Below are 72,089 nucleotides of genomic sequence, written 5' to 3' on the forward strand. Positions count from 1 at the left end.
CAAGTACCAGAAAGCATTCTGCAACTGTTTTTTAAAGTGGATAATCTGCTTTCATGGAAAATGTAACATGGAAAATGTTACATCTAAGGACACAGAAACATTTACTTTAGAAACCTGAAAGCAACCTGAATCAAGCCTCAGTCACAATTGAACTATTGACATTTGTATTCTGCTTATGCCACCTCCCCCAAAATAAGATGTGGAAACAGATCCCATGCTTTCTCAAGGAAATGAACTGGTGGGGGTAGAGCCATAAAGTTAACAACTGGCCTGCAACTTAGTCACGGGACGGCTGGACATGACTGTTAATCCAAAGCAGTGTTTGTGGGTTGCATCTGTGTGTGGTGGGTTTCAGCTAAGGAACGATTAATGGGGATTCAGCATGACCAGCCAATCTGTTTTGCGTAATCTAATCTCTGAGGCCCTCATGAAGGTAGAAAAAGAAAATATCTGGAAAAACAAAGGTTATCTGAAAATCTACAGATCCAAGGATTTCAAAGTTTAAAGACCTTATCACCGCCAGGCCTCTGGGTCATAAATATTAGCCCTGAACTAACAGCTAAAGAACTTAAGACTCCAGATGCTCTGTTGGTGACAGACCCAACTGCAGATGCTATTTAATATTTTGCATTGGAAAAATCATTTTGCACAGTGGGATTTATTATTTCACCCATAATACTGAAAGGTAATGTCGTAGCAAAATAATTATTTTTGTGAAATGATACATTTGGGGTGCTCTATTTAGGGCTACCAAAACTATTTTAGTAACATGATTTTTAATTATGCCAATTAAGCAAACTTGTATTCTGTCAAAAAGAAATGGTGCATGCTAGTGTGTCATATGTCATAGCGTCCGCAGGGACGAGGCTGTCACTTTGAGATGGAAAGATTATTTGGACAGAAAGGTATCAATAGGTTATAAGCCAAAATATGTAAGTAATTAAGCATTGGCCCTATCATGATAACAATCACATCATATATGTTGTGCCAGAGAGAGGAATCTGGTGAGCAGATTATTAAAGTGGTAATATGTGTGGAATTCCTTACCTGAAAATGTTATTTTCTTTAATGCAAGAAATCCCTGAGATGACATCACATTAAATAGGAGGAAATCTGGGTTTAGCAGTTACTCCATTCACACTGCCTCCTTCATTAATATGCCCAATAACTGCACAGGGGGATGTCTACTGTGATGTCACTTTTGGAACACTGTCCAATCACATGCATTGACCAATTACATTGGGGAAAATATACACACCTCAAAAAGGTGGGGTTATTGTTCTATCTGAGATTCAACACACACACACTCAGGAATGGACACTGACAGACTCACTCACTCACTGATGGAGAGAAATAACAATTGATAACAGGAAGGAGAAGGAATAGATTGCTTTCCTTTTGGACCCATTGGTGGATTATTAATAGAGATGGTAGGTGTGACCTAGCAGGAGTTAAAGTCCACAGCCTTCTTCAGTGGAAGGCACAGCTGACAGACGATTGAGGAAAGTTGATCCCATCTTGCTGAATGATGCCCATCTGTTCCTAGAGGGTGAGAATTGAACCAGTCCTTAAGATAGGTGACCAGCTGTCTGTAATAAAGCCAAAAGAAATGCATATGTGAGCATGATCTAAATGGGAAATAATCCTGAGGGGAGTAACAGTATAAGGGGAATATGATTAAATCCTGGCCCTGTTATTTGTAATTACTGAGGGGTGGAGGATTTAGAAAATGACCGAACATCCTGGGAAGAAAGTAAACATTTCATAAGCATATCTGCTTCTGGAATTATAGATCAATGAAATAGTACCTGTGGTCTGTATACAGGAAGATCCTTGGACTTCTTTTCTGTGCAATGTAGAAGCACAGAAAAGCATAGGACATCACACTGTGTGCATACCTAGACAAATAAAGTAATTGAAGTCACTTCCTGGATACACCATTGAGTAGAATACTGCTGTTAAAGTTGTTCCAGATAAAAGGGAGAGGGTGATTATTTGCTACCCATACTCTCGCTGTTTAAAGTTTCTCATCGAAATTGAGAAAGGTAAGTTTGTACTCAATTAAATAGAAACATCACAGTAGGAAATCTAGCCTACATACATGTAGAATATGCTTTCCTTTCTACAAGCCACCGACATACATGAAGGTCCAGTAGTCTGTTGCAATTTAGTCTAAAATATTGTTGAAATTCTGACATGTCTATTGAGTAAGGGGGTGTTGTTTTGTGTTTTGAATAAAAGAGAAGTAGTGAGAAGTGGATAGGCAGGGATATTTTTAACTAATTTATTGTTTTTCACAAATGAAAGATTCCTCCTGGACTGTTATAATTTCAATCCTTGGTGCCTGCATGCTCAGGGTGAATTAAATGCATAGATGCCTATGGTGATGTGCATGTTACAAAATTCTCTATCTGATAACTGTAGCCCGTGAAACTGAAGTGACTTGTGGGTCAATTATTTCTTATCATTGGCCTTTTATGCAGAAACAATTTGTTTATCTTTAATCTGATTCAATTATTTCTACTTTGTTAATAAATAGACCTTCTCTGCGACCCTGTGAGTTTCCTGTCCCGAAAGAGGAGGGAAGCTGAAAGGAATCCATGTTATTAAATTGAGGGTCCCAGATTTATTAAAAAGAACTTGATTAAATAAAGGAAAATTGTGCATGCCTGGTTTGGGGTGGGTGGAAGGTTCCCCTGAATTAGATGTTGCCTGATTATTGGAAGGAACTGAGAACTCTGAAAATGTGTAACCACGATTTTGCAAGTGCGATCCTGAGGATGTGGGTTTTGGTTTAGGGAATTCCAGCTTGCCCTATGGTGGGAGGTGGAGTGAGGGTCTTGGGATGGCTGATTGGGCTTTAAGAACTAAGAAACAGGAATTGGGTTAAAACACTGGCAGAATATAGATTTTAGTTTTAAAAGAAATCCACTCTCAGCTGAGCAGCCCCCTCCAATACTCCCACGCCTCGTAGAGATAGACAGTGTAGAACTCTGATGTTTTCTACAGAGTTTTTGCTAGTTTTAAGTTTGCTGATAAAATGTTGATTGATCCATGCACTGAAATCTAACAACATCGAAATCCCACAAAATACCGGCGTTGGTACCTTTTGTTGGACTAACCGCAAATGTTATGCAGAGATGCCGCACCTGATGAGGAACTCTTTGGGAATTTCAGAGCTAGCGCATTGTTCCATCTCTGCATAATATTTTCAGTTAGACCAACACAAGGTAACACCTAATTGAAATGTCCTGGCTCCATGTGGATGGTACTTCACAAACCAAATGCACAAGGACGTGCCAGAATATAGACATATCAGCGGGTAAAATAGGGTGTCGCCGGGCATGAGTGATGTCTTTCGCTTGGAGTGTCCTCCGCCTAAAATGGGAACTTACCCAGAGTTCTTTTCCTGATTTGCATAATGTGTGTGCCACCCTATGCTTCTGAGAATTTAAGGATTCATCTTTTTTTGGAGGGTTTCCAACTAAGATGGATAATGCTTCTTGAAATAAATTAGAAAGTGCAAACCCCCTAATTTCCCTTTTCCTTATGGGTTCTTTGTGTGTTTCGTCTTATGCCACAGATTCAATTCAGTTGTTTGCTTGATTAATTTTTGGACATGTCACCTTATTGTTTTAAAATAAAATGCTGAACAAGCTATCAAATTTGCTTTACATTCTCGGCAAACGCTGGGTTGACCTTGGCACATAATATCACAATTGTCTTTCCCAAACCTGCACTTTCCACCCTGACACTCCAACACGGTTTCAATTGAATGGATCGAAAAGAAGTTGACAAAACAGAATTCCTGTTTTTCCCAAGCCTGTGTTTCCTTCCATCACTCCATAAAATGCAATGAGAATGAATGCAAAATACAGTCAATTAATTGTTCGTACTTGCCAGTGTTCATCAGACTCTTGCATGCAATAAGTCCCCGGCTGTTGTGCTTTATAAATGCAGAGTATGTGCCATCTGGATGATCACAGCACTGGGAAGACAATTTGTGGTGTCGAAAAATATGAGTTGGCCTGCAAAGGTTTCATCGCTGTCAGTTCCTGTGTTGCTTCTTTTTTTTTATTGCTGTTGTATTTTGTTTAAAACCACAAGCTTTATTGGATATCAAGACATTTCTGGCACGCAGGGTCCCCAATCACTCAGAGAAAAACCACCTCAACTGGCAGAAATCTGTGTTATTGCCAGACAAGGAAGCGCGGGCCAGGAGAACAAGTCATGTTGGGGACACTAGTGAGCGCGATGACTAATGAACAGACCCACGTGATGCGAGATGGCGCGCTCAGCCGAGATCCTAGAGCATCGGTTGAAATATTATTTGTTGGCAGTCTCAGCAGAGAGGACAAAGACCGAGTGAGCGTGGCATATGGAACACTTATGGGGGTGTCCGGATGCTTGTGCAGTGGCATAAAATGCATTTGTAAAAATGATATGCATACTTTTCACTCTACTCCACATTTGCATTCACTAGTATCAGTGGTCGAAGTGAGTGGGAACGGTCAGTGTTCCACTACTTTTATTTTTTGCTGTTAACAGTTCCACTACTTTTTGCAATAATTTTCACCATTCTGTAACTGTTCATTGTGAAGTTAAAGCACAGTTCTCCATTTTACCACCAGATAGCAGTTACAGCTAAACTGAAATCTATTTCAACTCAATTGGCTGTCAACCAGCATGGCTGCATCCCTTGAAAAATATGTTGCACAGTGCTCCCTTCCTGCCTACTCTGTCCCGCGCCGGGGTCACAGTTACATTACTTTTTTGGTGCACTTCTATCACTGAGTAGTATGGCGAAGAAGGGCCCATGGAAACACAAGTAACCTTTCCCCCACCCCATCCTCTTCTCAGCCATGCAAATGTGCACACACTTGTGCCAGAGAGGCACTTTCATGCCGGTGAAAATGCTGTGGATTACTATGAGTTTGACCTGCTTTTTATGCCAGTTAAAACAGAGACATTCAAAAAAACTGTTGCAGGAGTGCAACGATATCTACATTTGGGGGGGTGGGCTAACTGGTCATGGGCCTGCCCCCTTTAGAAACTGGGTGGGACCAACTTAGAAGCTCCACCCCTTCTGTTCTACCCCAACGGTTGTCTGGCGTGGAGCCCCTATATCACCGCTGTCCCCACCCTTCCCTCTCCCACCACCCACTACCGTCTACCCATCAGAATCAGCTCTTCGTCCCAGCATTACACATAAGCGCGCACACACACACATATATATCTATATATATATATATACGTTATGTTATGTTACTTTGCATTTATATAGCGTCTTATGTACCATTGGTATGGTCTGAAGGCGCTGGTAGGTTGAACGCCCTTGGGAACCGAAGTACAAGTCAGTAGAGAGAGTAGGGAGAGTCAAAGGTGCATGTGAGCACCGGTTATGTGTGCAGCAGGTGTGGCATTCGTGTGACAGCTGCTTCTTAGCGGTAGGTGTGGTGGTTGAGAGATCAGGAGTATGTATTCATTCTGGCAGGATTTATCCAGACCGATTTTGGCTGCATTAGGCCTGCGGAGAACGCCTGGCTGAGGGGTGTGTAACCAGCGCTTAGTTAGAGTGATAGAGAGTATGAGGCAGCTGTTGGTATGAGAACAGTTATACCGAATGGTGTCATAGTATCATTGTGTTCTAGATGAATGGTGGTGTAAAGAAGAGAGTAAGCGTGGTGATGTGATATGATGGGTTACATGCTCTTTCAAACGTTCCATGCACTTCAAACCATTCCATGTAAGTCGCGCAATTCTATGCGCTCCAGTCCGCTCCATGCGCACCAGTCTGCTCCAGTCGGCTCCATCCGCTCCGCTCCAGTCCGCTCCACGTACTCCAATCCGCTCTACGCACTCCAATCCGCTCTACGCACTCCAATCCCCTCTACGCATTCCAATCTGCTCTATGCACTCCTATCCGTTCCATGCATTCAAATCTGTTCCATGTACTCCAATCCGTTCCGTGCACTCCATCCACGTATTTCACCTGTAACATCCACTTCATCAGTTCCATCCATATATTTCACCTGTTCCATTCACATACGTCAGCTGTTCCATCCACATACATCACCCGTTCAATCCACATACATCACCCGTTCTATCCACATACATCACCCGTTCCATCCACATACATCACCCGTTCCATCCAGATGCGTCACCCGTTCCATCCACATGCGTCACCCGTTCCATCCACATGCGTCACCCGTTCCATCCACATACGTCACCTGTTCCATCCACATACGTCACCCGTTCCATCCACATACGCCATCTGTTCTATCCATATACTTCACCAGTTCTGTCCGCCCTACAAATTCAGCAGCTCTACGTACTGCTCAGCTCTACGCTATCAACTGCTCTACGCTCTCATCCGCTCTAGGTACTAATCCACTCTACATGCACTTCCACACACATCCGCTCTACACACTCATCCGCTCTATGCAACTCATCCGCTTTACGCAGCTCATGCGCTCTATGCAACTTATCCGCTCTACGCAACTCATCTGCTCTACGCAACTCATCCGCTCTACGCAACTCATCCTCTCTACGCAACTCATCCGCTCTACGCAACTCATCCGCTCTACGTAGTCATCAGCTCTACGCATTCATCCGCCTTACGCACTTGTCCGCTCTAGGCATTTGTCCGCTCTAGGCACTCATCGGCTTTATGCCCTCTAACGCGCTATGCATTTGCATGCTCTATGCATTCACCCGCTCTATGCACTCACCCACTCTATGCACTCACACGCTCTATGCACTCACCCGCTCTATGCACTCAGCCGCACTTACGCACCCCTCCTCTGTGCACTCTTCCGCTCTGTGCACCCATCACGCTCTGCGCACCCAACACGCTCTGCGCACCCAACACGCTCTGTGCACCCATCACTCAGTGCGCACCCATCACGCTCCCCGCACTCAACCGCTCCCCGCACTCATCCGCTCTGCACACCCATCATGCTCCCCGCACTCAACCACTCCCTGCACTCATCCGCTCTATGTACTCATCCGCTCTATGCACTGGTTCTTTCCACATACTCATCTGCTATATGCATTCATCAGCTCTACAAAGTCGTTTGCTCATACGCACTCATCCGCATTATACACTCATCTGCTCTATACACTCATTCGCTCTATACACTCATCCGCTCTATACACTCATCCGCTCTGCACATTCATCCGCTCTTGCATTCTACACATTCCTCCGCACTTACGCACTCATCCGCTCTACACCCTCATTCGTTCTACACACTCATCCACTCTGCACATTCATCTGCTCCACACACTCCTCCGCTCTACACACTCATCCGCTCTACACACTCTTCCGCTCTACACAGTCTTCCGCTCTACACACTCTTCTGATCTACACACTCATCTGCTCAACGCATTCATCCGCTCAGCGCACTGGTCCGTTCTACGTGCTTCATCTATTCTAACGGTTTCATCAGCTCCATTCTAACGATTTCATACGCTCCATTCGCTTCGTTCATTCATCATGCAATGTCGATTCAGGCCATGTCATTTGTCATGCACACTGGATCCGTTCCGTGTTCTCTATCTATTTTATGCACTACACCTGTCTCATGTACTTGAATCGTCTATTCTGTATTTTCCATTTATGCCATGCGCTCGTACATTCAGAGTCATCTGTCTGTGTACTCATCAGTCTCTTGTATTCATCTTTCCATCCTCTTCTCTTTATTCATTTCACCCATTTTGTTCATTGCACTCATCACATCCATTTAATTCATTTAAACCTCATTACTGTTTTCGTACAATTTATTCTTGTTATCCATTTCATTGCTTTGATCTACTTTTACTTGTTCTATTCTCTTTGTCCTCTTAGTCTACATAAGCAATTATTAGTTGTTGATTACTCGCATGGATCTTGATGTTGTATTGTTATTTGTTTTATTGCTATTCAGGGTCTAGTAGATTGTTGGATTGGTGTCATTGGGATGCTATTATTCTGTTTGGGTTAGTTTGCATACGAGTTGGTTTTAGGAGAAGCCTTGTTTTAGGGGAAGAGCCAAGTTTTCAGTAGTTTGCGGAAAGACAGATCTTCAGTTAGGCTGAGTGGGGTGGGAGTGTGTTCCACAGCGTGGGGACCAAGGCTGAGAATGATGATCCGCCGAGCCTGACTGAGTTTGTTTTAGGTATGACTAGGAGGCCCGCTGAGCTTGATCTTAGAGTACGTGGAGGGTGATAGGGTTTTAGCTTGTCTTGAAGATATTGAGGTCCGGTTTTATGGATTGCTCGATGAGAGATGCATAAAGTTTTGAAAGTCACCCTTCAGGCTACTGGAAGCCAGTGCAGAGTCTTAAGGGCTGGGGAAATGTTGTCTTTCGGGCCGCGCGCAAGTAGCAGTTTGGCTGCGGCGTTTTGTGCCCTTTGAAGTTTATTCAGTTGGTAAGTGTGGACTCCAAGGTATAGGGGGTTTGCATAGTCCAGTCTTGATATAACAATTGATTGGACCGCGGAGAGTCTGTTGGGAAAGGAGAGATATGGAAAGATGCGCCTAAGACTTTTAAGGTGGTAGTGGCAGGACTTTGAGACGTTGTTGACTTGGTGCGAGAATGTTAGGTCAGAGTCAAGGGTGAATCCAAGGTTTTTTACTGAGATAGAGGGAGTCAGTGAGTTGCCCATGGCAGATGGCCAGGGTAGTGGGTGTGGAAGAAGTTCGGAGTTGCCACATACCATGATTTCAGTTTGGGAGGGGTTTAACAAGAGGTGGCTTTGGGTCATCCAGGGCTCTATTTCAAGAAGGCAGGAGGCGAGGTCAGGTCGGCCGTTGGGTTTTGTGTTCAGGAGTTATAGAATTAATTGAGTGTCATCAGCGTAGTTGTAACACAGGATGTTGTGTGAACGAATTATTGGTGGGAGGGTGATCAAGTAGAGATTGAACAGGAGGGCAGATAGGCATGCTCCTTGTGGGACTCCCGTGTCAACTGGTCGGGCTTGGGCGGAATAGGTGGAGAGTACCATTATTTGGTACCTATCTTTGAGGAATTAAGCTATCAATTTGAGAGCGGTTCCGCAAATTCCTAGGGAGTGGAGGCGGTCAAGGAGGATTGAGTGATTGATTGTGTCGAAGGCGGCAGAAAGGTCAAGGAGGATTAATGCGGTACACCCCGCAGAGTCTGCCGTGATTTAAGGTCATCCCAGATTGAGGCTAGGGTGGTTTCAGTTCCATGACGGGCTCTGAAACCTGATTGTGTGGGGTTTAGGAGATAGTTGGCTTCGACAAAGGCATTTAGTTGGGAGTAGGCGGTTCGGTCAATTAATTTGGCAAGGAACCTGGTGTTTGAGATGGGGCAGTAGTTTTTGGGCTCAAGAGGGTCGAGGGAAGGTTTTTTTATTAGAGGTTTGACATGAACCATTTTGAATGCGTCGGGAAAAATACCAGAGAAAAGGGAGTCATTTATGATAGATTTTCCGTGTTCTCCTGCGCAGGTAGAGGTGAAAAAAAATTTCTTTGAGGGTTGTGGCCGGGCAAGGGTCTAGCGGAGAGCCGGATGGTTTGCGTATATACATATACACACACACACGCAATGACACATTCACTCACTCTTTTAGGCATACCATTGACCATAGACTTGCTCATTTATAATCGCAGCCAGCTCCCCAAACATCACACACTCATTCCCACATGCTTTACATACACACTCCTTGAACACATGCATACATGCATAATGAGCTAACATACAACACCCTTTAACACTGCAAGTTTAAGGAAAGGCTTCCCTCGCCTCTCTGCATAACAAAAAGCAAGTGCACACATCAGCCCCCTCCCCTCGGATGTGAAAGAACACAGAACGTTGTTATATGTTCGCTTGCATCCGTGGGGACATCAGCCCCCTCCCCTTGGATGTGAAAGAACACAGAAAGTTGTCCGCGGGGACATCAGCCCCCTCCGCTTGGACGCGAAAGAACACAGAACGTTGTTATATGTTCGCTTGCATCCGTGGGGACATCAGCCCCCTCCCCTCGGACGCAAAAGAACACAGAACTTTGTTATATGTTAGCTTGCATCCGCGGGGACATCAGCCCCCTCCCCTCGGACGCGAAAGAACACAGAACTTTGTTATATGTTAGCTTGCATCCGCGGGGACATCAGCCCCCTCCCCTCGGACGTGAAAGGACACAGAACGAACGTTGTTATGTGTTCGCTTGCATCCGTGGGGACATCAGCCCCCTCCCCTTGGACGCAAAAGAACACAGAACGTTGTTATATGTTAGCTTGCATCCGCGGGGACATCAGCCCCCTCCCCTAGGACGCGAAAGGACACAGAACGTTGTTATATGTTCGCTTGCATCCGCGGGGACATCAGCCCCCTCCCCTCGGACGTGAAAGAACACAGAACGTTGTTATATGTTCGCTTGCATCCGCGGGGACATCAGCCCCCTCCCCTCGGACGTGAAAGAACACAGAACGTTGTTATATGTTCGCTTGCATCCGCGGGGACATCAGCCTCCTCCCCTCGGACGTGAAAGGACACAGAACATTGTTATATGTTCGCTTACATCCGCGGGGACATCAGCCCCCTCCCCTCGGACGTGAAAGAACACAGAACGTTGTTATATGTTCGCTTGCATCCGCGGGGACATCAGCCCCCTCTCCTCGGACGTGAAAGAACACAAAACGTTGTTATATGTCCGCTTGCATCTGCTGGACATCAGCCCCCTCCGCTTGGATGTGAAAGAACACAGAACATCAGGGGCGCCGAGTATGCAGGTGCTCTGGGGCCCCGGTTACCCCCACCGGCCGGGAAAGGTGAATTCGTGGAAATTCCTAGGCTTACAATGGGACTTTTGCAGCCGGCCCCTCGCAGCCCCCGCCGAAAAAACCAAAAGTCTATGCCCCTGCATAACATTGTTATATGTTCGCTTGCATCCATGGGGAGGGGGCTGATGTGTGCATTTCATGTTTGTAAGGCAGTGCGGTGATGGAGCGTTTGAGCACCTAAATGTTTCTGCACAAACACAGTAACGCTTTAAAGCCACTGGTTTTAGGAAAGGCTTCCTCCCCTCTCTGACTAACTCAAAGCTATGTCGGTAGCCCCGCCCCTCATCTCAAATTTCGAGGGGCGGGGTTAGGTCTAGGGGGTTTGAAGCCCAGGCAGCTCAATGGCGTCACGCGACTGCTCTCTTGTACATGCTACTTACGTGACAGGTGGCGGGAAGTGCAAGAACGCAGACATGCAGGCAATGGCGTCTGCATTTGCCGCTTTATTTCAGCACTTACCAGGGATCAAGTCCTAAAAATTAAAGTGGGGGGACTCGTCAACAAACGTAATGGGATACGATGTCGCCAGAAATTAGCATATCAAGGTGAATATGCACATTTCATTAAACTGGCTTTGCATAACCACCCAGATTGCGCAGGACGAATGACATTTGCCTTTCATAAAATCAACACACACACAAAGAGAGGATATTTTCTTCTTATAGTGTTTTTGAAAACGCTAAAACGTGTGCATGTTTTAAACTCCAAGAACCAATACAAATGTTTTCCCTGGGACTTGCAGTACCGAAATGGGACATTTCACCCTCGGTTGTTTATCATTTTTCATCAGGTTATATAGTGCAGTGGTGAAGTGTCCGACCTACAAGCCTGACAACTGCACTTTGATCCCCGAGGTTGCCTTTAAATCATATATTGAAAGAGCACATTCAATGTTTCTCATTTTAGCTGGGGGGGACTGAGTCCACCCTCTGAATAAAGTGGGCGGACTCCGTCCCCCGCGTGTACCCTCGACTTGAGCCCTGGCACGTGTACAGACTGCATTCAGGGCACACGTTTGCCAAGTGCATGGGAGACAGATCCTCTACATGCAATGCACACTTTCAAACAAAATGCCTCCCTGAGCACATTCATGATACGGTGGGAAGTGGGAGAGCCAATCAGATGGCCCAGAATGCAGTCTGTAACTGTTCATACTGGCCTTTAGCCTCTAGCTCCGCTTGTTCAGAGGGCTGGCCATGAACAGAGCGGGAGCTGTTGACTTGGGCGAGGACCTAACGGTGGACGAGGAGGAGAGCAGCGCGCGTGCAGTGTATTTGCTAACATCATTTTCCTGTCCAGGTGCTGCGAAGACCAATTTACTGCCATTTCGGTACTATAAAAAAACATAATTAAGACAGCACAGCCGTGTTCTCTCTGTCTGCCTCCAACGGGCTTTGTCGCACAATCAAACTGATTGCAATGCCAGTGCTTGGGTTCGCACTGCTTTCACCGGCATTAAAACTCACACTGAATCTCACGTCCCTGCCGGAGATTCGCTTTGCTACCAATGATGTGAGCACATTTATTTTATTTTTCGGGGTTCTAGTGGACGTTTTTTTTGTTTTCCCCATACTGCCGCAGTCCCTCGTCACTCGGTCGGCCTGCCCGGTGGGCGCATCCAGGAATCAATGTCACGTGCTGGCCTGTTAGGTAGCTCAATGCGTTTCGTATCTGCTGCGGAGGTCGTTGCTTTTCAATTGTTCCGCCTTCGATGAAAGGAGCCCTGTTGGGACTGTATGGAACGGGCCGCATATGTTGTTCCGATGAATCCCGAGCATTTACTTTAACATAACGAGGTTGAGGCGTGGGACGGGCGGGGGGGGAGGGGTTGATGGAGAGGTTGCAAACCGTCCTCTTTTTTTCCTATATATTATTTTCTTGCCACCCAGACACAGCCGTTGGGAGGCTGCATGGGCGGGGGTCGTAAATAACTTTAATATGCAACTTAGTTTAGAATCCAGCCTCCTCGCGATACCGCAACACTCACGTCACGGGGAGAAGTGCACCGCCAGCGTTAAATCCGGCGCTCGTCCATCAGCGCTCCGGGTGCGTCGCCGCCTGTTAATGGGTTGTTTATGAGAGCGGGGCTCCGGGACAGGCCGCAATTCCTATTAATCCGCCCTTTGCCCGCATCGATCCTGCGGTGGTCGGCGGCGGTTCTCTTATGGGTTTGAGATCGGCAGGTTTATTAGATCTGATTGGCGGAGACTAACGACCCTTCCAGGAGGCCGGCGAGCCTCTAAACAGAGGGGTGTGGGATACTGCAGGGCCTGCGGGGCCCGCCCTCGGCACCCTTTAGTTTGGCTTTATTTACTTGGAGAGAGTGTGGAGGGGAACCGCCCAACACCCGCACGGTGTGTATTTAACAGCTAAACGCAGAATGCGGCATTGCCAGAGTCATGCACCGGTCAGCCCCATTACACTGGAAGTTGGGTCTCGCACTGCACCCCGAGAAGCAGGTCTCCGTGCGTTCAGCACTTTACTGACAGTCCTCCGCACACAGAGCACACCAGCGGACCCAGAGCCAAGCTTCCATCGCCCTGTCTAGCTTCCGAACTTCTCGAGAACACACAACCCACAACTGCACGGCTGCGGCATACATGCGTGTGCACAGGTCAGTGGACATATTAACAGATGGGCAGAGAGGTAGTACCCTAGGCAGCTGGAGTCAGAGCTTGGGCGCTACAGCCAGTGAGAAAGGAGGGGAGAAGGGTGGGCACTGGGGCGAATAGATGGGATATACGAGAGGAGAGTTTGCTAGATGGGGTAGATACACAAAGAGATACATAGATGGATACAGGGACAGATACGTGTAGGGATAGGTGGGCCGATACAGAGATAGATGAATAGACAGATTGACAGATGGGTGGATAGAAAAACGGACAGAAAGGTGGATCGATAGGTAGGTAGGTAGACAGGTAGGTAGATAGGTAGATGGATAGGTAGGTAGGTAGATAGGTAGGTAGATAGGTAGATGGATAGGTAGGTAGGTAGATAGGTAGGTAAATAGGTAGATAGGTAGATATGTAGGTAGATAGGTAGGTAAATAGATAGACAAGTAGGTGGGTAGATAGGTGGGTAGATGGGTAGGTAGGTTAGTAGATAGGTAGGTATATAGGTAGATAGGTAGGTAGATACGTAGGTAGAGATGTAGGTAGATAGATAGGTAAATAGGTAGGTAGGTAGATAGATAGGTCGGTGGATGGGTAGGTAGGTAGATGGATAGATGAATCTGAAACTGCCCTGGTTACCTGGCTATCCCTTGATCACAGGCCGAGGTCCCCTCCCCGCCAGTTGCACACCTGTGCTGCTCCCCTGGCAACCCTTGCACTCGGGGACTGTTCGGTATCGCTACAGCCCTGACTAGCACTTGACACCTGATGGCTGCACCTACCCTTGCACTCGCCACCTGCTGGTCGCACGTTTATTTATTTATTGTCTTTATTTATTTATTGTTATTATTTATCTTACTGTTATCCTATGTACTACACTATCCTCTCCCCTTTCCCACCACACTTTTCTCCTTCCCCCTTTCCCCTGCACTTGCGTGATCTCAATGTCACCTGGCCTAGTAGGATCTTTGTCTCCGTCTTCCCTCTGTTTCCCCCCCTTGCCTTGTCGCGCCTTGAAAAACTTGTGTATAGGCGAGTTATAAATGCCATATCATAGGTAGATACATAGATAGGTAGGTAGGTAAATAGGTATATGGATAGGTGGGTAGGTAGATATGTAGGTAGATATGTAGGTAGGTAGATAAGTAGGTAGGTAAATAGGTAGATAGATAGATGCATAGATAGATAGGTAGATGGGTAGATAGGTAGGTATATTGATAGAAAGCTTGGTAGATAGGTAGGTAGATGGGTAGATAGGTAGGCGGGTAGATAGCTAGGTAAGTAGATGGGTAGGTATATTGATAGAAATGTAGGTAGATGGGTAGACAGTAGGTATATTGATAGAAAGGTAGGTAGATAGGTAGGTAGGTAGATGGGTAGATAGGTATATTGATAGAAAGGTAGGTAGGTAGGTAAATAGTAAAATAGACAGATAGACAGAGAGATAGATAGCTAGATAGACAGATACACAGAGAGAAGATGGATAGATACTGATAGATGAATAGAACAGCAGATAGATTAATAATTAGATACATAGATCCATAGCAGGGCTTCGCGTGTCAACATGTAACAGTTTCCAAAGGTATTGGAAAGTGTAAGGAAACATGTCTACGAAAGGGCGCGCCTCCTGTCGTTCGGGTGTGTCCGCGGATTCTGGCCCCCCCTGTCCCTCGGGTGTGTCCGCGGATTCTGGCCCCCTGTCCCTCGGGTGTGTCCGCGGATTCTGGCCATGTGGCGTTCGGGGGGTTGCGTCCATTGTGCATTTTTTTCAGGTCATCGCGGAAAGGTACAAACATGGCGAAGCCATGGCTTTCCTCCTCCACCACAGACAACATCTGTAACCGTGCCCCGGCCCCCCAACATTTGATTTCTGGAGCAATTTTACATTTCGTCAATGAGAAGCGCCCTTTTGCCCTTTATGATCTTTCCTGCATGGAAGTTTCTTTGGCACGGGCGGGAGCCAGCCTTATTGTTTCTAGGAAGATGTGCACTGCACATTATTATCCCGTGGCCCAGAGGTGCTGCCTGCTAATGTGTCTTTGTTCTGTAAACAGAGCGAGCTGGCGCCGGATCCACATACCTAGCCTGCCATCTAGAGGCCCTAAAGGGTACGGCGGCTGAAGCTGCCGCACTTTGAGCAGATGCAGGCTTGCTGACTGCCGGAATCAATCAATCAGCGTCCCCATCCTGGCTGCCATATGGCTTCCTGCCTCGCGCAGAAGCACGAGGACCAAAACATGGAATAATATGACGTGAGCATCCCAGACTTCCACACGTTGGCTTCATGTAGAGCCGGCACAGGGGAGGTCTTAGTGCCAAATAGAGTCTAAAGTGTTGCTGCCGGTATCTCTTCAGCCTCAGGCCACCTGGGTCCAGAGGTCCAACTATATAATATGTGAAGTAAACGAAAAGACAAACATTTACAGCAAAGCAACAGAGCGATGACACAATGGAGCTTATTTTCGAGTCTCCAGTATTTCGGCGGCGTTGACCTGTTCTGTTTGCACGTTTTGTAAACAGGTCCCTGCCGCCGAATTTTACTCAAAAGGCGAGTGCAAAAAGGTAGCATTCACGCGTATGCACCACCCCTTTGCACTCCGCCATGCAAATGAAGAAAGGATTCCTATGGAGTCTGTTTTTTACTGGTGCAAAAAGCCAACTGGCTGCATAGGAATCTGCAGCATTTGCGCCCGCATGAAAATACATTCTGGTGCAAATCCTGGAGTAATTGTATGGCGAAGAGTGCGGCGGAATCATAATTTATGATCCGCTCCTTACGCAAGGCATTTACACATTTTGTTCACATTATACCCCAGTCTATAGGAGCTGCACTGTACATACATGTCTTTATATATCTCAGACCTAGCTAAGCAGCTGTGGAGGGCTTTGTTGAGTGGATGGGTGGGGGGTGCTAGTCTATACAGTAGCTGGGCGAGAGTGGGGGGTGGGGTGGGGGGGGAGAGGTTGGTAGCAGGATCAGGGAGGGGGCAGGCAGCCAAACTGTTGTGGCAGAGTGTTGCGGCCTAGCAGGGGAATGCTTCTCTACCTAGTCTTCCTGCAGTTCTGGGAATGCATTCTCGAGATGGCTAGACTCTGTGTGCTGCGCTGGCCTCTTGAGAGAGTGAGTTTCTCAGCAGGGCATGATGGCAGGGTTGGAGCCCACCTCAACATTTATTTTGGGAGGGGGAGGCTGAAGCACAGTTTTAAAACATGGGTCGCAAGTGGGGCTGTAAGTGATCACCAAATGCCCCTCTAAGGGCCTGCATGCCCCCTATCAGCCGTGCCTTTCTTTTGTTTACTCTGGCCTCGATAACCCCCATACATTATCTGTCTCCCTACTCCCAACTGACCTGAACAATTGGAAGGAAAAAAGTGGTGCACAGGGGCGTCAGCGTGGATACATTTCTTGTGCTGAGAACCAATCAGGGGGACTTCTCAAGGTGATGTGAGGTGACTGCTGGTCCCATCATAGCAAGCAAACCTGTATCACAAGCTCCCTAGTAATTTTGACTGCAAGTTATACATAGCTGCAATAGGCGCATTAACCCTTTGTGTTATCAACTCCCCACCATACAGACCCTTGCACTTCCACTGAGCTCAGGGGGTGGATATGAACTAAGCCTTTCTTTAGCCCATAACATATATCTTTCACCCTAATGCATAGGATATTTAGGGTAAAATAGAGATGCTAATAGCCGGCAGGTGAGAGCCATCTAAAAGCTGAGCAGTTAACCCTTTGCCTTCATCCTGGGGGTATATTGGGGTGGGCAGGCCAGGTTTGTGTGTTCTGCTGCCGTACACTACTTGCTGATGTCTGTCTATTATCATTTAATATTAAACACTCTCACAGGTGAGAGCTTGGCCGACTCTTGTGGTAGTGCCCCTTTCACATTGATGCCCCCTCCTTAGCATCACGGCAGACTGATCCTTTCTGACTTCTACTTCCTCAATTGGGAAGGGTGTCCGCCCGCCCCAGCTAGTGGCTGGCTCTGCCACTGTACAAGTCTTGGTAAGTGTTTGGCTGACATTTGTACAACGCAGGTTCATCCAACGGTGTCTTGGGTTTCAGGCTTCAAAGAGACCATGGAGTCGGGATGGGAGAATAAAGGCGAGGGGTTTTAATAGCTCAGTGAATAGGGAGAAGACCCACAAGGGCATCCATGGAGGATGGCAGAGAATGCCACAGATTGAAAGGTGGAGGGTTGTGGACTGAAAGGGAGGATTCCCCATACAAGTTGCCTTTGAAATCTAGGGACATTTAACCACAAGGAGCAGAGGGAACAGACAGGTTGAGCTCTGTAAAGCTTATCCTGCAGAGAAGGAGAGCTGGAGGCATAACAGACTGAATGATCCAGATCGTAAAAAGATTCCATAATAGGCTGGGGGATCCAGGCCGTAAAAATAATCCATAATAGGCTGGTTGATCCAGGTCATAAAAATAATCCATAATAGGCTGGGGGATCCAGGTTGTAAAAAGAATCCATAATAGGCTGGGGGATCCAGGTCGTAAAAAGAATCCATAATAGGCTGGGGGATCCAGGTCGTAAAAAGAATCCATAATAGGCTGGTGGATCCAGGTCGTAAAAAGAATCCATAATAGGCTAGGTGATCCAGGTCGTAAAAAGAATCCATAATAGGCTGGGTGATCCAGGTCATAAAAAGAATCTACAATAGGCTGGGGGATCCAGGTCGTAAAAAGATTCCATAATTGGCTGGGTGATCCAGGTCGTAAAAAGAATCCATAATAGGCTAGGTGATCCAGGTCGTAAAAAGAATCCATAATAGGCTGGGTGATCCTATGGTGAACAGGGGTTTGACAGACTAGATCAAGAATTGGCAAATGGTGACCATACCATCAAATTCCTGTAAGGAGACGGGCAGCAGCATTTTTGGCAGGGGAAGGAATGGGCCACCTGCGTATCTTCCCAGGGCTTAGCACTGCTGGGGGCCTCAGAGTCCCCACTCACCTCCAAAACCACACATCGCAGGATGTTGTGTCCCTAATGACACTCCCCAAAGCTGGCATTAGAGACATCAGACTCATCACTTAACGTATCTGCACATTTGAATCAGAGCTCTTTGGCAGTTGTGAATGGCAGCACGTCCTCTAATTTAGCAGTGACATTTGGGTGATAAGCGCTGATGGGGGCTTTTGCTTCGGAAAGCCCCCACGCAGCTCCACCGGTAGACTAGGGTTCTCTGCATCGTCTCTCAAGCCACTTAGAGGCTCAAAATGCCACTTGCCCCCTTTTCAAATGTCTCATTAATTTCTACGACGTCATGGACAAAATAGGTATTTCTTTTCTTTTTTGTGGAACTTCACATTTTCTGTTCCATGTAATAATGTCCCCGCAAAAATGTCTCCTGACAAAAAAGACCGTTTTTTGCAGAAACAGTACTACATTGAACATGTGGTTGACACCCCCGCAACCCCAAATTTGTTTTTTTTAAAAAGGGGAGCAGGGGACATCCCAGCAATCCGTCCCCTTACATAATGTCACCAAATATAATGGCTTTTCCCTGCAACATTATGTATGGGGACATTTTGACCTGATACCACATTTTCTTTATGTTTTGCATAATTTGAAGTTTGCTGGCAGAACCAAGAGGAGAAGGGTTAGTCCTACATTACTTCTCATTCCATTACTTATATTCTGAATTCATTCGTACTTTATCTGGATGAAGATCTCCGTGGGCCAACATAGAGACTCTGCCCGTCTCCACAGTCTAGCCATGTGCACCGGCTCAAGCACCGCATACATCCATTGAAAAGAAACAGATTATGAGGCAGTGAGCAAAAAGTGTCTTACCTCAGTGTTCAGCTGCAGTGAAACAAAAGAGCAAAATCTACACTGCGTGTGGAATGGTACAGATGTCTCCTGCCGTGGGGGTGGCTGTCAGATAAGAGCACAGGTTTCGGTCTCCTGGTTCTGGCGAGAGTATTAAGAGCGCAGCAATGCAGCCATCAAAAAACCTGGGGGGACAGAGAGCAGAATGGGGAATGAAGTTTTTTTAGCAAAAATGCAGCCTGTTCCACTTCATGAGGAATGGGACAGAGAAAATGCCAGGCAACCTGTTGAAATGGGGAGAGTCGCCTAAGGTTGTGAGGAGAAAAGGGGTGAACATTGAGCAATGGAAAATAATGCATTGAGGAGGTGCCCTTTCGGTTTAAGCGTAGAAGGAATGACACAGTGGACAATGCAAAAATATAATAGGTGTAGCCGAGGGAAAGGACTGTACAAAAACATGAGAGAAAAAATAAAGTAAACAAAATGAGACAAAAGGGATGAAAGGATATGTCGGGTAAAAGGATGAAATGCGAGGGCTAAATAACAGATTGGATGAGAAGATTAATACAGTGGAGAAAAGGCAAACAGTCTGATCCAGGGAGGTGGCTGGTGCTGGGGGGAGGTTGCCTGATGTTATGAGTGTGTAAAGATAGCCAAGGCTGGGGTGGGAGTAGGCTTGCTCCCCGAGATTGATTAATGGTCAATGTCATGCATTGTCATAATTAAAACAAGTCAGTGTTGCCACTGATCCTCTCCCGGTCCCACCAATATGCAGGATCCATGGCATATAGCTCTGTCGTGAGCTTTTAGTAGTTTGGAGTCACTAGGTGACTTGTGACTTGTGTACGAGCGCGATACAGATAAAATATCAATAGGTACAGAGGTATAAGACCCCAATTTTGCAGATTAACTTTCACCAGACAGACTCACCTTATTTTGTCATCTATTTGCACATCGGCACCCATAGCCACAGAATAAAACCAGTTGTGCAATCCAAACTCCTACATAGATACAAACATTTAGGGCAGAATTGGTACTTCATCCAGATGAAGATCCCCGTAGGCCAATGTAAAGGCTGCACCCATCTTCACAGTTCAGCCATTTGCACATGTTGAGGCACTGCACAGAGCCATTCAAAAGGAACAGGCAGATTATGGAGGACAGTGAGCAGAACATGTCTGACCTCAGTGTTGGGCTGCAGTGAACAGAAAGCAAAATCTAAACTGCTTGTGGAATGGTACTGTTGTCTCTTTCCAGGAGTGTGGGTGTGGGGCTCGGATAAAAGCAGAGACCCCTGTCTCCTGTGGCTGGTGTGAACATTAAGAGCTTAGGAATGCAGCCATCATAGAACTTGGTGGAAGAGAGAGCAGGATGGGAAGGATGTTGTCTGTAAAACTGCAGCCTGTTCCACTTCATGGGGCAGACCGAGACAATACTGGGCCACATGTTAAAAGGGGGAGAGTCCCCCAAGGTTGTGAAGAGAAAAGGGGTGGATGTTGAGCAGTGGAAAAGGTATACAGTGGGGTGATTGTTTTATTATAGATTTTTATCAAGAAGAGCCGAGAAGATATGTGGTCATTCATACCAATATTATAGACTTGTCTTAAATCCTAGCTTCTTCAGGACCAAAGTGTGTGATCCTGGGCAAATAATGTTCTCTTACTGCACACTATCTGCCAAAATTGCTAATCCATAGAAGGGATTCAATTTATAGATCACACTTTTTCAAACAACCCTAAACAATAATTTAACAGGCTATACGTGTAGTTTCATTGATAATAACACTAGTGATCATTGATATGGACATCACAAAGTTCTTGTACCACGACCCCCGGTGATGTAGCAAAGTATAAAGGATTAACGTCAGTCCTTGGGGTCTCATTCTTAAGAATGTCTGTTACTATGTACGTTTGTGGGCCTCACCTGTCTTTTGCGGCACAGGACCCCACTTATCCTAGAATCAGTCCTGATTTTTACTATGTGAAACAGTTTCAGATGACTGGTGTGGCAGCCAAGCTAGAGGGAATTACAGCAGTCCAGCCAGACTGAGATGGCGGCCTTCACTATCCAGGATTATGCTTTAGCATCCAAGAAGAGGAGCAACCTCTGGAGTAAGTTTAGACGATAAATGCAGCATCAAACATCAGAGTTGATCAAAGGTCCCAAATATAATGTCCTATCACTCCTAACCCTGCATTTTTTCACCCATAAAGAGGGATTCAGGAAATGACCCTGAATGAAGACAAGAGTGTGCTGCCCTGGAGATCATCTGTGCCGCCAGCCAGGAGTTCCTCATGTTTATTACAGTTTATCGTCAGACAAGTTGGGTCAACCAGTTGTCATCTGCAATCAGAGATACTCAACATCCATTGGCTAAGCCCCACAACTTACAGCAAGCCAGAGGAGGACCTGAGTGCCATCAACATACAAATAGTTTCTAATTATACCCATCTAACAGATGATAGTTGCTGGAGAGTCCATGAAAAAACTTCACCACTGACTCACATGCTTATGGATTATCTATCGATAAAGCGCTGGTGATAAGAGCTGGGCCAGGAGATCAGGCTCATAATGGGTCTGAGGATAGAGGTTCCAGGAGAAATAGTGCTGGTAAATGACATGAGATCCTTGCAGAATGTATCCTCTCACCGGCTGTGGGTAAGGAGAGTTCTGATGGTGGCTGGAACAGCTGTACTACGAAAATGGAAAACTGCTCCCTGCCTTATCACAGAACTACAGCTAAATGACACGAGGATACTGGCATCATTGGAAAGAATAGAATTGCTTACATGGCAAAGGAGGGAGGCCACCAGATTAAAGAAATCTGGGGCAGTTTATTGGAGCTCTTAAGATGAATAGAAAGGCCTCATGGCTGTGAATACTAAGCATCCTAGAAGCCATCAATGGACATTGGTTGTCTTCTGTAACCCAGAGTATGTGCTACCTACCGTTTTCACCCCAGTTCCGCCACCTCCTATATGGAATAGAAGGATATGTGACCTAACTCTTGATAGAGATTTCAAATGCTGGTATCTTTATGAAGAATCAATAAAGAGATGTATTTAAAATAAAATATAACTCTGAATGGATGTGTGGAGCAGTACCTGGAGCGTATCAAGTGCTGGAGGGTATTACCATAACCAATAATTACCAGCCCAAATAACAAGACCGACTCAAAGAATATACTACTTTATTATCAGTTCAAGAAAGCAGGGAAATCTGGCAAGCATAACAAGTCGCAGCTTACTGACTCTAAAAATGCATTTCCACTACACAAAGGATTTGTACTTCATTATGCGTCATCTATGATGTCATCCTTCGTGGTAAATAGTAAAAACCTATCAAGTAGAGGGATTGGTTAAGGGAACATATATAACTATAGTTGTTAAGGTATTATGGTCAGATAGCACTGCAAGTAGAATGCTCGCTTTGACATCGGTGCAAAGCCTGCCAATGCAGGTTCTAATCCCGGCGGGGCCAAACTCAGCCCTTTCCGAGGTCGATAAATGAGCACCACACAGCGTGGGTAATAATAAGCAGCGCTCAGATGCCTGATGTCCGTAGCGCTATATAAATGCAAATTATGATTATTATTATTAGTAACACAATTGGCTGCATTTTATTTGATAGGCACGCCATGAATAACCTCTAACTACGTATAATACAGATAATAATAGAATAACATCAGCAGATCGGCTTCTGCAACGTGTATGGCTCATCATAGCATAGGCCATCCTAATTGCTTGGTATCCTCTTCCAACCTTGGACATTCGGCTCGTTTGTAGCACGTAAGCAAAATGAAAATCAGGTGCGGGAAACAACGTCAGACAACTTCCCATGTGGCCAATTAGCCTACAATCTCTCATTAGTTAAGCCCTCTTTGTAGTTGACCTCGCTGACTGTTCTCTTCTCAGGAACCTTTAAGGGAGTGAGGGTACATTGCTATTTTCGTCTGGAGCGTTATGTATAGGTCTTGTTTTCTGGTCTTGCACCATATGTGAGGAGACCATGATTTCTTCATTCTGTCGTTTTATTTAGTGCTATTTGATTTGTTTATTTCTATGCACCCTCAGCTCTGGCAGCTCTCCAGCAGAGTCTCCTCATGAAAGCACTACAGGAGCGTATACCAATCCAAAATGGCGGCCGCTCACACTCTTAGCGTGATGATGTCATCGCGCCCATGTTCAGACCCACAACTTGCAACCCGGAAATAAGAGCAGAGATGGTAAGTTTTGTGTTGCATTTGTCCGCATTTGCTATACGCTGTGTTTGTTCGCTCTTCTGTCCCTCTGTTTTTCCATTTACCTCTGCACTCCTCGCCTCCCGCTTCCCTCTTACCTGGATTTCCCATTCTCTCCTGGCGGTCTTCCCCGGTCCCTCCTTGCTTACTTGTGCTTACCTCTCCCATGGATCTCTGGTGCTTTGGGCTGCACGCTGTCCGGATCTCGTCCTCACGTAGTTGCATACGGCTCGCAATCAGCTTTTTCTTCAGTCCGGATTTACGGAATCTTCACACCAGCTGCTGCTTACTCTGAAGTCCTTCTTGCGAAGTTCCATCGGCACTCCTGGAGGCTCCATTGTCATCTCTGGGTTTTTTCTCCTGGATGGGTTTTTTCACCTGAGACCTGGCTCTCTGGGTGGCCTCGGTGCCCCCCTGATTTTCACGCTTGGGTTGCACAGTGGCTACTTAGAAGGACAGGCCTTACCTCTTCACTCCTAAGGACACTAAATTGAAAGATGGAAGGACTGCCACTGACTTACCTCTTCACTCCCAAGGACACTAAATTGAAAGACAGAAAGACTGCCACTGACATTTATACTGGGTGCTATTACTCGCTTTGGACTCTGGAGACCTGGTTGCTTCGTCTTGCATATGCTTTCCTCACTATTAATTATACAATGCTTGGCATGCACAGATGTTTACTCCTTTGCTTAATCTAAGAGAAATATGTCTTACGTACATGGCTTATCCTCTTTGACTCCTTTTGTACTTTGCAGTTGCTTCTCACTGTGGTATTCTATACTCAGCGCCATGATGCCCCCGGGCGACCGTGCGCTCTACAAGTTCAGGTAATAATAATAATAATATTCTTGATCCTTAGCCAAACAAATATTCTTTGTTCTTGCATAATTTTTTATATTTCAGTTTATGTCAGCTCTGCAGCCTTGGTCTCCCTCCTTGGGATTTTCAGCTTACTATTACACAAAACGGACGTCCATCTTCTCAAAATGGCTGCTTTATCCGCGTTATATTTTCTACTGTAGCAAGCTTCTATATTTCTCATCTGCCGTGCGTTTCAGTGTATATACATCTACCACACCTCTTCTTACTTATCTTCTTAGTATATGTGATTTATTCACTTTTGCATGTATGTTCACTTTGTTACTTCAGTTACATCTTCATTCTTTAAGTATTCATATATCGTTTCAGTGTGTCCTTGTGTCTTTTCTTCATGACATCACTTCACCCCTGTCAGACTTTGCTAATAGTTCCTCTGTGTCTGATGGTGTCTGCAGGCTTCTTTCTACCACTTTGGTTCGAGGGTACATTCATTACAGTTGTCTGAGCGCATAAAGTCTTTCATGTCTTTCATGTCTTCGAAGTGTTAGGACGATACTAGGAGTCATGCACAGTGCTTTTTTGCTGCTCCTCCAATGTGACAGAGGTGAGGGGCAGGCTCCATGCCTCAGGTCACCTGCATTTTAAATATGTTCATTCACACTCAAGGTCATGTGGCAACATTCTCCAGTTAGTTCACAGAATACCCAACATCCCACATATTTCTTATGATCCTTGGGATAATAAAACTTTGTTCCTGGAGGTGCCAGAGGACTTCCTTTCAGGTGCACACGGGTGGTGCTTTCATTCTGTATATGCTCGTCAGTTACAGCATTCCCATCAATCATTATCTTCATCCCAATAATGTTTTTCTCTGTCTTCTTGCACTGTCCTATGATTATTCTTATAAGGTAGAATCATAGCAACACCAACCCTAGTATTTCTCTCAGTAGTTTGAAGGCATTTTCCATCCAAGTTAGACCCCATGAAAACAGGGACGATCTGTCTCGTCTACTTCTTCCACCATCTTCGTATGCAGGGTCAACAGCATAATTATTGCTTCCCTCAGGGGTCCATTTTCTCCATTGTGGGCAGGATTGTAAGTACAGCAAGAAGGCCTGATCTTGGTGCAAACGCCTCCATCCATTGCCAGAATCAAGTCCAAGGCATACTTGTTCTGGTGTGTCATGAGCCTGATGTTCTTCCATTCTTCTATAATCGCATTAAATCCTTTCATCGTTGTGTTGATTGTCTGTAGCACTTTCCATCTGGTGATTTGTAACCACTTGGCGATCACTTCAGTTTGAATCCCTGGCATGAATATGGCTGTAAATATCATTGCCATTCTACCAAACAATTTGTGCTCATCTGGAATGTCATAGTAAGCTTCTATTTATTTTGCTGAAAAATAGTTCTCTCTCTTCTGTCAGATGAGGTTGAGAGACCTCTTCTTCCTTTGGTGTGCATCCATTTTCATACAGTTGGTGATATGGAGATCACGTTTGGGAATCACTAATGCAGGAACATGTATGATTACTATAGAGCATATTCCTCCTCAATTCTTAGGTAGCTGCATATACTCTCTGGATCCACAGGCCCAACAATGGTCCATTAATATGGCAGTTCCTCCATTCATTCCTGGGACATCAATTATTTGCTTGTATGCTTTATTTTCTCCAACTGTGATCAATCCCCTGTTTCTGAAACACAGTGTTTGTTACAGCTGTCCACTTGGATCCCGCTGCTTCTCGTCGCCAGGTTTCACTTCCCGCTGTTCGACTTGGGATCGGGACTCCCAACATGGAGGTACCCGAGACTGCGAGCAGCGCACCAGTTGTTCGCGTTCACCGGACCGCGCGGGTAGCCCCGCCCCCGACTTCCGGGAAAGAATATCCGGCAGCTGAAGCTTCGGTCCTACGCATTGCTTCTCTCCTTAGAGTCGCGCTGCGCTTCGTGAGTTCGCTCTCTCCTACCTATCTAAATTCAGCTATCATTGTTAGCCTGACTACTGATTCCAACTTTCACTTTCACTTACTTCTTCCTTTGTTCTGAACTCGTAGAAATCTCCATTGCTATCCTTGCCCTCCGGATCGAGTAGACGATACCTTCCTGTTTTCACAGCTATGTTTACCGGTAGTGATTCCTCACCTCCTAGCATTGAGTCCGGCATTCTCGTGGAGGTCTCTCTTTCTTCTAATCTTGTTTTTGTATTAACGCCCATTAGGACGCAACATTAGACCTTCCATTCTGCCTTCAGTTTTTACTTGTGTTAGCCTCTTATTCTGCACTTACCCATACCTTCCTGGGGCTAATTCCTGAGGGTAAGATTCATTCCAATTCCTACGACTTCCATTCTGAACTGTATCTTAAACGTTCCCTAATCTGTTATATTTGGCAATAGGCTACAGGTCTGCATTTCCCATCAGATTGAAATACAAAAGCCCTAAAGAGAATAGGTCTGTCAGGGTAAGCCTCCTTCTCTATACTCCCTTCCTTCTGAATTGGAAATCTGGACCCATACTTATCTTTACCTCTACTCTTCTCACCCAGAATCCTACCTGATAAGACTACAGACTACATTCCAAAAGGCGTGATCCTTCAGCAGTCGTTACAGGAATCCACGCTCCCCAGCAGCACATCACAGGGTTTTTTTCCCTTCGGGGTTTCCCCTGGAGATTCCACTCCAACCTAGCCTTTTGGCTGGGTTTGAGAGGGGTTTTCAGGTAATTCCCTCTAGCTTCTATCCCGGGAGGGCTGACTGAAGAGAAGGTAGGTGTCATTCACAATTGCCAAAAGATAATTTGCTTTCGAGTGCTTTATTATTTTAAGGCTATTACAGTGTTGCAATCTTCATTGGTAGTATGGACACAGGTCCTGCTGCATTTTCCACCCATGTTAATAATTTCAAATATTTGATCCATGCCTTTAGGCATTCATCATTCACTATTTGCACTACTTGTACTGGTGCTGTCATCAAGAAGTGTGCACTGCATGTGAACATTCCATCTTCCCATACTGTACCAGTGGCAACTCATCCATATACCAATAGCTGGGGCCTCTCCTAGCATCCTGGCATTCTCGGTGTTTCCCATACATCTACACAACTCAGTTTCTTTTGTTTGACAGTCTTTATCTGTCCTCCAGTCATACCGCTATATGTATATAGGAGCATTCTACTACTTGAATGTAGTTCTTTTTCCATTTTCTTAGTCTTTATGTAACCATTTTCATATGGAAATGTTTTTTTGACATACATTGGAGGGTTGCCCATCTGAGACACTTAGCATCATGGATTGGTATTTCTCTTGCAATTAATGTTCTGGCTGTGCGCATGACATAAGGGATGAGAGAACACATGTAGCAACTTTCGTCTGACAACCTCCTCCCCACTTCCTTCATGTGCTGGTACCACATGTTTTTCTTTAAATGGGCTGAATTATCAAGATATGAGTTTATATTCTCCTTATCATCCCCAGCATGTCTATTTAATCTGATAATTTGTTGGGAAATCTCAGGAAAAATGTCACTCAATGTCTCATTGCAAACTCCTCCATCTGTATTATAAAACATAATTTGATGAAATGTTACAAACATAAGAATGTAAAGAAAGCACATTGTGCAAAATGTAGCTACAAGAAGTACTGCAAGAATACCAATGTGTCAAATTATATCCTGTGCAGAAGGTGGTCTTCTCACTAGCAATTGTGTCTTATATAATGGAAGATTCCCATTATTTTTTAATTCAATCGTTCAGTTTTTGTAACTTTTTATGCACCACCATTTTATAACAGAAATTTTAATATGATGGCAAAGGTGATCCTGAAAATAATAGGACTGTTTTTAGGATTTCCCAAAAATTTAACAATGTCAACCTGTCGCCTTATTAAAGCTGTGTAAGATCAGAGTATGTCCACAAAAACAGCATGAATGAATGCATATATCCTCTCAGGCAACATAAAGTGTCATGTGCAATCCTCATTTTCTTTGTTGTTTAATGCATTGTCTTTTTTTACCTGAGAGAGTTCTTCAAATGCCACAAAAATGCATGTACTCATTTCCCTTTAAATGTGGGACCAGTCCGTAATCCAAATTGTTTTTCTTTCCTATTCTTTGCTTTGGCTCTTGGTAGCCAATCTCATCTGTATGCATGGAAATTATTCTCTTGCTTCACTGTCAGTGGGTGCAGGAGGGGTGAGGCTCTCTCCCTTGTAGAACCTTATGTCATTCAAATGTAGCTAGGTTCTTCTTTCCTTGAGTTTTACACCAGTAGGAATTACTTCCTCTGCGAGGTATGGTCCTTCATAGTGGGGTTTATTCCAAGTGTGCACAAAACTCTTTACAAGCACTTGGTCCCCTGGGTACAAACTATGTTCAATAGGATCAACTGTTTGGTTGTCTTCATCAATCTTTTTCGCCCCTTCCCTCAGATTTATGATCTTTTGGGAAATAAAAGAAACACTAGTGGTCATATTTGTTAAATAATCGTGCATGTCATCCTATAATGTCTTCGCTACACTATAGACCTCCATTTTTATTCGAGTGGGAGGAGCAAGGGGTACTCTCATGCAGCGTCCAGTCACCAACTCATGAGGAGACAGGTGGTAATCTGAGCCAGGCTGATTTCTCAGGGCAAACAGAGCAAGGTGTAGGCAATGTAGCCATCCCTCCTTTAAGATCATTTTGATCTTGGCAATACTTTCTTTAAAGAACACATTCAATCTCTCACAAATATCCTTTGCCTGAGGGTGATACGTAGATAAAACTTGTCCTTTATGCCTAATAGAAGAGTTATCTGCTCGAACAATTCATTTACAAAATGCGGCCCATTATCAAACCACAGACTTCGCACACACCCCATCTGGGAAACACCTCATGTACAAGAAACTTGGCAGCACATGCAGCATCAGGGTGCATACATGGACCTGCCCCAATTCATCTGTAAAAGGGATATACTACCACTAAAATATATCTGTAGCCATTGCATACTTGCAACATATCCACATAATCTATATATCGAAGCTGAAAAGGACCATTAGGTCTGGGTATTGCTCCTCTCACTGTTCGAATGGTATTCCGTGCTGTGAATTTCTGGCAAACAATGCAGTTCACAATAAACTGTGCAACGTGTTCTTACAAATTTGGTGAAAACCAGTCTTCTCCATGGCAGCAAGATTCTCTCTGGTTGTATGCGATGATAGTGAATCTGATCTAGCGCAACATTCAATAATGCTAGAGGCATAACTTGCTTTCCAGTGCTATCCTATCTCCATAAAGCCTCAGTGGGGGATAAAGAACACCCGCTTTTGTTCAATAAATCCTGTTCTTCCTGTGGTGCTCAACCTTGCAACTAAATCACTACATCAAATTCACCATTACAGTTTAACTTTACTACTGACGATCTCATATGTCTTTCTCCCGTCATTTCATCAATTTTCAAAGAACCATCAATAAATAAAATTTCCCTTCTGCCGAGAGCATTTTCTCTAACATGGGGAATATTGTTATAAAACTCAGTATACTTTGTGCAGTCATGTACATATTCATCCTTACCTACTGGTTCTGCTATAAATGTCACTGTATTCACTATTCTACATCTAATAATTCTGATTGCTGGATTCGAAATAATCACTTCATACGCTGATGCTATTTGTGTAGTCAATGTGCTTTTGGGTTTCTCCAAAATGGTAAATAAGGAATACAGCACAAATAACGTAATTGAATACCCCATTGTAATACTTGTAGCTTTTTCAATTGTGAAAGCAGCAGCAGCTAACGCTTGTTCGCAAGGGTTATGCCCTTTCATTTGCATGTCAAAAATCCCACTATAGTAAGCTAATGGTTTCTGTCCATGCCCTAATGCCATTTTCTGTGTGAGCACTGCCATCATCACTTGTCCATCTGAACATAAGAATAAGTAAAAGTCCTCATTGTATTCTGGAATTCCTAACACAGGAGCTGTACTGATCGACCTTTTTAATTCTTTAAATCCTTCAGTCATCTCATCTGCCCATGCTATTTTACTCTTACCTATCTGTGCTCTCTTGAGTCCTTTTAAAAGTGGTTGACTATATGTACTGTAATCAAAAACCCAGGCCCTGCAATAATGACTTAGGCCTAGAAAGTGTTGCATTTCCCTCACTGTCTCAGGTGTTGATGTTTTCATTATCGCTTCTGCTCTTTCAGGTGTCACTTTTTTCCCCTCTTGAGAGATTAACTGTCCTACGTACTGGACCTCTTCCTTGCAATATTGTAACTTCTCTTTGTCTACCTTGTAGCCTTTTTCTGCCAGCAGTGTCAATAGTTGGACTGAATCTTCTCTGCACCTTTCCTCTATCTCACTGCACACTGATATGTAATCTACATACTGAGATATTGTGCTCTCAAGTTGCACGTTACCTAGGTCCATCTGAAGAACCCTATTAAAAATTGATTCTGACTCACAGTATTTTTTTATTTATTAACATTTTTAAAGCGCACAGCAGCCCAGAGGCATTGTGGTGCTGTTACAGAAAGTAAACTGTTGCAGTTGATGAGAACAGCTTCAAACATATCTGGTTACAATGGAACAGAAAGCAGTAACATGCAGGAGGAATTGCAGGTACAGTAACAGTTGTTCCACATACTTAGTTAGATTAGTAGGAATCAAGGGAATGTGGGTGAAAAGATGGATAGGTTTAGTTGAACAAGGTGGTTTTGAGGCTCTTGCGGAATGAAGTAAGGGAGGTTTCCACTCATAGGGCATTGGGCAAAGCGTTCCATAGCTTGGGGGCTAAGTAGGGGAAGCCTATACCTCCAGCTTTAGCCCTTTTGATAGGGGGTATGCTTAGTTGGTTGGCATGCTGTGTTCTTCTGGGGTGAGTGGAGGTATCCCGACAATGGTTTCGGAAAGGTAAGAGGGGGCAGAGAGGCTGAGGCATTTGTGGATTAAGGTAAGAGTTTTGAAGGTTATCCTTTCCTTAACCGGTAGCCAGTGGGCATCTCTCCTAGCTTGGGTGATGTGGTCCCTCTTGGGGATGTTAGGGCCCACTCTGAGTGCATTATTTTGTACTGTCTGCAGTCGGTGGAGGTTTTTTGAAGAGGTGCCTACTAGTAGTGTTAAACGGGAAATCATATCGTGCCTCCTTTCTCGTATATATTGGCCTAAGCCCAGTCGCTCTGCGAAGAAAACTGCGTTGCAAAGTTCCGATTTTAGATCGACTTCGCCGCCATTTTAGGTTCATCCGTCATTTTGATTTCTGTTCAAATGTAACTCTATTCTAAAATGGTGGACTGTGTTTCCAATGTGTAACCGAGCTGTCCTGAACTTTGCACCATAGTTAATGTTTAGACTGTCCGTTGGCCGAATGTTTGGGCTAAGTAAAGAGACCTTGTCCCATGCCTGACTTTTGGTTTTAGGGCTGTCTGCACCAATAAGTCTGATCCACGAACATACATCAAAACAATCTAACATGGACAGTGGCTGAACTGCATTGTGAGGGACATGTGCTAAGGCTTACTGCTAAATCTGGGAATACACTGTTGCCATTGTAAGTTGTTTGTATGTAAACCAAAGATGATCCATGTGCATATTATTGTATAAGCCATAAGTGAACACGGCAGAAACTCTAGACCATGGATTATTAACTTGCAGAGGGGCTGGACATTATTACCGAAAATGTATAAAATGCACGAATGTCTAGATGTCCAGTACCTCTCACTTCTCACACTGAAGGGCTGGTATTCACTGTGATGTACAGAGGGCCAGATAGCTATGTTCTTTGTAAACTGCACAGTAGTAATAAAGATCTGTGAATCTTTATAAGCCTGTGTTTGGTGTATTTCCTTTTGTGGTACTCAGCCTCAATATTTACTTGCTTTAACAGAAGGGCGTTACAATAGTCTAGCTTGGCGCTGATGGTGGCTCTAGTGATAGAAAGGCAGTTTTGGTTGGTGAGGAATGGTTTGACAGCATTTATAAGTTTGGTGGTGTGAGCAAAGGCAGAGGCAATGGTGGTGATCTGTCTATCCATGGATAAGGTAGCGTACAAATATACGCCTAGAGTATTGACAGATGGGGAGACTGGGCTGGTTGTGTTTTCAATGATGAAGTTGTCGTATTTGGGGTTCAGTTTGTTAAGGGTAGCTTTGGGGACTAAGATGATGATCTCGGTCTTGTCTCCATTGAGACATAAGCCGTTGATGGGCATCCAAGCCTGGATGGAGGAGTATATTTGGAAAAGGGCTGCTGAGTCATGGTTGTAGGAGCCTGTGAGTGGGAGGAGGACTTCAGTGTCGTCGGCATAGTTTGTGTAAACTATGCCAAGGGAATCAAGTTTGTCAAAAGGGGGCTTGGTGAACAGGTTATAGAGTGTGGGGGCGATGCATGAACCCTGCGGGACACCGCAGTGGATGGTGGTGGGAGCAGCGTTAGCTATGTTTGAAAAGACTTTCATTGCTCTTTCTTCTAAAAAGGATGTGATCCAGGAGGTGGCATGAGTGGAGAAGTGGGCAGCGCTAGTGAGGTGGGAGGTGAGAGTTTTGTGATCTAAGAGAACAAACACGGCTGATAGGTCCAGTAGTAGTAAGATGGCTGGTTTGCCTGTGTCTATTGTGTTGGTTATTTGGTTCTTAAGGTCCAGGAGGGCCGCTTCCGTGCCGTGACCTTTGCAAAATCCCGATTGCCTTTTACCTAATATGGTGAGGGTTTCAAGGAAGTGTTGGATTTGATTGTGGGTGACCTTGTCAAGGATTTTAAGGAGGAAAGGGACTGTCGTGATGGGACGGTAGTTGTTGGGGATGAGGGGTCTAAGGATGGTTTCTTGAGAAGGGGACGGACCCAGCCTTTTTTGAGGCTCGTGGGGACGATGTCTGAGGAAAATGAGGCATCAATGAAAGCTGTGATAAGTGGGGCCAGGGAGTCTATGCTGTCTTTAATGACATTAGGGGGGCAGATATCACCTTTGCAAGTGGAGGGTTTGATGTGTTGTATGAGCGCAATGACTTTGGTTTCGGTGACGTCACTGAATAAGAAGAGGGCAGTGGGAGGCTTGTGGTTAGGGGTAGTAGGTGTCTCTGAGGGTTCTGATTTATATAGGAGAGTGCGTTGGGTTAGTGTTTTACCTTGGAGGAGTGAGATTTTGTTGAGGAGTGCCTTTTGTATACTATTGCACCCGGCTTGGTCTTTGGTAATCTCATCGGGGCTTGTAGGTGGGGTGGTGAGATCCTTGAAAATGGAAAATAATTCCTTGGACTTGGAATTGGCCTTGGAGATATGAGAGTTGATGCTATTGGATTTGGCAATGAATATCACTTTTCTCTATGCTGTATAGGTGTTTTTGAAGACATCTCTGGTGGCCTCACAGGGGTTGGATTGCCAGTTGGAGAGGGCAGTTTGTTTGTTGGCGCAGAGGGCCATTAGTTCCTCAGTGAACCAGGGGTTGGTGTCCATGGATTTCTTTTCTTTTTTTGCTTCGATGGGGGCAATGGTGTTGATCGCTTTTGTGAGAGTGCTGACGTAGATGTCTGCCAGGATCTCTGGGTCATTAGAGAATGGGTGTTTCAGTTCCTTGATGTCTAGGAGTGCAAGAAGATTGCTGGCCGTGAGTTCTTTGGAGCTTCTAGCTATCGCAGGTGGTGCATAGGAGAGGGTTTTGGTGGTGGCTTTGGTGGGGATGGGAAACTGGATGCAGTTGTGATCTGTCCAAGGGTAAGCAAGGTTCGATGTTATGGTGGAGAAGCAGTTGTGGTCAGCAATCCAGTCAAGGGTGCGACCTTTGGAGTGGGTGGGGTCAGTGACTTTTTGGGTGAAGCCTACGTCTTTAATGTCTTTCACCAGGGCTAAGGCCGCCTTGTCTTGTCTTTACCCTTGAGATAATCTTGTATGTTTCCAGTGCTTGTTTCTATGGAAAAACAAAGTCAAATCTTGTGAGTCTTCACAAAGGGGAATTGAAAAGAAAGCGTTCTTTAAATCTATGAATGTAACATATTTGGCTTTCACTGAGATGTTACATAATATAGTACCTGGGTTTGGAACCAGCAGAAATTCTGCTTCAACAATATTGTTTAGAGGGCGTAGATCCTGAATAATTCTCTATGAACCCCCTGTTGCTTTCTCCCCCGGGTACACAGCCCTGTTACATGGAGATTCTGATGGTACCAATGTTCCCTGCTGTGTCAAACCGGAAATAGTTTCAAATATGCCTTCATCTGCTTCTCTGGACATGGGATACTGTTTTGCTCGTGGCAAAATTGCTCCTGGTTTAAGTTTTATTTTAACTGCTCCGGCTCCACTTAATAGAACCCTGTCATATGGACTACTTGTCCATAAGATGCTTGGCACGTTTTGTAAATCTTCCTGAAAAAATTATGGTTGCTTTTTCACCAATGCCATTCTCTATGGTATCTCTCTATTCTCAACTTTAATCCAATAAGTGAGACTTATGAAAAATACTGATCATCTGAATAATCAACTCTGAACAATTCTTTGTCAGGTCTGTTAGTCTGGATCTTTCACTAAGAGCTATTACTGCTCTCCATCCTCTCCCCTTATCATCTGCCCCATGAACATTCCTCTCTTACCACAGCTGTTTCTAGTTCTAAGGGGATGACCTGTCCTTCTTGTCAGCCATGGATATTTGTGGCCTAAACAAACATTTCCCAGGTGTTCTCAACAATTTACTTGCCAGTGTAGGAAGCCATGTCAACAAAATATTTACTCCATACAAAATACTTCTGGGTCTAAAGGAACCCCCTGTAATGCATTTTGGCCTGTAAATGCGAATATAAATTATCTCACATTTATATAGTGTATGCCTGGAGTGGAACACACTATCTCTTTATCAGTAAAAGATATCGTCATGTTTAGTTTTTTCATCAAGTCACGTCCTAAATTGTTAACTGGTGTCTATCCAGAATACAATAGTGGCATAGACACATCATGTTCTCCTATGGACACTGGTCATTCGTCAGTAACAGGAACCAAACTCAGAGCCCCAGAGAATCCCTGCGCATTCATGCCAATCTCAGACATTGGGAATGTTCCCTCTCAAACACAGGAACACGTTGCTCCTGTGTCTACTAGGAACAAGAATTCATTGCCTCCTGCCCTCACCCTGGTTTCCTCCTGTGGTTCTGGTGTCTCAGATAGTACTGAACACATCAGGTTGCTCTGCGGGCTCTCATATTATGGGTATAAGATCATCCCTGCGCCTGTAAAAGAATTCCTCCCACCATAGTCATACTCCCTATCCTAGATGCGGGTACTTGTAGGACATCTGTATTCACTTTCCATTGTGCCACTGGGACCTTTTGCATCAGAGCATACTGTGTTTGTTGTGGCTGTACTTGTTTCATTTGCATAGGAACTTTCTGTGGCTGCCCTTGTGGCAATTGAGTTTTCAGCAGGATCTGCTGGGTTGCTGTGTTTGTGGCAAGCATATTTGATACTGTGTGTGATCTTGGGCATAATACTCCTGCAGTTTTGTATTATGCTGTGGAGAATAGCCCATCCTCCCTCTTGGAGCTTGCCAGTTCTACTGCATGCCCCGTCTGCTTCTACACATACTGGCTATATGTCCTGTCCTCCCACAGTTCCAACATTGCTGTGGTTGTCCTCCATTAAATCCTCATCCACTTGAGGGTTTTGAAATCCACCTCGTCCTCTAGGTCCATTCCATCTACCTCATGGCCAAAAATTGTGCTCACCTTGAACTATAGGGTACCCTGCATTGTGAATACTGCTCCCTCTATGACGAACTTCAACAACATTTTCTGAACTAATTTTGCTTCCTATTGCTTTCTATTCTTAGCTTTTTTCTTATTCTTTTCTTATTCTTATTCTTTTCTTGTAATAGTTGACAATGATATACGATGGTCAACTCTATTTCTGGCCATGGCTTCACTTCCATCCCTACCTGTTTCTTCGGATGTATACAATTTGGCCAAGGCAGAATTCTTCACGGTCCACATGACCGTGGTCAATTTTGCCACAAAGACAATTTTGCCATGGCCAGAACTGGCAACACTTTAACCCCCCATGGCCCCAATACATCCCCCACCCACCTTTTTGATGTCCGCTTTTCTTCTGACCCTGCTGCGTCAGTTCCATCTCTCCTACGTGGGTCTGATCCAATGCCTCAGGGTTCGCTTTCCTTTTTTTTGTCCCCCCGCCTCCAAACCTCCAGAAGCGGGGGACGCCCCTAATGCACCCAAAAGGCCATCACCACCAAACATGGGGAGCGGGGGATACCCCCACAGCCCCTTCTCCCCATGTTTGGTATTGATTACCCAATTTGATCATTTCAAATCGATCTAATGGTACTACCCTAATTCAGCCAGATGTACGATCAATTCAAAATGATCAAATTGGTTAATACCATTTCTTTATTTGCCTATGCCCTGGCTCTGGCAGTCCCTGACATAGAATATGATAAAATAATGCTACTGTTTTATCCCATGGTTCTTTCGTCTCGAGACGCCAACGCTCTTGAATCTCGTGAATAAAAGCAACAGGATCTTCGTCCTCACCCATTTTCCTAGTCATAATCGCACCCATGTCTGATGTATCAGGATATTGTACTCTGAGCACCCTCCATATGTCTGCTCTACAATTATTAAATGGCATTCCGTCATGTGTTGTGTTTTGTGCTGTCACACTCGCATATCCCGCTCGTCTCCAAATGTCGTCAGCTCTCTCCCCTAGGATAGCTACTGGTAGGACTTTCACTAACCTCTACTAACGTCATTCCCGCTGCCATTCTTTCTAACTCATAAATCCATTTTCCTGTACATGCAGTCAAACCAGGTAATTTGCATTATACATTCTCTTTATCCATTTGTGACCACGGTATATATTGTGGTCATCCTCCCCCTTTATCTAATAATACAAATTGCGTGAATCTTGGTCCACAATCGTATCAACCTACGCTCCTTATCTTCCAGGTGGGGCTAGTTTTGCCCATTCGTCTTCGTCCTTGCAGCGACCTGATGTTACGCTCACCTGGATTCCACAGGGGCGCCGAACGAAGCTGGACTGCAACGGTCTCCACCAGCGTGACTCGTAGTGAAGAGATGAGCGACTGCACCTGCCCACTTAGTTTTGTCTGTCTGGCAAGTAGGAAGATTTTCCTAGAGTGGCAAAAATGGCAAGTTAGCTGGCTGATAGGAGAAGGTTTAACTTCTGCTTTCGTAACCACCTTGTGTTCTCTTTACTGTGTCTCACCTTATTAAGAAGGATGGGCTCTCCATCCTGTGTCCGAATGCAGGGGTGCGTTGAGACTTGGGTATCCAGTTAACTTCACTGATCCCGTAATTTTATGGCAGAGTTCCAGACAACAATGACTCTGAGGTAAGTCTTTTGCCAATCCTAGGTAGCATGCAATGCTTTAGAGTTCTGGTTGTCTTATAGTCCACTCTTGTACCATTTCTTTATAGTTTTTTTTTTCTTGCAGAATTGCCGAAGACAGATGTCTCTTCTTTGAGAGAAACAAAGTGAATGCCAAGGTAAGATTCAGTATTTGCACCAAGCGAAGAAAAAGGTCTTAGCATGCAATATTGTTCATTCACGTGATTAATCAATTGTCCTCTCTTTATTCTGCAGGTGAGGCACTTCCCTGGAGCGAAGTATGTGTGATGGTGATTCGTAAGACCACGAGTGAATATTGCCTCGGGTAAGTATCTTGCAGCGCGAGATTGAATGTCTTTTAGCGAGGCGCAGCTCACCTGCTATCTTTTCTGGGCTTTTGCAGATGCGGCTGCTCCGGGCGGCAATCACGTTTGAGTGCCTCGCTGGATCGCAGGGACGAACGGAGCATCGATGAGTATCACGCGGCACTTATGCTATCTTGTATAGCACGGGTAACTGGTGTTCCTTTTCTTGCAGGTGCGGTGACTCCCGGATGATTGCGATGGAGAATGGTAAGGCTCTTGTTCTAATCTGTTTTTCCTTTCCTTCCTCTGCAGGTTCGGATCGTGAAGAACAGGACGGGCGTGGCTGAAGACTGGACTGGAGCTGCAGGCGTGGTGAGCGTTACGCTGCAGGAGTGCAGAATAACGCACAGCATGTTCTGTTCTCCGGGCGTGGTTTAAATAGCCTCCCAGAAGTAGTTCCCAGGTAAAGTAGTCCCTGTACCACGCCCAATAAACGAGTCCCTTAAATAAAGTAATCCCTCAAACAGCTCCAAGGTGGCCTGTGCATGGTTTCATCACTTGATGACTTGATTTGCCTGACAAGGCAATATGAGCCTGGCACCAACGGTGCCAGGACTGAGTCCAGGAAGCATTTAGGCAATCCTTTGGGGCCTTACAGGTCCCCATGGGTGCCAGTACTCTGGGCTGACTGGTCTGCTCCTGATGTCTGAGGGTAGGCATTGTGACACCTTAGTCTACTTACTCAAGGCAAGGATATATCCCCTGCTCTACGTGCCCGTGCTTGTGGTCATTCAGAATATGGTGTTGGTTCTGGTTTTTCTTCTTTTGGTCTTCTAAGTCTGACCACTTTTACCCCTCTTCCTACATCTACATCTGTTGAAAAACTGCATGCACCTTCCCTCGACGTGCTCTCGTTTTCTTCCCTTTCTTCGTCTGACATCATTGTACCTGAACTGGTATTACTATCGTCCCTTTCCTCATCGTCAAGATCTAATTTACTTAAAGACAGTGTTCTATGCTCGTCCATAATTATGTCATCCGATCGATCTCCTGTTTCTTTCGGTGGAGATCCTGCAACCTTCCCTCTGGTCTCCTAACCATCATTCTCTCTCATCTACCTATATAGCGCCCCAATCGGTTTCCCTATGCCTTCTGCCTCATGCTCATCAGCCCATGTCTGTACACTAAGCATCCCATGCAGCTCACTACAAGGCTGTTGTGACTCTCTCTCTTCTTCCCATCGTTCTCATTCTTCAAATTGTATTATATATCAATTGACAATGTGGTCTACTTCTTTGTCCCCTACTCCTTCTTATTTCTTCTTCCCTTCTTCTCATCTCCCTTTTCTCTTCTTCCTCTCACCTTCTTTGCAACCTACGTTCTGTCAATCACTGTGTTTCTATTTCTTCATGTTTCTTCTCGTCTATTCTCACCTTCTCTTTTTTCTGTTCTTCATACCTTCTTCATTCTTCCCTTCGCTTCCTCTCTTTTTCCTTCTCCTATTTATGTATCCTTCCCTGTTCCTTTTGCTTCTGTTCCCATTCCTCTCTTTCCTTAACCTCGACAATACCCTTTCCGTCTAATTTGAGTGGTATCTGTCCTTCCATCCACTCGTTCTGTACCATTGTCACTCCACTAGCTCTGTCTTTCACTCCTTTTTGTCTCTCAGCTTCTTGTTCTATCTCTATCTGCTTGTCCCTTCTTTCATCACGCTCTTTATGTTCATTGCATGCGGACATATATTTACGTTCTTTACTTTTACTCTCTTCTATATTATCCTCACTACTATAAGCGGGGGCACAAATGTTGGTTAACACACATTGACACCCTGGCTCCTGCTCTGACTGACTTCTGCAACCACTCCTTCGCCACTGGAGTCTTCCCTTCCCCCCTGAAGCTCTCCCTTGTGCACCCCCTTCTTAAGAAACCCTCTGCCAACCCTTCCTGCCTGGCTATCGCCCAATCTCCATCACTCCTTTCCTGGGCAAACTCCTGGAAAAGCTGTCCATCTCCCAGCTTAATCTTCACACTGAATCTGTTGGTTGTCTTCATGACCATCAGTCCGGCCTCAGAGCTGTCAGAAGTATGGAAACTGCTCTCCTGAACATCCGTGAAGTCCTGCTCTCCAACCTTGATTCCAACACCCGCTGTGTCCGTATCTTACTTGATCTCTCTTCTGCCTTCGACACGGTCAACCATGCCATCATGCTCAACCGTCTCCGTAATAACCTGGGTATCACCGATCAGGTCCTGGCTTGGCTGACTTCCTTCCTCTCCAATCGACCCTCCAGGTCCAACTTGGGTCCTTCCTCTCCTCTATCTCTATCTCTACCTGTGGTGTTCCCCTGGGATCTAACCTCTCTCCCTGGCTGTTCAACCAATAGCTGGAACCTCCTGTCCACCACATTGCTGCTCTCTGCCCCAACTTTCAGTGCTATGCGGATGACTCTCAACTCATTTTCAGGCTGCCTTCCGCCACCTCCACTCCTTCTCTCATCTCTGACTGTCTGTCTGCTATCCAGGATTGGTGTGCTTCCAATGATCTCTGCCTTAATGCCAGCAAGACCGAGATTCTCCTCATTGGCACACCTGCTCCCTCCTTTGCTGTCACTCTCGGTCTGGCCTCTCTTGGCCCTCTTCCTGATCCCACTTGTGAGGCTACAAATCTCTGGGTCATCTTTGTCTCCACACTCTCCTTCTCTCCTCACATCTCTGACATCTCTAAGAAGTCACTCTACCAGCTGTACCTCCTCAGAGGTATTCTTCCTTTCCCCTCCTTCCCCCAGAAGCTGACTGTCTCCAGAGCTCTGTTTCTCTCTAGGCTGGACTACTGCAACAGCCTCTTTCTAAATCTGCCTGCTTCTACTCTCCACCCTCTGCAACTCATCCAGACAGGACTGCAAGACTGGTCCTTGGCCTCAAGCCCAGGGATTGTATCTCTCCAGGACTGAAATATCTGCACTGGCTCCCATTGGTGGTGAGGATTAAGTTCAAAACCCGCTGCATTGTCCACAAGGCCTTCTGAGGCCTGGGGCCTCAATGCCTCCAACTCTCTCTTCCTAAATATCTTCCTTCTCGAGCTCTTTGCTCACCCGCCTCCAACTCCTCCCTCAGGGTCAGTGGCTTCTCCAAGCAACGAGTTGGTGGCAGATGCCTTTCTTCTGCTGCGGCCTCCCTCTGGAATAGCCTCCCTGCCTCTCTGAAACTTGAGGAGAACCATCTCCAGTTCAGGAACTACCTCAAGACCTTCCTCTTTGCTTCTGCTTTCTCCCCTCCTCTCCACTGCTGATCTCCTGGCTGAAAGTGAAACTGCACTGGTTACCTGGCTAACCTCTGATCTCGGGCACAGATCCCCTCCCCTCCATTTGCTCACCTGCATTGCCCCCCTGGAAACCCTTGCACTCAGGGACTGTTTCTGTATCCATACATCCTCTACCAGCACTTGACACTTTGTTGTCTGCCCTTACCTTGCACTTGCCACTAGCTGGCCGCACTTTTATTTATGGTCTTTATTTATTTTACTGTTATCCTATGTACTGCGCTGCCCATTCTCCTTCCTCCGCATTTTTCCCCTTCCCCCCTCCCCTGCACTTCTCAATGTCACCTGGCCTAGTAAGATCGTTGTCTCTGTCTTCCCTCGGTTCCCCCTCCCTTGGCTCTTCGCGCCTTGAAACACTTGTGTATTGTAACGCTCACCTGAATCCCTCGGAGGCGCAGGTCTGGGCTGGGGGTTCTCGGAGTCTTCTAGGGTCACGCGCAGGCCTCGAATGCCACCCTGGAAAGGCCCTTTCCTCACGGAGATCTTGATCCGAAGGGTGAGGTGTCTGCAATTATGAGAGCAAGGGGTTAATATGGATATATAAGCCTGACTGGGTAAGCTGCCTCCCCTTCCTGGTACTCCCAAGTAGTTCGCAGGCTAAATGTGCTCACCTTATGTAGGTGAAAGCGGAGCTCTCCATCCTGCGTCAGTGCAGGGGCGCCGAAGCCAGTTACTTCACTGGTTAATTGTCCAGCCTCTTGGTTGCAGAGGATGAAGATTTGGAGCTAGGCCGTTGTTAGCAGCACGAACGGCGGTTGCTTGAATATGGAGGTCCGGAGAGCGATGGAATGGCGAAGGTATCGCAGGCAAGTAAGTAGAAAATGTCAATTCGAAGTTAAAAGCACTTCTTAATGTCTCTGTTCCTTTTTCAGGTCGCAGAAGCAGCTGGGTAGAACAATGGATGTCGAGGAATGCACCGAGGTGTGAGAAAGATGAGCGCTGCCCAAAACACGTGCGTATAGATGGAGTTTTGTATTTCTTAATGATGTCCTTTTGTTTTGCAGATGCGAGTAGCAGCGTCGGCGGAGGCGAGAAGAATGCAGCGCAGGTAAGGAAAGTTTCACGGAGGTTTACTAACCAATGTCTTTGCTTCCACAGGGTGCCGGAAAAAATGGAAAGCTGCAGCCTGTGGCTTGAGATGCACCGATGGACTGGGTAAGTGCTGCGCTGGTTTTTATCTCATGCTAACCTGGTGTTATTTTCCCTTTTCAGATGCTGGTGAAGACGAAGATGGTATTTCGGAAGGTAAGATTGCGGATTTCTCTTCCCCAGATGCAGAAGTTGAAGATTCTCTGGAGCTGACACGGTGAGCGTCCTGCTGCTATTGCAGAGTAACGCAAAGCACGTTGCTCTGATCAGGCGTGGTTTAAATATCTTACTGGAGTGCTTAGGTGTCTCCTTCCACAGCAGCCTCGCCCAGGTAAGAAGTCCCAGCTTCCAGAATAGTTCCAGTATCCAGTCCCAGGGAGTGGTGCTGGCCACACCCAGAGGTAAAGTAGTTCCAGCCATGGATGGATGAGGATTTCATCCTGCAGGTGAGTGAGCAGCATGGTCTGCAGCAGGTAGGTCCACCCAAGCACCATTCCTTACATCATGAGCCCGGCACGTCCTGTGCCGGGACTGAGTCCCCTTATGAGCCTGGCGCCACTGGCGCCAGGACAAGGTCCATAGGGCCCCTATGGGAGCCGATGGGTGCCTGGAAATGAAGTTGTGACCCAGCTTCCGAGGCAGTTGGGCTAAACCTGACTCCTTGGAGGCTGCGGTCATGACAGCACCCCCCCTCAAGGCCCCTCCCAAGCTTGTCTTTTCCGGAGGTTTTGGCTTGTTGGGAAAAGCCCGATGAAATTTTCGGACTAGACGAGGTGCATGTACATATTCTGAGGGTTCCCAAGATCTCTCCTGGGGTCCATATCCCTTCCAATCAATCAAGTAGTATAGTTTTGATTTGGAAATTTTGGAGTCCAAGATGTCTCGAATTTCAAATTCGGATTCTCCGTCAACTTGGATTGGCTCAGGAGGTTTAGTCAAACGGGTTCCGGGTTGCACAGGTTTCAGGAGAGAAACATGGAAGACAGGATGTATCTTCATTCGAGTGGGTAATTCTAGTTTGACAGCCACTGGGTTAATCACGGCCGTGATCGAGTAGGGTCCTAAATATCTTGGGTTGAAGGTGCGTGGCCCTTTTAAAGATAAATGTTTAGTGGACAGCCAGACTTGATCTCCTTTTTGATATTGAGGAGCCTCTTTTCGATGTTGGTCTGCTCCTTTTTTGTATGATTCTTTAGCTCGTTGAAGATGAGCTGTGGCTTCTTTAAATGCTTGAGTTATCGTCGAATGCAGATGGTCAACAGCAGGTGTTCCGAGAGCTTGAGGTGGATCCAGATTTGAGGTTCGAGGATGACTTCCATACAGCAGGAAAAAAGGGGTTTTTCCCGTCCCAGAATGGATTGAATTATTGTAAGCGTATTCAGCAATCCAAAGGACATCCTTCCAAGTACCCTCGGATTGATGCAACATGCAGCGCAGATATTGTTCTAAAGTTTGGTTAGTTCTCTCAGTCTGCCCCTCGGTTTGAGGGTGATGGCTGGTGGAAAGTCGTACATCTATTTGTGCTAAACGACAACAACTCCGCCAAAAATGGGAAATAAATTGGCTCCCTCAGTCAGAGATTAGTACTGAAGGGAAACCGTGCAACCGGACAATGTTTTCAAGAAATTCTCAGGCTAGAATGGAAGCTGTAGGTAAACCCTTCAGGGGGATAAAATGAGCCATTTTTGAAAAAAGGTCCACGATCACTAGAATTGTGTTGTATCCGGAGCAAGGGGGTAAATCCGTGATAAAATCCATCGAGAGCGTGTGCCAAGGGCCTGGTGGAATGTCTATTGGACGTAGTAATCCTGCTGGCTTTTCCTTCTGACTCTTGTTTTGTGCGCAGATACCACAAGAAGCCACAAACTTTTTCACATCTTTCCTCCAAGATGGCCACCAAAAATGCCTTTTAATTTTCTCTGAGGTTTTGGCAACTCCAGGATGTCCTTCCATTAGAGAATCATGGTAGCAGGTGATGACCTGTTTTTGTAAGTCAACGCAGGATAAGAATAGTCTTCCTTGGAAATACAATAGGTTCTGATCTATTGTAAAATCCTTTCCTTTCAATTGCCAATTCGATGAATCTTCGGGAGTTATGAGTTGATTGACCCTTGCTTTAATCTCTTCGAGGGATAGTGTGTTGATTGCTCCTAGTATCTTTTGTTCAGGAATTATTGGCACCGGCTCCGGATTAGCTGTAAGTTCGTCTACCCCTATCCGGGAAAGGGCGTCTGCTTTTCCGTTCCTGACGCCTGGTCGATATGTGATTACAAAATCGAATTCTGCGAAGAATAGAGCCCAGCGTAGTTGCCTCGAAGATTGAGCTTTAGCTGACTTCAGGTACTGGAGGTTACGGTGATCCGTGATTACAGTTACTGTGTGCCGGGCTCCCAAAAGATAATGCCGCCAGGCCTTAAAGGCGGACTTAATTGCCAAGAGTTCTTTGTCCGTAATTGTGTAGTTGATCTCAGGAGCCGAAAATTTGCGAGACCAAAAGGCTACAGGGTGTAACTGGTGCGTTTCGGGGTCTCTTTGTGACAGCACCGCCCCCATTGCAAGACTGGAAGCGTCTGTCTCGACGATGTAGGGAAGTTCTGGACGGGGATGCCTTAAGACTGGAGCAGAGATAAATTTGGCTTTTAATTCTTGGAAGGCTTGTTCGGCTTCTGGAGTCCACTCGAATTTTTTATTCTTTTTCAGAAGAGCCGTGATAGGTTGGACTACCCGAGAGAATTCAGGAATGAACCTTCGGTAAAAATTAGCGAAGCCCAGCATGCTCTGTACACCTTTCACGGAAGTTGGGGAAGGCCATTTGGTGATAGCATCCACTTTTCTTGAGTCCATGTGAACTCCGTTGGGTGACAAGATGAACCCTAAAAATTCCACTTCCTTTGCGTGAAAGGTGCACTTCTCCAGTTTAGCAAACAAGCGGTGTTGGCGAAGTCTCTGTAAAACCGCTGTGACGTGTCTACGATGATCAGTTTCTGAGGCTGAGTATACCAGGATGTCGTCAATATAAACGACTACGCACACATCAATAAGTTCTCTGAGGACATCATTCATGAAAAACTGGAAAGCGGCCGGTGCGTTACATAGTCCGAAGGGCATTACTTGATACTCAAATAATCCATATTTAGTGCGAAAGGCCGTCTTCCATTCGTCGCCCTCCTTAATGCGTACCAAATGGTAAGCTCCTCTGAGGTCTAACTTTGTGTATATGCAGGCGCCTTTTACCTGGTCCAATAATTCAGGAATCAAGGGCAACGGGTATCGGTTTTTGACTGTAATCTGGTTCAGGGCGCGATAATCGATACAAGTTCTTAGGTCACCTTCCTTTTTCGGGACGAAGAACAAAGCTGAGGAAGCCGGGGATTTCGAGGGGCGGATGAATCCGTTAGCCAAGTACTGGTCCAAGTATTGCCTGAGATGGAGGTTTTCTGGTTCAGTGAGGGCATATATTCTACTGCACGGAAGGGGTGGACCCAGGTATTAGGTCTATCTGGCAGTCGTATGACCGATGCGGAGGCAGGGTGTTGGCTTGATCTTTCTGAAAGACGTCACTGAACTCTTGGTACTCCAGAGGTAATCGGGGGTCCTCAGAAGTGATGGCTGCTAGCTTGATTTCGGGCTGAGGATAACAGGTTGAAGCGCATTCTGGAAACCGGATTACCTTGGCTCGCCAGTCTATCTGAGGATTGTGCTTTTCCAACCAAGGCATTCCCAGAATCGCCTGAAACTGCGGGGCCTTGATTACATCAAACACGATCTTCTCCCGATGTCCGTCTTGACATAACAACGTTACCTCCATGGTGGTATGAGAAACTGGTCCGGAAGCTATTTCAGTACCATCCACTGTAGTGATTACGTCCTTTACCATCTTGGGACGTAGGGGAAGATCCATCCTGATAGCCAAGTCTTGATCCACATAATTACCGATTGCTCCGCTATCAATGTATACTTTGATAGCATGCATGCGATCTGGTCTATTGGGACGTATGAGGACCATAGGCATTACCAAATGCGAGGTCAAGGAACTGGTTTTAACGCTCGGCAAGCGGACCTCTACGCTTGTCGGGCGAGGTCGTTTCCCGATTCCAGTTTCTCAGCATTTTTATCAGAAACTCCTACGTTCTTCTTGACCGGTTTCACTGAGCAATCACGAAGGAAATGTCCAGAATTCCCACAGTATAGGCACAGCTGTAATTGCCTTCTTCTTTCCCGTTCTTTCTGAGTTAATGGTCCTTTTACTACTCCTATTTGCATTGGTTCCACGGAGTCATTCCCTTTAGCGGAGCTCTGAGGTCTTGAAAGTACCCGGGTTTCAAATCTGGATCGATCGGTCTTCCTGTTCTGTAGCCGATGATCTAATTGGACTACTAGGTCGATATAATCTGAACAGTCTTGCGGCGGATTAACCACCTGTGCTAAAACGTCTTTAAGTTCCCCACGTAGACCTCTGTAGAAGAGCGTGATTATCTTATCTTCAGGCCACCTGGGCTCAACCACCAGTCTATTAAAGGACGCTATGTAAGCCAGGAGATCCTGATTACCTTGTCTGAGTGACAGGAGTTCATTGTCCAAGGCCTGCCCCTGTGAATGTCTTGCGAACAACTTTTCCATACTGGTCTGAAAGTCTTGAAAGTTATAGAGGAGCGGGTCATCCTGTGTCACGAGAGGAATGGACCAATCTGCAGCACTACCGCTAAGATAGGAAAGTACAAACGCTACCATGGCTTGGTCCGTTGGGAATGCAGCGGGTCTACACAGAAAGTGCAAGCGGCATTGATTGATGAATACTGCATATCGCTTTGGATCACCGGAAAAACGTTCGGGCGGGGCCAAAGGCACATTCCCTGGCAGATTAATTTGCACCGGATTACTTGAGGTTGTAGGAGTGCCGCCCCCTCCATAGGGAGGCAGTGGCGTCTGTCCCGCTTGAGCCTGTAGCAACTGTCTGGCCAGATCATCCGTCCGTTCCTTGGCAATGATCAACTCCCTTCGTAAAGCGTTTGTTTCTTGGCGAGATGCGTGTACTTCTGCCCTTAGTTCCCCAAGCAATTGAGCCAGTTGATCTGTGTCCGAAGTTTCCATTGCGCCTGGGTGGGAAAATTGCGGTAGGCTTCGCGTTCTGTAACGCTCACCTGAATCCCTCGGAGGCGCAGGTCTGGGCTGGGGGTTCTCGGAGTCTTCTAGGGTCACGCGCAGGCCTCGAATGCCACCCTGGAAAGGCCCTTTCCTCACGGAGATCTTGATCTGAAGGGTGAGGTGTCTGCAATTATGAGAGCAAGGGGTTAATATGGATATATAAGCCTGACTGGGTAAGCTGCCTCCCCTTCCTGGTACTCCCAAGTAGTTCGCAGGCTAAATGTGCTCACCTTATGTAGGTGAAAGCGGAGCTCTCCATCCTGCGTCAGTGCAGGGGCGCCGAAGCCAGTTACTTCACTGGTTAATTGTCCAGCCTCTTGGTTGCAGAGGATGAAGATTTGGAGCTAGGCCGTTGTTAGCAGCTCGAACGGCGGTTGCTTGAATATGGAGGTCCGGAGAGCGATGGAATGGCGAAGGTATCGCAGGCAAGTAAGTAGAAAATGTCAATTCGAAGTTAAAAGCACTTCTTAATGTCTCTGTTCCTTTTTCAGGTCGCAGAAGCAGCTGGGTAGAACAATGGATGTCGAGGAATGCACCGAGGAGTGAGAAAGATGAGCGCTGCCCAAAACACGTGCGTATAGATGGAGTTTTGTATTTCTTAATGATGTCCTTTTGTTTTGCAGATGCGAGTAGCAGCGTCGGCGGAGGCGAGAAGAATGCAGCGCAGGTAAGGAAAGTTTCACGGAGGTTTACTAACCAATGTCTTTGCTTCCACAGGGTGCCGGAAAAAATGGAAAGCTGCAGCCCGTGGCTTGAGATGCACCGATGGACTGGGTAAGTGCTGCGCTGGTTTTTATCTCGTGCTAACCTGGTGTTCTTTTCCCTTTTCAGATGCTGCTGAAGACGAAGATGGTATTTCGGAAGGTAAGATTGCGGATTTCTCTTCCCCAGATGCAGAAGTTGAAGATTCTCTGGAGCTGACACGGTGAGCGTCCTGCTGCTATTGCAGAATAACGCGAAGCACGTTGCTCTGATCGGGCGTGGTTTAAATAGCTTACTGGAGTGCTTAGGTGTCTCCTTCCACAGCAGCCTCGCCCAGGTAAGAAGTCCCAGCTTCCAGAATAGTTCCAGTATCCAGTCCCAGGGAGTGGTGCTGGCCACACCCAGAGGTAAAGTAGTTCCAGCCATGGATGGATGAGGATTTCATCCTGCAGGTGAGTGAGCAGCATGGTCTGCAGCAGGTAGGTCCACCCAAGCACCATTCCTTACATCATGAGCCCGGCACGTCCTGTGCCGGGACTGAGTCCCCTTATGAGCCTGGCGCCACTGGCGCCAGGACAAGGTCCATAGGGCCCCTATGGCAGCTGATGGGTGCCTGGAAATGAAGTTGTGACCCAGCTTCCGAGGCAGTTGGGCTAAACCTGACTCCTTGGAGGCTGCGGTCATGACATGTATTGGCGTGTTATAAATGCCATATCATATCATATCATATCATAACATATCCCGCCGATGCCTTTAGTACCTTTAGAGGATAAATTCCCTGTTTATCTTCAATTGTTTTTAGGAGGAGAAAGAGGAGGTGGGGTTATTACATCCTCCTCTTAATGCTGATTAAGCATTCACTCCTTCTCTGGTGGATCTTCTCTCTCACTGTGATACATCTTTCATAGCTCTTAAACAGCTAACCTTTCCTGCAACGTCTTCCCTGTGTACACAGCATGTAAGTATGTTGTCATGTGTTGCAATACTGTTCTTGACAGCGAACCTTCTTGAGGCCAAGGCATGAACATTTTGTCAGCCGTGCCTTTTACCCACTCAGCATGGTATTTCCTAATCTTAAGTGTGTATCTCGGTAATGTTTTGCACAGGTGTAGAAGAGGAGTGTCCCCCATGATGACAAGTTGTTTTTGACTGTCAATACTTACCGTTTTTTAAATTATTTTATTACTTTGATTAATCACACCGCAACAATTAATTTGGCCAAGCACCATCAATCACTGCCCATTTCCCCAAAAATGTCTCCAAACTATTTTCAAGCCTACACAATAATATTCTTTCTCACTTCTTTGTTTATGGTTCTTTTGATTCTTACAATCCTGTTTTTATTATTAACAATATAAGAATCTTATTTTATTCTATTGTTTCAACTCCTGTCCTCTGATTAATTAGTTTGATTGATTGATTGCCGCCAATCACTTATCTTTTAGGATCTAATAATCGATTTTATTACTATCGTTTTATAGTTTCAACCTACAGCCTATATTATCCCAACCAATACAAAACACGTCAACTTGTTTTACACTGTTATGTTCACAAACCCAACCAGAAATATGCACACTACTTTCTACGATCACCTTCCTTTCTCTAGCAAGAGTATCTCATCTCTATTCTACTCCATGTTGGAGTGTATCACCCACCCTTCTTTGGCTCTTAGCCACAGGAATCCCTTAAATAACACTCTGTTCCAGAGTTTGATGCAGTCCTTTCTATTCTCCTTGAGATTAGGAATCAAGGTATCTCTCCTTTAATCAAATCCTGTTATGTTCCCCACTACATGCGCTTGCAATATGATCCCTCCCCTTTTGTTTGCGGTTTTGATGCTTCTACTTACATTCGTTTGTTCAGCTCAAGCCTTTGGTATCGACTCTTCCCCAATGGACCACTTCACTTTCCATCTGCGGGGCGCCTGCGGGGACCGGACATGAATTTCTTCAAAAGGGCACCTGCCAGCCGTCTCTGGGTACACGTTTATCAGGAAACTCTGTGGTCTTTCAGCCATGGTGGAATATGTCAAGAATACAAGGGTCTGGATCTTGGACCATTCACACCGCAACAAAATGTGCAGTAGCACCTGGAGCGTATCAAGTGCTGAACGGGATTATCATAAGCAATAATTATGGGTCCAAATAACCAGACAAACTCAAAGAATATGGCAAAGTACTACTTTATTATCAGTTCAATAAAGCAATGAAATCTGGCAGCATAACAAGTCGCAGCTTAGTCACTCTCAAAATACATTTCCATTACACAAATGCTTTGTACCTCAATATGCGTCATTTATGATGTGATCCTTCGTGGTAAATAGTAAACACCTATCAGGTGGAGGGATTGGTTAAGGCAGTGGTATTCAAACTGTGGGTCGCGACCCCCTAGGGGTCCGCGGGTGCATCCCAGGGGGGCCCTGAGAGCTCAGCATGAAAAAAGATTTTTTTCTTTTTTTTTTTTTAGATTGGAAGAAATGGGCAGGGGTGGCCCACATGGGCGGGCTGAAGCATGAAACTGTCTCAGGCAACAATGAAAAAGTGGCCCACAGTTGTAAATGGATATTCATTCCTTTAGTCACAGACTGGGCCTCATTACTACTATGGCGGACCAGTAGCAACGGTGCTGGTAAGCTACCGGCACCGTTGCTACCGTTCCGCCATAGTAAGAGTTGTGCTCGTGGGTGCTTGACAGCCCCCGCCAGGTCTGACCTCAGCTCGTCGGATGCACCGGCACCGTTGTTAACGGTGCCGGTGCATCCGAGCTCCCCCTTTCCATTTGAGCCATATGGGGATCTACCGGCACCTTCGAAAGGGCAATTATCATGTCCGCCTAACTCGGCATGACCTAGTAATTGCCCATTCGCGGGTGCCAGACCCGGATGCAACTCCAGTGGCAGCCGTGCCGGTTTTACCGGCACAGCTACCGCCAGAGTAGTTATGAAGCCCACTGTTTCAATAGTACCCAAAGGGGTGCTTTGTGTTAAAATGTAAGTAAATTGTGATATATTCAGCAACAATGGTCAACATTACTAACTGCATAGTGGCCCCTCACCCATTATGGAGGAGCTAAGGAGCCAGCCCAGTGAAACAGTGAGCACTCCCTCAGCTGCTTTATCCAGCTAATGGAGTGCTCCTGGGCTGGCTGAACTGTCAAAGGGAAACACTGTTTCCCTTTGACAGTTCAGTTTAGTTCCCCAGCCGCACATGCTCACTGAGCCATGCAAGTGCTGGGGCGTTTTGCTTCGCCAGCATTGCATAGCTCATTGGAAATGCTGGCTGGGGCACTGCATGTCTGTATGTCCGAGGGGGAGCTCCTGCGCCTCCTCGCACATACGGACAGAGCAGCTGGAGCAGCACCCACACACAGGCCAATGCAGAAGGTACGTTTATGTTCATTGTTTTTATTTAAACATGTGTATGGATGCGTTATGAGTGAGTGTATGGTGATGGATGCTCATGTGAATGATAGAGTGATTGCTGTATGAATGTGCAGCGCCTTGCATATACACATAATCATGTTCATTGTGTTAGGACCAGTGGGGCCCAGGGGACAGGGATGGTATCTTTTTACCGGACATCTATCATTCAAAACCCTCTGCCTTGTCCACAAGGCTTTCTGGGGCCTCGGTCCAAAATACCTTCAGCTATTCCTCCGCAAATACCTCCCCTCTCGAGCTCTTCACTCCTCTACCTCCAACTCCCTCAGGGTCAGTCGTTTATCAAAGAAACGAGCTGGGGGTAGATCTCCGTCTTCGGCTGGGGCCTCCCTCTGGAACAGCGCCCTGCCACTCTAAAACTTGAGGAGAACCATCTTTCTTCCTGCACTTATCAGACCTACCCTGTCTGCTGCCTTAAACGTAGCACTTGCAAATTGCTGGCTGCACTACCACTGTTTGTTGCCTTTATTATTTATTTATTGTTATTTATCTGTTTCTCCTCTGCTTCGCACTTTCCACTTCTCCCCCCTTCCATGCACTTTTCCCCTCACACTTGCGCGTTCTCAATGTCACTGGGCCTAGTAAGATCGCTGTTTTATTCTCCTCTGTTCCCCTCCCTTGCCTTGTCACGCTCTGAAACACTTGTGTACGAGCGCGATAGAAATAAAATATCAATGCCTGCCCCCTGGACTCCCAGCAACAATTGCAAACTGTTTGGCTATTTACCCATTTTTTGTTAAAAGTATGCTCTACAATGCAACATTTTAACCTATTATTTAAAAAAAAATTCACAGGGGGAAACCCCCCCGAACCTCCCCTTAATGCCCCTCCGCTTAAAAAAGATTCACCAGCCGCCACTGGCCCTCAGACTGTGTTGGGAACGGGATGGGGGAACCGAGGGACTATGGTGGGAGCACAATGGGCGGGAACCATGGGATAGTGATGGGAGCAGAGTGGGGAGAGCCCTGGGTGTGTGATGGGGTGGGGAGAGACCAGCGACTGGGTAGGAGTGGGATGAGGGAGCCCAGCGACTTTGATGGGAGCAGGTGACGGCGCGCAATATATACTGTCCATTTGGCATTTCTGGGGGGTCCCGACCTGCCCAAATTTTGCTCAGGGGGGCCCTGGCCAAAAAAGTTTGAAGACCACTGGGTTAAGGGGACATATATACGTATAGCTTATTTAAGCATTAGTAACTTAATTGGCTGCACTTTATTTGACAGGAATGTCTGTAACAACCTCTAACTACGTATAATACAAATAATAATCGAATAACGGCAGCAGATTGGCTTCTGCAACAATGTATGGCTCATCATCGAATAGGCCCTCATTATTGGTTGACATCCTCTTCCAACCTTGGATATTCGGCTCGTTAGCAGCACGTAGGCAAAACGAAACCAAGGTGCGGGGAACAATGTCGGACAACTGCCCAATTGGCCAATTATCTTTACCATCTTGCATCAGTTAGGCCCTAAGCCAAGGCCTCTTCTTTGTAGTTGACCTTGATGACTGTTATGTTCTCCAGAACATTTATGGGAGTGAGGGTGCATTGCTATCTTCGTCTGGAGTGTTATGAATATTCCTTGTTTTCTAGTCTTGCACCACATGTGAGGTGAGCATAATTTCTCCACTCTGTCCTTTTATTTTGTACTATTTGATTCAATTATACTGGGTGCTATTACTCTCTTTGGCCTCTGGAGACTTGGTTGCTCCATCTTGCATATGATTTCTTCGATTTGAATGATACAATACTTGGCATTCGCAGATGTTTACTCCTTTGCTTAATCTAAGAGAAATATGTATTACGTACATGGCTTATCTTCTTTGACTTCTTTTGTACTTTGCAGTTGCTTCTCACTGTGGCATCCTTGATCCTCAGTCCTACAAATATTTTTTGTTCTTGCACAATTTTATATTTCAGTTTATGTCAGCTCTGCAGCCTTGGTCTCTCTCCTTAGGATTTGCAGCTTACTATTACACAAAACTGACGTTCATATTCTCAAAATGGCTGCTTTACCCAAGTTATATATTTCCTACTTTAGCAAGCTTTTATATTTCTCATCTACCTTGTGTTTCTGCATATATACATCTACTGCACCTCTTCTTAATTATCTTCTTAGTATATGTGATTTATTCACTTTTGCATGTATTTTCACATTGTTACTTCAATTACATCTTCATTCTTTAAGTATACATATATAGTTTCAGTGTATCCTTGTGTCTTTACTTCATGACATCACTTCACTCCTGTTAGACTTTGCTTAGAGTTCTTCTATGTCTGATGGTGTCTGGAGACTTCCTTCTACCACTTTAGTTCGAGGGTATATTCGGTACGGTTGTCTGAGTGCATAACGTCTTTCATATCTTTGATGCAGTATTGGGATGATACTAAGTGTCATGCACAGTTCTTTCTTGCTGCTATTTCAATATAATGGAGGTGAGGGGGTGGGCTCCATGAGTGACATGTTCATCTCCTTCACTATAGATGGAAGGGGCAGAGGCTGAACAGGATGGGGGAATAAGAAGATCCCTGAGGGACTCCACAATTCAGAAAGTCAAGCCTAGGGCCTAGAGATCCAGCTTACACCTCACTGATGATGGCCAATGTGGCTGAAACATGTCTTGCGTTGCTTGTGGTCTTGAGCAGAAGGAATGTGACCAAGCAGTTTGGACTGGACTTCCCCTTTTGATTTGGGGTGGGACCAATCCTGATTTGCATATTGTTTTTTCCCTTCTGTAATGGCTGGGCAGGCTAAAAAACGATGGTTGGATGGTTGCCCAGAACAATGCCAGATGTTATGATTCACTGTAAGCCTTCCAACAATCACCTTTCAATGTTGCCTTAAAACGAAAGTTGAAACCTGGACTGACCGAGAACACTCCTAAAGAAAAGATCTAAACCAGGGCAGGGGGCAGCCACCAGATCCTGCTCTCTCTAGCTCCTGGAGAAGCAGGTAGTGGCCGATGGTATGAAATGCTGGCAATGGGTCCAATGTGATGAATGCCACCACACCCCTTCATCTGCTGGCCATTGGAGGTCGTACAGTAATGGTACCAGTACCTTTTCCGTACCTCTGGCTGGGAGGATCCAGGCTTGCTGCTGGTTTGAAAGTGTAAAGGATTCAATGAAAATACAGGCTTGGTGGGTAGCTGCCTTTTCAGTGGTTGTGGCTATATCGATAGTATGAGAGATCATCCTAAAACTAACTGGGTCCCAGTGATCCAGCTAAGATGTCTTCAAGATGAGGACTGCTTTCACTTGTTTACAAGCTAGAGGGATAATGCCAGAATTCAGAGAGAAGCTGACAAGACCCCTAATGACCAAGGACAGGATGGGGGGAGAGTTATGAGATGCTTTACCGGGCAGCCAATGGAGAGCCACTGAGTTAATAACCATTGAGATTGCTTTTACTGGGGCTGAAATTGTTAAAATCAAGCAATCACCATTCTGTATTAATGCAGGGTTTGGCAAGGGGCCTCAAGTGAACCAATGGGTGGTTAGGTAATGGATGGCTGAAAGAGTGAATAGTTAGAAGTCAGTGAATTGGGGGACTAAATGTATGTATGAAACCACATATGAATGTATAGATCAATGAATGAGTAGTATTATTCATAAAACTTGTTTACAACATGGGTCCATATGTTATGTTATGTTAAAGGGCATTTTTACTGTGAATTATCACTACCGGAGTGGTCTCCTGGCCCTCTGGCGGCTCTCAAAGGCAAGCTGAAGGGTTGGGTTAGTAGGGCCTAGTGGGAGGAGGCTCAGAGAGAGATGTGATGTTCTGTTGACAGCTTCAGTTTGGTTAACACCGTTCTCTGAGCATAAGTGCAGATTCTCGCTCAGTAAGATGTTGGGCCTCATTATGACCCAGGCGCTAATGGGTTAACGGCGCCGTAAAAGGCTGCGGCGCCGTTAACCTATTAGCGCCTAATTACGACGTCCCTTTGCGGGACCCGACCTTAACGGCTGGTGTAGACCAGCCGTTAAAGTAGGGACCCGCAAAGGGACCTTGGTGCTAATTATGGTGCTGCATCTTGCGGCACCGTACTTAGCGCCTTCCCCATTCCCATTGAGCCCTATGGGGCAAACATGGGAATGGGGAAGGGCCATGGAGGAAGGGGGAATTACCACCCCGCCAACCTTGTAAAGGGGTGGTAATTCCCCCTTTCTCCATGGCGGAGTCGGTAACTTACCGGCATGGACCATGGTGCTAATAGCACCATGGTCTTCCGCCAGGGTCGTAATGAGGCCCGTTGTGTTCTGTTGTGCGAGTCTATGGGCCTCATTACACGGAAGGCGGTGATCAAAAAGCAGGCGTTAAAGCACCAACCCGCTAAGGGACCTCGTAGTAAGGCGGTAATGGTTAACGTTCACCGTTACCATTAACGGTGGCCGTAAACCATTACCGCCTTCCGTGTAATGAGGCCCTATGGCCCTCATTACAACCCAGGCATTAAGGGGTTAACGGCGCCGTAAAAGGTGGCGGCGCTGTTAAACCCTTAACGCCTGATTACGAGGTCCCTTTGCGGGTGGCACTTTAATGCCTGCTTTTAGCAGGCGTTAAAAAACCAACCCGCAAAGGGACCTAGGCGCTAATTATGGCCCCGTAATTTACGGTGCCGTAATTAGCGCCTTCCCCAGTCCCATTGAGCCCTATGGAGCCGTAATTCCCCATTCCGCCATGGCGGAGTCGGTAAGTTACCGGCATGGACCATGGTGCTATTAGCACCATGGTCCAACGCCTGGGTCGTAATGAGGGCCTATGGGCCTCATTAGGACCCAGGCGCTAAGTGAAAAATGATCGCGGTAAATGATTACCGCCATCGTTTTCCGCTAGGTCCGATCATGAGCCGTGACCGTTAACTACGATGCCATTAGCGGCATCGTAGTTAACGCTGCCGCTAACTGCACCAAGGACGCGCGCATGCGAGATCCCACACCGTAATTACCGGCATGGCGCAAAGGTACGCGAATGCCGACCCAAGCGGACATGCACCTAACGCCATCACCCAGCCCATTAAGTACCTTACCGCCATGGTGCTAATTACACCATCGCGAACCAACCGTAAAGGGCCATGTAAAGTGAATCCAGCTGCCACAGGTGCACAGAATCAGCACAGGTGGAGGCAATACAGACTCAGGAAGTACAAAAAGAGCACACCCAACCCCTTCCCACACCCAGTCACACTCCACAATGATACCAATAGGACTAGCAATGTTGGGACTGGAGGACCTGATAGCAATGCAAGTGCTACAACTTCAAATACAACAACAACAACAACAAGAGGCTGCACAGAGGAGACGCAGGAGGAGAAGGAGGGCAAGGCAGGGCCAGCAAACCCCACCAGAACAGCCAGTGGCACCACGCAAGCAGCCCCCAATCCCACGCATCAGAGCCAGTCCATTCACCCTCACCACTGAGCAGATCCACACCCTGTACCGACTGGACCGGGACATCATCACCACCATTGTGGACATGATACACAACGACATCGTCAGCATGATTGAAACACCCACCGCCATCCCCCCCCTACTGAAGGTAGTGTCCGTGCTCCACTTCCTGGCCACAGGCACCTACCAGCACACAGTGGGGCACTTGCATGGCATATCACAACCATTATTCTCACGTACACTGATCCAAGTGCTGGATGCCCTCCTCAAGCACACAGATGACCACATCTCATTGCCACGGTCTGCCCAGGAGATTGCTAACACCAAAGTGGGTTTCCATGCACTAGCTGGCATACCTGGTTGCATTGGTGCCATCGATTGCACCCATGTGGAATTGTCAGTCCCACGTGCCATGGAGGTACCGTACCGCAACCGTAAACTATTTCACTCAATCAACGTGCAAATGGTCTGTGACTCCAACAGGATCTTCACACATTGTTGTGCCCGATTCCCCGGATCAACCCATGATTCAATGGTCCTGCGTAACACAATACCACGCTACATGGAGCGACATGCAGGGCCAAGATCCTGGCTACTCGGTGAGTCTCATGTCATGAGCATGGAAATGTGAAGTGGGTAGGTGATCGACGTACCAATGCATACTTCACCTGGCAGAAAGGGGGGGGGTGATGCATACTTCACCTGGCAGAAAGGGGGGGGGGAATGATGTATACTTCACCTGGCAGAAAGGGGGGGGAATGATGCATACTTCACCTGGCAGAAAGGGAGGGGGATGATGCATACTTCACCTGGCAGAAAGGGGGGGAATGATGCATACTTCACCTGGCAGAAAGGGGAGGGGGATGATGTATACTTCACCTGGCAGAAAGGGGGGGGAATGATGCATACTTCACCTGGCAGAAAGGGAGGGGGATGATGCATACTTCACCTGGCAGAAAGGGGGGGAATGATGCATACTTCACCTGGCAGAAAGGGGGGAGGATGATGCATACTTCACCTGGCTGCGACTAGCAGTAGCCAGATCATACCCTGAGGCAGCACTTACGTCATCTGACACCTGTATACGTGATGCCTGACCTAAGCAGCCCTAACATGTGAATGAAGGTGTGTCCCAACCATGACACAACCATCTGCAAGTGCATTGTACAAAATGTGACCACATTGACTCCAACGAAATGCACCTACATGCACGTCACCAAACACCATCTACTGAAAGGCCTGTCCCCCATAACTGTGCCCAAAGGAGGCACATGATGGACTGGAACATCAATGCACCACAACACAGACAGCAAGGCCCACAAACTGTCCCTATTGACATCAGTATTGTTCACTGGGGTCATAATGAGGCAGACAGCAATGTTGCGATCATGTGAGCTTTAAGCTCACAGGACTCGTGCCAGGTCACCTAAAGATACGGCCTGAACGTACACAGTGGATGGGCACTCACAAGGCACTTGCCCCCCCTGCATACATTGTGTTTTGGCATGCAAAACAGTACATGAGAGCCATGAACATATACCGGTTGCATAGTGTGAATCCATTAGCGCAACTAAAAGTGGTGCAAAGTTACAGTTGAATGCAAGGCATGGTGGCACGTCATGTTCAGAAATGAATTCCATCCCTGACACATACATTATTGCCCACATACAGGTGATGCAGGCTATCCCCTGAAGAGGTGGCTTCTTACACCAGTCCGGAACCCACAGAACCAGCATGAGGAGGACTTCAACCGTGCCCATGCACGTACCCGTGTGGTGATTGAGCAGGCTTTCGGCCTACTGAAGGCACGTTTCCGCTGCATCAGCAGGTCTGGCGGGGCACTCCAGTACCGCCATGAGAAGGTTGCGAAGATCGTCATGGCATGTGTCATGCTACACAATATGTGCGTCAGACGAAATGTGCCCCTGCCCCCTGACGCAGAACTGCAACCACCTGACGATGAGGATGAGGAGGGTGGGGATGTGGCAGCACCTCAAGGAGGCAGCGATGCACAGGAGGGGCGTGAAATGCGTCAGAATCTCATTGACCAATGCTTCTAGCACACACGGCGGGTGTGTGTAACATGGAGACGGCACTTGGGGCACTGTGGGCCTCATTACAACCCAGGCGTTAAGGGTTTAACGGCGCCGTCGGCGCCGTTAACCCTTAACGCCTGATTACCATTTTAACGCCTGCTTTTAGCAGGCGTTAAAATGAAAGGCGCTAACCCGCCTTGGTGCTAAATACGGCACCGTAATTTACGGTGCCGTAATTAGCGCCTTCCCCACTCCCATTATGCCCCATGGGGCAAAAATGGGAATGGGGAAGGGTAAATGGGGAATGGGGATTTACCGCTCCACTCACCTTGGAATGGGGCGGTAAATCCGCCATCCACCATGGTGTAAATGGAGTTTACACCATGGTGGTAAAGTAGGGAACTTACCGCCTGGGTTGTAATGAGGCCCTGTGTGTGTCTGGGACATGCACACTGTGGACTGTACAACAATAAAGCACACATACGCAATGAGCAATGTCCACACATTGGATTTGTGCTAAACGATAAAGTGTATTATAATAGTGAAAAGGTATGACACACCAACTCCTCCCTCCTCCCTCCCCCCTCCCCCCTGAACACCCCAACACACCCACTCCCCCCTCCCCCCTGAAGACCCCAACACACCCACTCCCCCCTCCCCCCTCCCCCCTGAACACCCCAACACACCCACTCCCCCCTCCCCCTGAACATCCCAACACACCCACTCCCCCTCCCCCCTGGAATCCCTACGAAGGTGTGGTTCAGTCTGTGAAGCAGTGTGTGATGTAGTTCTTCTCCACTGTCCGGGCACTAATGACAGTCACCTCCCCTGGCCCCCGGGGCACCCCTGCCCGTGCTGCGCAGGTTCCTCCCTGATCTGCGGATGGGGCTGCTCTGTGCCGAGCTGGTTGATGAGGAGGGTCCTGGCTGCACATTTGGATGGCTGTCCCGAATGGTCTGCACCAGTTCTGAGAGGATGTGCCGCACAGCGGCGAGTTCTGTGCAGATGTCCTTCGTGGAGGACTCAATGGCAGCCGTGACTCTGTCTGCGCATTTCTCCATGGCATCCCTTGCCCCCACACACTCTGCAACGTGTTCATTGAGGAGGGTGGATAGCTGCTGCTGCCGGGTGACAATATCATCCAGGGTCTGCTGGTTCCTCTGGCTCATGGCCAATAGCATTGGCATGCCCATTGGGCTGCTCACCTCCGGCAGCGGGGATGGGGTGGCTGGCCAATCCTCGGCCTCCATCTGCCCCTGTGTGGCATCCGCCTGCAGGGGGCTTAGGGATGTGTAGGGGGAATGTGGGTGGGCAGTGGGGCTTCCATCATCAATCTCCTCGATGCTCCGTGCCTCACTGTCGGAGGATGCTGCTATGGCAGCAATTTCGCCAAGGGTGCTGCTTGCAGCAGAGCCTGTCCCTTCGGTGGGCACGATGTGTGTCCTGTGCGCTGCTGCTGCTGGTTCTGTGGTGACAGTTGTGGTGGCTGTCAGTGCCCTGTCCTCTTCCCCTGGCAGGGTTTGTGGCTGCTGGGGTGTTATCCTCGGGACGGCAGAGGTGGAGGCTTGCGGCCTAGGCACAGTTGTCCTGGCCCTCCTGGTGGCTGTGGAGGCAGTGGTGTCCTCATCCTGGAGGTCTGAATCAGAGCCTGTGGTGGAACAAAGGAAGGAGAGTGTTATTGATGGGTCTGCGGACATTGTGCGTGCATTGTGACGAATGATATCTTATCAGTAGGTACATGCAGCACATTTGAGGCAGGGGCATACAGGTTGTCTGCCTTTTGTGTGGAAGTAGCATGGTGGTATGTGGGGGCCGGCAGTTAGGGTGTGCATGCTGCATGTGTACAGGGTGGATTTCGGATGTGTCTGTGGGCAGTCTCCTGCTGATGTGTTGCATTTGCACTATGGGGCAACATAGTACTTCACATGATTGGACTTTGGTGATTTTTGCAAGGCTTGATTGGAGCCACCTACCTGCATCTCCTGATGTCGGGACTCCTCTCTCCATCCCTCCGACTCCTTGTATGCTCTCCATTCCAATGGTGGATGCACATATTTCCTCCCATGCTTGCAATTTGATGGGGGAATCACATCCACCCCCGGTTGCCGTGCCCAGGTTCCTATTCGCTGAGAGGATGCTCCTGACGCGGAGCCTCAGGTCGTCCCACTGCTTTCTGCACTGCTGTGCGTTGCGGGGTATGCTCCCCACCGCACTGACACGCTGTGCCACCAGGGACCATATGGCCTTCTTTTTGGCTATTGCCGGCCTGGACATTTGCGTAGAGAAGACCACCGCAGCATTGTCCTGGAGGGTCTCAGCAAGCATGGTTAGTTCCTCCCGGGAGAAGCGGTCCTGGCGCTGCCGATCGCATGCTTTCTTAACAACTTCGGGCATTTTCAGATTGGTAATTGGGTGGGTTATGGGTTTGGACAGGTCTCAGGGTCGGATGTGGAATGGTTGGGGAGGATGGCAATGGATTGTGTTTTTAAAGATGGCCGCCGTGCTCTTTCCCGTTCCGCCGCGATGACGCTACTTCCGGTTCTGCTTATTTACGGTGACCGCTAACGGCGGTGACCGCTAATTACGGTGACCGCTAACTACGGTCGCCGCTATGATGGGTGGCGGTAGTGCACCTTGCGCGGCGTACTATGCCGGTAGGGGCCGTTTTAGGGTCATTTACGCCATGGCGTAATTTACATTACCGGCATGGCGTAATGCTCGTGCGCGATGGGTCGGAATGTGCCGCTCTTTACGCCATCGGACCACGGCGTAAACGTTCATTACGCCATGCCGGTAATGTTGATTACTTACCGCCTGGGTCGTAATGAGGCCCTATGTCTGGCTTGTTTTGTTGTTGCAGTGTAGTGAAGTATGTGCAGAGTGCTGTGTGATAGATGTTGTGTTTCTGTAGAGTTTGAGAGGTGTATGCAGAAAGTTGCAGTTGGGTTAGTGAGTTGCATGATCTTACCTCCTTCCTTTAGTCATATGAGTTAAGCGCCTTCTGCTTGTGCTTCGTATTGTAGTGTTTCATGGGGTCACTCTCCAAATCCTGTATGGCTTGTGCTTGTCTACAGGGCTGTCTAACGGACTGCATGACGAGATGGAGGAGGTGCCTCCTTCACCCACCGGGCATATGGTAGTGGGTATCTAAGGTGGTTGGCTCTGTGGTTTGGGTAGGCCTGCCATCGTATCCCAGCTGTATAATTAAGTCTGCAAGTTAAACACATACAAGGAAGTACCCCTAAAAGCAGAAAATACAGGATTGATAAAGGAAGCAAGCTATGAATCTATATCATGTTAGAAGTGGGTCCATGTTTGTTAGAAACAAAGATTACAGCCTCTGGCCCTCATTACAACCTTGCCGCTAAGGTTGCAATTCCGCCATGGTGGATGGCGAAATTACCGCCCCATTCCAAGGTGAGTGGGGCGGTAATTCCCCATTCACCAATGGCCCCTTCCCCATTCCCATTTTTGCCCCATAGGGCATAACGGGAATGGGGAATGGCGATAATTACGGCACCGTAAATTACGGTGCCGTAATTATCGCCAAGGTCCCTTTGCGGCATGGCTTTTAACGCCTGCAAAAAGCAGGCGTTAAACAGCCATCCCGCAAAGGGAACCTTGTAATCAGGCGTTAAGGGTCAGCGCCGTTTACGGCGCCGTAAACCCTTTAACGCCTGAGTCGGAATGAGGCCCTCTGTCTCTTATCCACAAAGCTTCCATCCCACCTTCCTAAAACAAATTGATCCTAGATTTGACGCAAAATTCCTAATTCACAGAACGTTTAGCACAAAACAAAGTGACTTTGCACTGCTAAAGTACTCTTTGCACTACGCTAAATGGGCATAATTCACAAAAGAAGCACTAAGGCCCCCATTACAACACCGGCGCTAAACCATGGCGCTATTAGCACCATGGTTGGTGCCGGTGTTGTAACGGGTCCGCCATGGTTACCACCCCATTCCAAGGTTGGCGGGGCGGTAATTCCCCACTGAACCATGGCCCTTCCCCATTCCCATTTTCGCCCCATAGGGCTCTATGGGAAAGGGGAAGGCGCTAAGTACGGTACCGCAATTGCGGTACCGTACTTAGCACCAAGGTCCCTTTGAGGGTCACTACTTTAACGGCTGGTGTAGACCAGCCGTTAAGGTCGGGTCCCGCAAAGGGACCTCGTAGTAAGGCGCTAAGTGTTTAACGGCGCTGCAGCCTCTTACGGCGCCGTTAAACACTTAGCGCCAGGGTCGTAATGAGGCCCTAAGTCCACACACTTAGGGCCTCATTACACGGATGGCGGTAATGGTTAACGGTCACCGTTAATGGTAACGGTGACCGTTAACCATTACCGCCTTACTACGAGGTCCCTCAGCGGGTTGGTGCTTTAACGCCTGCATTTGGTAGGGGTCCCCTTCATTTAGATGGCATGCCTCCCTCCCCCGACATGTTCAGCAAAGTTACTCCACTGGCCACTTCAGAGGAACGGATGCCTATACAAACCCTGAACCTTGACCTAGCAGAGCATTGCGGCCTCATCCATTATGTGTCTGCTTAATGAAAACTACCTAATTAAAAGGATTCCTTTAGTTTCCCAGGATATCTATTTCAACAGATATTTTCTGTTCATAGCAAGACCACATGTAATTCAAGTTGTTGAATTGTACAGTAATGTGCACCAATGAAACGCATTTGAAGTGGCACATAATGGAATGCATAATTGGCTCAAATTTTGGAACCCTGTGCTCAAATAAAAAAACAAGAAGGCTGGGATTTGAATTCAGCAAAGCACCCCCAATCACACGCATATATAAAGGATATAAAGGATAACATGTATGAATTGTTAATACATTTGCATATTGCCATGCATGGGCTACAGAAACATGAAGGATGTCTCTGAATTCAGCATTTTCCTGTGCTTCTGAAGGCATAGGTCTCCTTAATTGCACAAGTCCATACACAAAATTATAAGGTAAATACATATTCCAGTCCATTCCAAACATATGTGCATAGAGGAGGGTTAACCAACAGATATATACACCCCCTTCTGATGCCAGAGACTGTTTTGGGTTCCTTTCACTGAATACACCCCCTGGATTATAAGTATGAAGTTCAACGGGCTGGTCCTTGAGACATCCTGCATCTTGAAATAGACCTTTGTGTCGAGGGTAAAGGCTGTTGACATCCTGCTTACTCACTCCAAATATAAGATTCACCACCTCCTGTATTTCTGCTGTATCACAGCTGAGCCCCTTGTCGTTGCTGATTTTTGTTACATAGAACCTCATTTTCAATGTCCTCTGTCTGTGGTCGACCTCAGCTAGGAAGATATGCTTGTTGAATTGCCAAGCGTAAAATGCAAACTTTTGTGGTCATGAGGAATTGGTGTCAGTGTATGCCTTGAAGTAGGCATCAGCCATGACATTCACAGGCACGTCAATGTGAACAAGATCAAGGGTGTTCTTCTCTCATAATTGTTGATGGCACCATTTGTATCCTTCTCGTAGTATCACAGGAATGAATAATGCCTCTGATTCTCCTTCCAGAGTATCTGTTGCCTCTTCTTCTGGGCTTTTATCAACTTGAGCAGCAATTCTATTTTGTCTTGCCAATTATGGCTTGCCAACAGGTCTTTGCAATGCCACTTGAGATCTTCTTAGCCTTGCATAATGATTTAGGGTTCCAGACCTGATACAGGTTTGCCCTTCCACAGGCATTGGCCAGTATGGGGTTGGGATCAGCCACAGGAATATCATGAACCATGGCCCTGCACAGTGAGCATTGGGCGAAGCTGTCGAAAACAAAGTTTGTGCCATGGTTTCACTAGCACACTTCATCCATTTTGAGGGCCTTTTGTGCTTTGTCCATGTGCAACACCATTGTGTCTGCCTCTGAGAAAGGCTGAGCTCTAAAATCCCTTGCAGGGCTCTCAGTGCTAGCCTCTGCATAGTCACTGTGAACATGTGACTATCCGTGCATCTCTTCAAAGCTCGGCATGAACTCCACTTGCTTGCTAAAGAGGGAGCTCCCCTGCCCTCTCCCTACCTGACCCCACCACTGCCACCAGTGACGCTTACTAATATCATTTTGCATATTTATATATTACTACTCTTTAGTTTGCAGCACTTGTGCCCTTAGGATACTGTTACCTTTATAAGTCATCTGTTGTCTCATATTCTGTTTATGTTTTGTCCCTGATATATGTCCCACTTTTTTACACCCTCCTAAACTGGCTCACCACTTGTTCTCATATTTGTGCTATTCTACAGGCGCCCTTCCGCAGAATTCTTTCACCATGTGTTATTGTAAGTCCTTTCTGTTCATAATTGACATTCCCACTCTTCAAATAAATACAAAAAAAACACCCATGAATCAACTGGCTGCAAACATCAGCTTTCTTACCCGTGAGGGCGCACATTAACACTACACCGACAAGCCTGGGGCGCATCCAAGGAACCTCCTTCCATTTGGTGAGCTTGTTTCAAGTTGAAACTTTCATAGTCGGGTGTTGACCAGTGGGCTTACATGTGTCACAAGGGCATACATCAGAGCTCTAAATGAAATTTCCATAGCCTGTAAGGTTTTGAAGATTTTGGAGACTGTAGGGACTCATGACAAGTATGACGGTGTAGGGAAAAATTGTCAGCAACGGAATTACCGCCACTTTTCTCGAACCACCATACTACGAGAATGGCCCTGGAGTGGGATATTTACCTGCTGGAGGTAAATCATCCTGATTTCTATCAGAAATCAGCAAAATCAGAGGAATTACCACAGTGGTTATTCCGCCAGCTGTAATTCTGACAAACATGCCCCATAGAGTCAAATGGATTCGATAAAAATGTGGATTAACTCAATCCCCCACCACTTGCAATCTGGCGGTAATTCCGCTGGATCAAGTGGCAGTAACAGTGGGAATTCTGATGGATTTACTGGCGTAATACCACCCAACTCATAATGAGGCGCAGTTGGCCTCATTACGAGTCCGGCGGTAGACATGCCGGTAAAATCAGCAGGCTGCCGCCGGGCTCGTGATGCATTACTGCCGCCTGATTTGCTGATATAACCAGGGCATTACAGCCCCGGCAGTCCGGTAAGTCAGGCGGCGGCAATTGTTACTCCCCATCCCCATTCGAGTTCCATAGGACTCAATGGGAATGAGGAGGACGGAAGCACTGGCACTGTGCGCAACAGTGCCGGTGCTTCTAGCAGAGTCTGCTGGCGGGGCCGTTCCGCCTGCCAGGGTCAGAACTGGTGGGCGAAACGGCACCCGCCAGCAGGCTTGTAGTTTCCGGACCGGCAAACTTGTAATGAGGCCCACTGACTTTTCTGGGCAAAAATGAATAGATGCGCTAGTTCTTCTCCTCATTTGTGGCATAAAAAGCTTTGGGAATTGCACCCTTTGAGTTTTCTCCCAATGCGCATGTCTAAGACTATGGGTGAGAATTTTACTAATATTTTAGGAAATTAGCAATACAGTTCTCACTCCCAAAGGGAGTTTCTTCAAGCAAAAAAAATGTATTCAATTTAAAAAAAAGAGAGACATTTGTCTTGTTAGCCAAACTTTCTTTATGGCTAACAATTGCAATAAATGAAAACAGCAAAAGAAAAGAGGTGATGGGTGGAAGGTTTAGTATAAATCATGACCTCTGGCGTTGCTCTGGGCAACCCTCCAGACCACCGTTCTTCGCCTGCCGAGTCATTACAGACAGGGGAAAGACCATATGCAAATCAGGGTTGGTCCCACCTCAAAAGGGGCAGTCCAGCCCAAACTGCTTGGTCACATCCCTTTTGCATGAGAGCACAAGCATCCCTCTACATGTTTCAGCCTTGTTGGGTCTCATTAGTGAGGAGTTAACTCTCCCCTGCTGATCTCTTGTCTGATCCACGCACTGGTCACCTGGCCACCCTCTGAATTCGTGCCCAGGTCCCTGCCTGTCCAGCTGCAAACCTGCACTACCTCTTGGTACCCCCTGCACTTGTGGTCTGTATCTGTAACCCTACAGTCCCCTCTCCTGCACTTATTAGACACTTGTCTGCACTTCTTAGCAGCCGCACTTGCCACCCGTTGGCTGCACTACTGATGTTTTCTGTTGTATCCTTTGTCCTGCACTTGTCCATCCTCCGACCCCCCTTGGCAGTCTAAGAACATAGAACCATTCAGATAGGCAATAATTCAGGAGCCTGGCATTCTTGCCCCCTTTAATCCAAACCACCTATTTATTAACTGTACATGGATCTTCGGCCCAAAGTCATTTATCTGCTAATCCAACCATTGAATAAGAGCGAGCAGCCATGAGAAAATCAACTTTAGTCCTGCCACCAGCGGGCGCACTCCTGCCCAAACTTCTAGGTAGTAACCCATCCAGCTCTATCGCTAATATAGAATCTTATACTAGTGAACACAAATAACGGTTCTTTAGAGAATGTCCGTAGGAAAAAACAAAATAAAGTTTTTAAAAAAATAACAGGAAAGAACTTGAAAAGGGCTCGCTCTGCAATAGCGGGCTCCTTCCGCCACTGCAGGGAAGTTACCTTTTGGGAAGCTTTGCGAAACATTGGTCATGTTGTTTTTTTTAATTCTGTAATAACTCATTATTAGTTCGGCGGTGTGGAAAAATACGGTGGTAATGTAGTGGTAAAATGGTTACCACTGCATTGCCCACGCTTCAAAACACCACCAAACTATGGAGGTAATTTCACCACCTTACCACCAAAAACCGCCATTTTGGCAGAATTAACACCAGCAGTAATTCCGCCGAAATCCCCCTAATCTGGCGGTAATTCTGATGGACCCACTGGGGCTAACGGTAAATACGTTTAGTAGTAGCTCAGCGGATTCACAGCCGAGATACCACCAAACTTGTAATGAGGCTCTATAGTGTGCAAGCGTGCAGTACAAATAATCGATTAACATATCATAACATCAAAACATCAATATAGCATTATTAAATGTAGCATAAAAGAGCACAATATAGCGTCCCGTAAAATAACATCAATATAACATAACAGGCAGATATGGGCGGAAGGGGTCATGGAGTGGTTTACAGAGGTCGAAAGTGATGCACCACGTAGGATTAGAGACACGAACAATGTTGTCTGCAAAATTCTAGCAGAGTGCATTTACAACATCTAGTAACACAAACACATGAAAGAACATATGCCATCTATATTGTAATTATGATATGATGTGCGTATATCAAATGAAAGCAGCCTCCACTCGCCCTCTGATTCTTGAAGGACAGCGATTGTGACATGGAGCGGCGGCGCCGCGCGCCCCCTCTGCGCCTGGGGACCACGCCCCGGTGCTGAAGGCGCGCTTTGCACTTTGCGCAGTCGCGCCACTGCTGCTGCCTTACACGTGTGCTTTCCATGTCATCTGCATAAGCCGCCCCCAGCTATTTTCACATCTTTATGCATTAACTCAACGCAAACACAGCTAGGAATTATTGCAATGCTAATTCGACTTCAAATGATAAAATTTGTCTATATTATAATATTTTAAGCCCTACGGGTTTCCGAGCGGTAAAAATATTTTAATGTCATATTTCCATGTAAATTTCCGCTTGGAATTTAATACCCTTTTAACATATATTACGTTTTCGCTATTTCTCAAGCAGGGGGGCTATTTCGATGGATTCATTTATATGTATGGGATAAAAGGACTGTCTAAAAGCTGTAAATTAAAAAAAGTTATTGAAAAAAACGTGGCTATTGCAGGCCTGGTTTCAGGTTTGGTTTGGTTTGAGCAAACAATGGGCCTCATTACACGGAACGCGGTAAGGGTTTACCGGTACCGGAAAGGGCACCGGTACCGGTAAACCCTTACTGCCTTACTACGAGGTCCCTTTGCCGGACCCGACCTCAATGGCTGGTTTTAGCAGCCGTTAAGGAACGGGCCCGCAATGGGACCTTGGTGCTAATTACGGTACCGCAATTTGCGGTACCGTAATTAGCTCCTTCCCCATTCCCATTGAGCCCTATGGGGGCAAAAATGGGAATGGGGAAGTGCCTTGGTGAATGGGGAATTACCGCCCCCGCTCACCTTGGAGTAGGGCCGTAATTCCCCCATCCACCAAAGCGGACATGGTAAAATACCGGCTGCAACCATGGCGCTAAGAGCGCCATGGTTACTGCATACCGTGTAATGAGGCCCATATGTTTGGTTCAAGTTTCTGTTTATATGGAAAGTGATTGTTAGTTATGCTCCTTCTTGCAGCATGGGGGGCAGGGCGGCAGGGTGGTGCCCTGGCATTCTAGAGGCTGCTTCAGTGCCCTACTTAAGCAAAATAACCCAAGCGGGGGGGCATTACCGGGCCAGGTAATGCCCGGGACAGTTAAAAGCTGAGCAAAGCGGGGCTTTATTGATAGTCTGGGGCATACCCAGCCCTGAAAGGGTTATATTGCTATTAATGCCCTGGAACATTGTACCAAGGCACTAGTAATGTTTTTTTTTAAAGTTGAGAAACCACGTGTTTGCTGTTTCTCAAATTAAAATAAATAAATAAATAAATTGGCCACCATGGATCAGGGAGAAGGGAACTACACATGGTTCCTTCTCCATTTCCATGGTGGACATTCGCGTGTCAGAGACGTGCCGGGACCACTACAGTTCCCGGTGCCAGCGAGGGAAAAGGCAGCACCAGGTAAGTGGGGCTGGGGTGGGGAGTAATTATGTGGCAAAGGGGGTCGGGGTGGGGGGATGGGGACACGTGGGCCCAGTGGAGCACTTACCAGAAACATGGCAGAGGAAGATGGCGGCCTCCAGTTATGAAGATGCTCATAGCGGGGGTTTTACCGTGTGGTAAAGCCCCCGTTCTGAGCCTCCTCATTGGCTGAGAGGCCGAAAACCAGGCCCCGCCGGGTGCTAATGTTATATATTTTACATCATAATTTATTTATAAATGGACCATTGCTCATGTGGGGATCAATGGGGTGGAGTAGTGTGACGAAGCACCAATTACCTGGGAAAACAAAACAGTTGGTAACTTAGGGTTACCTCGCCCTTTCCCCTCCAAGATGGTGCAACCTGGTGGTTTCCACAAACAAAGTGTAACTGACAACATACACGATGCCCAATCTGGTTTCCTTCACCTGACCTAGAGGCCCGAAAGCAGTGGATGATGTGAAAAGCGCCAGAGAGGAAACACCCAAAGTCAGTGGAATTTGAATGAAAGGGGAGGGAAGCTCACTACGTATCAGTGCTCAGGGGGCATGGTATAAGAAGAGCAGGTTAGCTGAAGGAGGGTCCGTTGTTATCGGACACTCGGGAGGATAGCTCAGGGGCAACGTGCTCGCCTTGGAAGCAAAATGATGCAGAGCAACACAGGTTCGATCCCCGAGTCCTTGCTTAGAAACCTCTGGGTATTAACTGCGTCATAAATAACCTATCATATTATATCATATCCGTAGCACGAGGAGGAAGCACTGACCTATGGTACGACAAGCTGTTGGATGAAGCCCCTGATTCCTAGTGACACACGTGGGGGTAGCGGGACTGATGCTGCAACAGCCTCCTCAGAACCCTGAAAAGCCCCTAGAAATTCAGAGTTGTTGCGCCCACTAAGAAGTGTTGGAATCTGAGAGGGGTGTTGAGAAGTTGTAGAAATTGCATAGAGCTAAAATATCTGACAGATGCCTAGTACCTGAGAGGGACCCAGAGAGAAGTGATGGGAAGTGCCTAGAGACTGATATGATATGATATGGCATTTATAACGCACCTATACACAAGTGTTTCATGGCGCGACGAGGCAAGGGAGGGGGAACATAGGGAAGACATACAGCGGTCCAACTAGGCCAGGTGTCATTCACATTGCACAAGTGAACAGGAAGGGGAAAGTGCGAGGGAGGGGGGGGTGCAGTACATGGGACAAGACTAATAACAATAAAGTACGGCCAGCTGGTGCAAGTGCAAGGGTAAGTGCAGACATCCTGTGTCAAGTGCTGGGAGTGGGACTGTAGGGATAAAGAGACAGTCACGAGTGCGGGGGGTTGCCAGGAAGGTGGTTCAGGGGTCCGACTGGCAGTGGAGAGGACCTGGGTCCAAGAACAGAGGGTGGCCAGGTAACCAGTCCAGGGATTCAGCAAGGGAGAGGAGGAGAAAAACCAGAAGCAAAGACAAAGGTTTTGGGGTGCTTCTGGAACCGGAGATGGTTCTCCTCAAGTTTCAGTGAGGCAGGGAGGCTGTGCCAGAGGGAGGCCCCAGGCAAAGTGAGAGATCTACCATCAACTCGTTGCTTGGAGAAGCGACTTACCCTGAGGGTGTTGAAGGTGCATGAGCAAAGAACTTGAGAAGGAAGATATTTAGGAAGAGAGAGTTGAAGGTATTGAGGCCCCAGGCCTCAGAAGGCCTTGTGGACAATGCAGAGGGTTTTGAACTTGATCCTCACATCCACTGGGAGCCAGTGCAGAGATTTCAGTCCTGGAGAGATGCCATTCCTGGGCTTGAGGCCAAGGACAAGTATCGCAGTCCTGTTCTGGATAAGTTGCAGAGGGCGGAGAGTAGAGGCAGGCAGATTTAGAAAGAGGCTGTTGCAATAGTCCAGCCTAGAGAGAACCAGAGCTCTGGAGACAGTGAGCTTCTGGGGGAAGGAGAGGAAAGGAAGAATACCTGTGAGGAGGTGCAGCTGGTAGTGTGACTTCTTAGAGACATCAGAGATGTGAGGAGAGAAGGAGAGTGTGGAGTCGAAAATGACCCCAAGGTTTTTAGCCTCACAGGTGGGAGCAAGAAGAGGGCCAAGAGAGGCCGGCCAGAGTGTGACAGGAAAGGAGGGAGTGATGTACCAATGAGGAGAATCTCAGTCTTACTGGCATTAAGGCAGAGATCATTGGCAGCACACCACTCCTGGGTGGTGGACAGACAGTCAGAGATGAGAGAGGAAGAAGAGGTGGCTGAGGGTAGCCTGAAAATGAGCTGAGTGTCATCCGCATAGCACTGGAAGTTGGGGCAGAGCGCAGCAATGCGGTAGGCAAGAAGTGCCAGGTATTCGTTGAAAAGCCAGGGAGAGAGGTTAGACCCCTGGGGAACCCCACAGGTAGAGAAAGAGGAAAGAGGGTCGATCAGAGAGGAAAGAAGTCATCCACACCAGGGCCTGACCAGTG

This window comes from Ambystoma mexicanum, chromosome 8 (assembly GCF_040938575.1).
Source record: "Ambystoma mexicanum isolate Mex_15411 chromosome 8, UKY_AmexF1_1, whole genome shotgun sequence".
NCBI classification, from domain to species: domain Eukaryota; kingdom Metazoa; phylum Chordata; class Amphibia; order Caudata; family Ambystomatidae; genus Ambystoma; species Ambystoma mexicanum.